This window comes from Cupressus sempervirens, chromosome 11 (assembly GCF_028749045.1).
Source record: "Cupressus sempervirens isolate cs-2001-9-10 chromosome 11, ASM2874904v1, whole genome shotgun sequence".
Classification (NCBI taxonomy): domain Eukaryota; kingdom Viridiplantae; phylum Streptophyta; class Pinopsida; order Cupressales; family Cupressaceae; genus Cupressus; species Cupressus sempervirens.
This window is the reverse complement of record NC_143128.1, coordinates 705,741,038-705,813,126: the sequence shown is the minus strand read 5'-3', so window position 1 is coordinate 705,813,126 and position 72,089 is coordinate 705,741,038. Positions and strand designations below refer to the sequence as shown.

Genomic DNA, 72,089 nt, shown 5'->3' with positions numbered 1-72,089 from the left:
ACTAAATGTGATTCCTTTGAGTGTAATGATCACCTTGTTGTGATAGATAAATCTTTGATTCTCCTTATATTGTTGTAACCTTTTTCTTCACACTTTTTTCTCTTCTCTACTTGTTACATTTCATATCATTTCATTCCTTTGGATGTGATACAATACATTACGTATACCAATCCAATTAATAAATTAACAAAGTTAGTTATAATACATGTTTATACAAAATACACAAAGTTGACCCAACTATAGGAACTCAGGTTCTAAAGACTAGCTCAGTGAGGTTCTGATACTCGACATCCACTATCAATGTTCAGCATTGTCATGCATTCGGTAGATTTAGAAGCTCAGTCCATACTGATCACTTCTAAGTATTATGAACTTGGTTTGCAATGGTGACTCAGTGAATATTGCGAAACTCGATTTATAAATTGAATCACTTGATTCATACTGCATAGCTCAGTCAATGCTATTATTACGAGCTCAATATAAATTAAATCACTTGATTAACACTTAGTGGCTCAGTCAACACTAGATTCACATCATTGAAACTACAAAATTGGTAAGCATTTCACAACTCAATTTGCATTGAGGAACTCTGTAAACACTAAGAAGCTTGGTTTACATTGATAATCACCAAACTGGTAAAAATTGTTCAATGCAAATTGAATATTGTTCCTTAAACTTGGTAGAAACTGTAGAACTCGATAGAGTCTAAAATACTTGGTTAACACTATTAATTGTACAATACTCTCGGTAGATACTTGCTATCTAAATAAGTGTGTGTGACTAATAACAAACTTGACTACAATATCAATAGGAAATACTCTCCAGATCAACTTGCACAACAGATTCCCAATGAACTAGTGGAGAAAATTAAGCCCAAATGGGAGCATGCAAAGGAAATTGCCAAAGATATATATGAGCAGACCCTGAGGCAACTTATGTTGAGCTTAAATGATAAAGAAATAAAAGATTCCATCAAGAAGAATGAGGAAAAGCTTACTTTGAGATTTAACACTTATCTAATATTGATTAATGGCATTAAACATATGGTAAGAAATGTAACTAACACATGGAAAAACATTTATAATCTTCACAAACAGAGTGATTTCGTTGTTAATGTTAGTGACAAGGATGAAGATGATGGTGAAAATGATAAGGAAGAAGAAATTGATCTTGATGAGGAGATAGTTATCTTGAATTGGGATATCTCCAATCTTAATCCTAATCAAATGCACATAATAGGAGATCTTCTTCAGAAGAAAGCTAAGTAGTAGAGGCTTAGAGAGGAAAGAAACAAAGAATTTCAATTGCTTGAAGATGCAAAGAATATTCTTGCAGAGGCACTCAACACAAAGGTTGATACTTCTGAATTGATTTTGGCTCAGTTAGCTAAAGTATTCCATAAATTCAACAAATATTTAAGTGGACAAGAGAAATTGTTGTAGAGAGTAGAGAAGAAATTCGAGAATAAAGTTTTGGATCTAGTGGCACAAAAGATTGTTGTACAACAAGTAGACTTGTCTAGTATTCTAGGCTCGCTAGAAACCTCTTGCAACAATATGACTTCTTTATTCGTAAACTCTATGATACATCAATTTTCACCAAGGAAATCAAAGATAAACTTTCAAAGATTGATGAAGATCTAAAGACAAGTGCACAACAGTTGCAACTTGACCCGAACTATACTTCTACCCAGTGTACAAAGATTAGATTTCTAACTGATATGCAGGTAGAATTGCTAAGAGAAGAAGCCAAGATGAGATCTAAACTTGTAGACATACATGGCATGAATCTCCCAAACATGGATGCATTGTAGAAACATATTGCACATGCTAAAACCCTCATACATGATAACAACTTCTCTATTGTAGACCACCTGATAGAACTATCAATAGAGGTTTAGATTGCATTTCACACAAACAAGGTGTTCAAAAAAATTGGGACAAGATAATGGAACTGATTCTAAAGGTACATTCTAATTTCTTATCACATTTTGGTATTACTATATAGATTACACCTTTAGCATTTATGTCAAAAAGGGGGAGAAAATGTATATAGCATATGTTAAGGATGTAAATCTATATAACATGTAAAGCATACTGTACATAGGGGAGAACAGAAGAAGATGTGATGTATAAAAGGAAGAAGATGAGATGTTATATATAATGTGTAAAGTATATTCTACATATATGTATGGGGAGCATCATAATATCATACCATCATATTATATACATGTGTAGATATTCATATAAACATCTCTTACAAAAACAATTTTGAAAAATTTCAAAAATAGAATACTCTACTGAGTTGAAGACATGGGATGAAGAATAAAGATTGCTTTTGGGACTTGTAAAGAATTCAGTTTTGATTGATAAGTGTTTTTATCACTAATGCCAAAGGGGGAGATTATTGATATTGCAGTCAAGTTTTTTATTAGTGACACACACTTATTCAGATAGTAAGCATCTATCGAGCATAGTATACAATTAACAGTGTTAAAGAAGTATTTCAGACTCTACCAAATTCTATAGTCGTTATTGAGTTCAAAGAACAATATTTAGTTTGCGCTGAACAATTTTTATCAGGTTGGTGATTATCAATGTAAATTAAACTTCTTAGTGTTTATTGAGTTCCTCAGTACAAACTAAGTTATGCAGTGTTTACCAAGTTTATAGTTTCAATGATGTAAATCTAGTGTTGACTGAGTCACTCAGTGTTAACCAAGTGATTTAGTTTGTACTGAGCTCATAGTAATAGCATTGACCAAGCTATTGTTGGAAAATCTTAATGGAAAGAATGCTTCTGAGAGGAGGGGGTGAATCAGAAGTACTAGCTTTTAACCTATTTTTCACAAATCCTTAATAACATAATATTGAAATGTACATGCATGCATATCAACATTAATCAATTATGAAAAACAAACATGTATCACCACATAACACTTGAGATTTTGGTGACCTAGAAACCCTCCAGAATAAGAAGGTAAAATTGGGGTGGGGATGGTACCTACAAAATTACTGCAGCAATAAAGTTTAACCACTTCTGATGGTCTACCCTGTTAAAGGCTTTACACTGTATCAATAGTGACCCGGTTATAGAATTTACAAACACTTTACATGAAGTGTTACCCTATTAAAGGATTTAATCACCTATTTAAAGGATCTACAAAATAGTTGTTAAGCTAACCTATCACCATAAGGTTTCCTTTCTAATACAATTGCTAGAGAGTATTAGGTGTAATAAACCTGATAGCTTACAATCCTTTGATTGTTGAATATAAGCACTTGATCTACTTTCTCTTATCTTGATCCTCTGAGATCAGATATTCTTCACTATGAAAATAGTTTCCCTTACACACCCTCATCCATTCACATATACAATGAGATTTAGTCTTCTTTATAAAGACATTTGAAGACTTAGGGTTAGATGTGGATCTGCGATCCATATTGAATCTCTGTTTCCCATTCATTTCTTGCACTTTTATTATTGGTTTCATGCCTTCTTCATTTTTCTTATTGGCTGCATGTAGATTACATAGGAAATACAAAAGATTCTATCTAATTATTTTAATCCTTCGAGATTCATCATATGTCGGCCATGAAAATGGTTTACATCTAAATTAGTAAAGTTACAAACTCATATGTACATTCTGTGTTACTCGGCACTTATTGATTCCTGATGCTCGGCACATGTAACAAACTGGCTTACTCGGCTCCTATTGCATTTCTATATTGCTTAGCATCGTCTATGACTCGGCACTCAAATATCACTCGGTACTTGTATAATGCATGGCACCTAAAGTCATTCGGCACTTGATCTTCACTCAGTACCTGATCCTCACTTAGCACCTATTCTTCACTTGGCACCTGAAGGCTGCTCGACACCTAAAGATCACTCGGCACCTGTTGGATTTCCTAACTCGGCTCATGTTGTGGCTCGGCATACATAGTGTACTCGGCTCCAATGTAGAAAATGGTTAAGTGTGATGGCACTCAAATGTCAAAACCATTTTGAGACTAACAATCTCCCCCTTTGACATGAGTGATAAAAACACTTAACTAACCTTATGAGTACATTCACTAATCTGCTAGGTATATAATAGGTTTTAAAACCTTGATCAAAATTTTGTAACTTACAATATATACCTCAAAATTATTGTAACTCCCCCTGAGTTGATTGTGCCATTATCTGCGCTATCTTAGTAACCAAAATTTTATGTTGTATATCATGCTCCCCTTTTTCTCTTGTCTCCCCCTATTAACTTGTCTCTTTGTCTCCCTCATTCATCTTGTCTTCCCCATTCATCTTGTCTCCCCCTTTTTGACACTTATGTCAAAGGGTTTTAAGGGTTAAGACCATATTTTGCCAAAAATGTGTTGTTTACCTCCATAATCATCCTAAGAGCTACATCCCAATTATGCAAAGCAATTTCCAATGACTTGTGTTGGACGGAAATCTCTGTAGCAAGGTGAATAAGTCCTTCTGAAGTAGAAAGATTAGGATCTTTCTTGAGAATAGCTTCAACATAGACCTATTCTTTATGGAGTACTTCTAAATGTGGGGTAATGGAGGATTGGAGCTGTATCAGTTTTGCCTTGATGGTGGCCTCTTCTGCTATTAATACAGCTATTTCTTTCTGCGTGTGAAGCATTTGAGCAAAATGCTTCTCACTTTGGGCTGGATCTTTGGGTAGCTACATGCTTGAAATATTCAAATTCCTCTCCATGCTCATTATCTTTTGGCTTGTCTCCTATGTGAAGTATGAAAAGTCACACAACTTTTTGTACAATGAGAATATATTCTCAAGTACCTTTTTTACTTTGTCTATTACCTTTGTCAATTCAACCTGTGAATATTTTCTCATTAACTTTCCCTTGAAATTTTCTTTCAGACCATTCCATAAGTTTTTTGTTTGTCTCTTGGTCTGCATTTGTCACCTAGTCAACAATATCTGATAATTGCTCCATGATATGCTTTGACTCATCTAGTGACTGAATACTGAAGGCATCCATAAAGATCTCTTTAAGCTCATGTAGTGTTTGCTTTTGTTTATACTCCTTCCTAAGTATCTCTTGCCTCTTTCTTCTATTCAATACTTCCTGCACCTCATTGATTTGATCAATGCTTATTGTTTTTGAGTCATAACTTGGTATGACTATCTCCTCATCTAGTTCAGGGTCTCCATAGTGAAGTACCCTTGCAACTTTTGTAGAACTTGATCCTGGTGTTGATATTTGCAATGGCATTGCATCATTACTTGCCTGTTGTGAAGGAGTCCCCGAGGTAGGAAAATTTAACAATGTTTGTATTGCCTCCTCTTTAGGGGTTTCCTCTGTTTTCTCCTCCTGCTATCTACCTTGATAAATTATTGTAATTTTAGGAAGTGCACCTTGTGTTTGTGTTGTAGGATCAGATGTAATAGTCTGTCATGTTTGTTCTATTCCTTTATCTCTTGCTACACTCGACTTCTGTACAATGGTGTCAATTATGCTTGATGAAACAACTATTGGCATTTGAATTTGACCACTAGTAGCTATAGAGATGAAGGAAGGTGGTTCTTGTGGATTCACCTTATCTCTAACTATGTTTTCTACTAGTTTTTGTAATTCATCCACACTGACCAATACTGGATCTATACATAATTTTTCTTGTTGTGTGGATTGGTCAAGGATTCTTTTGAGATCCTCTGTAGTTAATGCATTGATGTTCTGAGCAAAAGTGTCTGGAACATCTTGTACTGTTATAGTTTCTGCAAGTGTGATGGGTACATGAGGGGCACTAGAAGGTGGCAATTGTGTGTCTTGCACACTTTGGTCTTTTTTCTGCTCTTGCTCAGTTGTTGCCGTGTCATGTTGCTTTTGTGTCTCCTCCTCTATTTCTTTCTCCTCTCCATCTTTCTTTTCTTCTTCTTCCTTCTTCTCTTCTTCTTCTTTCTTTTCTTCTTCTCCTTTCTCTACTTTTATCTTCTCTTCTTTCATTTTTCTTCTTTCTTTTGGCTGAGCTGGAGCTTCTTCCTTGTACTCTTCTTCAAGAAAATCTTCAACCTTTTTATATAAATTCTTCCATGATTTTTTTGTTCTTTGTACAATTTCTTCCATTTTGTTTTGGAGAATGAAGAATGCCCTCTACTTAGGTGTAAACCTAGTATTATGCCTTTTGACTGCTTTCTCTATTTACTCCTTACTCAAATCAAGCAGTATGCTTGCTAGGGTTGATTCTCTCATCTCCTTCTCCATTTTCAAACAAAAATGTCATCTATCTTCTACAATTTTAGACAGTTCATTTGGCAATTGTCCATCTAGTTCAAGAGGAGTATACTTGAACTGTGCCATCATTCCATAAACTGATTCTTCTATTCTATTTTGTTCATCTTTAGTGAACTTATTGAAATCAACTTTATTTATGTCGCTTAAGTCTCCATTTCCAATCTTTTTACATAATGTATCAACTGAAAAATGGCTTACCTTTTCAGATTGATCTTCTTCATCAGTATCAGGTTGAGCCACATATTTTCTTCTTTTCCTTGGCTCTTCCTGTGTCTTCTTGATTATTTTCTTCTTTATAGCTTCCTCTTTAGTTTTTTGTGTGGAGGCCCTTGTTGTAACTCTGGTTGTTGGCTTTTGTGGTGATGGAATGGCAATTTGCTTTAGTTTGGGCTGAGCTGGAGGCTATTCTATTGCTTTCTCTTCTTTGGCTCGGCTTGGGTTGGTGCTTCATTGGCTTCTTCTTCCTCAGCACCTTCCTCCTTGTCTTCACCTAGGCCTTGAGTTAATTCCATTGGGCCTTGCTCTTGTTCATCTTCATCATCATCTTCTTCTTGTGCTTCAACCTCTATTCCTTCACCAAATTTTTTCTTAATTTTCTTCATCAATTTGTCTTTCTTCTTCAATGTGGAGGCAATTTTTAATTCCATATTTATCTTTGACCTTACCACATCATAAGTGCCAAAGTGTGGGGCACTCTTATCTATCTCTTCTGCCAATAATGCAGTTATTGCTGCAGATGCTTCATCTGTGTTGATCTCATAACCAAATGGCCTTAGCCATCTCACCTTTGGAATTGTTGCTTGGATATAGGTGAAGTCAATATCAACTAAGAAGCATATATCATTAATAAGTTTTTCCACTAAGGAAACTGGTATTCTCACCCTTTGCTTCATGGACTTCTTAAAATCCTCAAAATAGCTTCTCATCAGGGTATCAAAATTGTCTCCCATTTGTTCTATATATTCATTAATTTGGGATATGATAGTTCTATCATTTCTCCATGTAACTTTGCCAAAAAGAGGTAAATTCATTCTGAACATAAAAGAATACACAAACTAGAATTGCTCCAAATTTGCATTGAGAACCCTTTGTCCTTCTTATGGCTGCTAGATTTTCATTAATCTGTTGTAGTTGTAGTTCTGCAAGATCATAAGTATGATCCTTTTTCACCAGTTTGTAGCCTACATCTACTGCAATACATGGCACACTGTTGAGTCTACTGGATTGATAGAATTTGTGGGAAATAACTCTAACAGCAAACTCAACTAGAGGATCCTGAATGGTGTGAATTTTCATTCCTCTTTTGTTCCACTAAGCACCTGTGTTCTTTTCAATAACCTCCTTGGATTTTCTTCTCAAGGTCTTGAACCGATCTAGGGTAGGATATCCAATTACCCTATGAATGATTATTTTTGTGATTTTGACAGGGACATCTTCTAACCACAAACTACCATCATGAATTCTGCTCAACACAAGTCTGATCCATTTTGTTTTAAATATGTTGGAAAAACTCAAAACTTGTGTTAAACCCTTCCTTTCAGCAATTTTGTATTCATCTTTCAAGACTCCATCGACACACAGCTTTGCAAAGGCTTCTCTTATTTCCATGTCTCCTATGGCTCCTATCTTACAATTATAGCATCTCCTTACATCCTGAACCATAACAACGTTTGGGGGTATGCAAGAAAGGGCTCCAGAGGGATCATTCTTGTATGCAACTTCAGAGATAGGGTGAAAATCAGGCTACCTAACCTCATTAGATACTAGTTGAACTTCAAACGATTCTTTGTCCTAAGTTGTCTTAGAACTCGAAGCCATTTATGCAAACTAGGGTTTCCTTTACACAAAAATATGAAATTGCATAGCTCGACGCAAATGAAAATACCTCAAGATCGATGAAAACATTTTGTAAGAGGTTGCAATCTTCTTGGAATGTTGGATTCTTTGCTATGGAGTTTCTCTTCTTTCTTTCTCTTCTTTTCTTCTTGATCGCGATGAGGAAAAATGATTGAAATTGCGATAATATACCCTATTTCCTTTGCATTAAATGCTCAATTGCAAACTCGGCTTCTGAAGGATTTTAACTTTACTCAGCTTGTACTACATTTCCACTTTACTCGGCTTCCATAGGAGTTACTCAACTTGGCATCAGCTATCAACTCGATCGTTGTTAGGAACTCGACATGTATTGGAGTTTTACTCGGCATCCAAAGACCGCTCAGCATCATCATTTAAAATTTTGTTTTGGTATCTTGTTTCATGCAGATTTATACTTTTTAGTACTTCTTTATCTTGGGACTGATGTATGATGTAACTCTGTATATCAGTCCCATACACTTCTCTTATGCTTAGTTTGATAAAGTGTGATCACTTGACCCATTGGATGAAGTGATCCCTCCACTTGATGTGCTGCACTCATCTTTCTTCTTCCAAGTCTTATTCATTTTTCTTCTTATTTTCTCGACATAAATCTTTTCTTTGCCCTTATTTTCTTTGTTGGATTCAGTTTTTGGTGCTTTGGACCTTGTAGGACAGTTTCTGGTGATATGACCAATTTTCAAGCAACTAAAACATGTGATTTGGTTCAACCATCTTTTATAGTTCCCTTTGAAATGTGTTCTTATGTAGTTATGGGGTATATGTCCATATTCCTGAAAATAATGACAGTTATACCTGGTGTTGTAATCCAAATGGTACTGACTTTCATTTCCTTTTGTTTTTGTTGGTTGATTTTATGCCCACATAGGTTTTGATCTGCATTCAAATGCTCTATGTCCATACTTCTTACAATTATGACAATGTCCATCAAATCTTTGTGTCCTTGTGACTTTGGATCTGCAATCTTGTGTCATATGTCCTTGCATGTTGCACTTGTGACACTAACTCTTGCTCTTGGGTGTGTTTAGCTAATTGAATCTTCTACTCCTGCAAATTTTAGCAGTATGCCCCTTTTTATTACAGTAATGACAAATGGGTTTAGAAACCTTACCTTTGTCACCTTTATGCTCAACATTCTTTGGTGATTCTCCAATTTCAGTGTTGTTGTATCCAAGTCTTGATGTATCATGGGCTGATTTTGAAAATTTCATCAATTGTTCAAAGTACTTGATGGCTTCACTTGACTTGTTGAGATTCTCTGCTACCTCTTTTTCTCTGTTCAATTCATTATGCAATTATTCATTCTGCATCTTCAAAGTAGAGATCTCAATATCTTTCATGATGAAGGTTCATCATTTGGGCAAGTGTATCCATGTACATGTTTGAGATCCTTGTTATTTCAGTACATTTTTCTTCAAGTCTGTTTGCAAGATTTCTTTTGTCATCTTCCATCATGAATCTATCCTTAACTGCTCTTTTCTTTTGTTCAGTGATTTCACATAACATTATGGCCTATGATTCATGTTCCATCTTGAGAGATCTTATCTCTTCTACTTGAACTTTGTTTTTCTCCATCAGTTCTGCTATCGCTGCATCAAACTCTTTAGTGTCTCCATTGGAAAACAGTTTTGTGGTGTCAATCTCCTTGTAGTTTATATCATTTTCAGCTATGGCTATATCCTTCCTTCTTTTCAAGGATTTTCTCAGTTCCTCCCTAGCTTCCTCTACTTTGTGTAGAGCCAGTTGCACATCAATTACTTGATTGTCAATAATCTTTTCAAGTTTGAAGACTTCCATGTTTAGACCTTTTCCTCCGAGCTGTTAGACTTCTTCTTGTGAGAACCTTGCAGCTCTGATACCAATTGCTGGAAAATCTTAATGGAAAGAATGCTTCTAAAAGGGGGGGGGGGGGGGGGGGTGAATCAGAAGTACTAGCTTTTAACCTATTTTTCACAAATCCTTAATAACATAATATTGAAATGTACATGCATGCATATCAACATTAAGCAATTATGAAAAAAACACATATCACCACATAGCACTCGAGATTTTAGTAACCCAGAAACCCTCCAGAATAAGAAGGTAAAATTGGGGTGGGGATGATACCCACAAAATTACTACAGCAGTAATGTTTAACCACTTCTGATGATCTACCCTGTTAAAGGCTTTACACTGTATCAATAGTGACCTGGTTAAAGAATTTACAAACACTTTACATGAAGTGTTACCCTGTTAAAAGATTTAATCACCTATTTAAAGGATCTACAAAATAGTTGTTAAGCTAACCTATCACCATAGGGTTTCCTTTCTAATACAATTGCTAGAGAGTATTAGATGTAATAAACCTGATAGCTTACAATCCTTTGATTTTTGAATATAGGCACTTGATCTACTTTCTCTGATCTTAATCCTCTAAGATCTGATATTCTTCACTTTGAAAATAGTTTCCCTTACACACCCTTGTCCATTCACATATGCAATGAGATTTAGTCTTCCTTATAAAGACATTTGAAGACTTAGGGTTAGATGTGGATCTATGATCCATATTGAATCTTTGTTTCCCATTCATTCCTTGTACTTTTATTATTGGTTGCATGCCTTCTCCATTTTTCTTATTGGTTGCATGTAGATTGCATAGGAAATACAAAAGATTTGATCTAATTATTTTAATCCTTCAAGATTTGTCATATGTCGACCATGAAAATGGTTTACATCTGAATTAGTAAAGTTACAAACTCATATGTACATTCTATGTTACTCGGCACTTACTAATTCCTAATGCTCGGCACATGTAACAAACTGGCTTACTCAGCTCCTGTTGCATTTCTATATTGCTTGGCATTGTCTATGACTTGGCACTCAAATATCACTCGGTACTTGTATAATGCTCGGCACCTAAAGTCATTCAGCACTTGATCTTTACTCGGTACCTGATCCTCACTCGGCACATGTTCTTCACTCAGCACCTGAAGATCACTCGACCCCTGTTGGATTTCTTGACTCGGCTCATGTTGTGGCTCGGCATGCATAGTGTGCTCGGCTCCAATGTAGAAAATGGTTAAGTGTGACGGCACTCAAATGTAAAAACCATTTTGAGACTAACAACTATGTAGTATGAATCAAGCGATTCAATTTATATACCAAGTTTTGCAGTATTCACCAAGTCACCAGTGCAAACCAAGTTCAGACTACTTGGAAGTGATAAGTATGGACCGAGCTTATACATCTATCGAATGCATGATGATGTTGAGCATTGACAATGGATGTTGAGTATCAGAACCTCACCAAGCTAGTCTTCAGAACCTAAGTTCTTCCAATTGGGCCAACTTTGTGTATTTTTTATAAACTTGTATTGTATCCGACTTTGTTAATTTGTAAATTGAATTGGTATATATGTAATGTATTGTATCACATCCAAAGGCAGGAAATGATATGAAATGTAACAAGTAGAGAAGAGCAAAAAAGTGTGAAGAAAAAGGCTACAATAGTATAAGTAGAAGCAAAGATTTATCGATCACAACAAAGTGATCATTACACTCAAAGGAATCTCATTTAGCAAATCAAGTTGCAGATCAAAAATCAACCATAGGTTCATCCTAATAGGTGGAATAGTTAAATCCTTTCATGGGGTAGACTTAACAGTCTTTTGTAAATCTTTTTACTAAGTACATACTTTATTGTATGTTTGTAAATCCTTTTACAAGGTCGACCTAGCAGTCCTTATTTCTCCTAACAAGGCAGATCATCAGAAGTGATCATTGTACGCCTTAACAAGCCAACTTTATACTACAGTACTAAAGCTTGTGGGTATCATCCCCACCCTAGTTTTACTTTCTGTTTAAAAGGTTTCTGGATCACCATATTGTATGTCAAAGTGTTATGAATGTTTTAATTTTTTTAGCTTCTCATGCATCCAACTAGATCAAAATTTGCATAAAGGATTAATTTGTAAATAAGGATTAAGTTTTATAAGTTACTGATTCACCGCTCCCCTCTTAGTAACTTAGCCTATCATATGCATTTCCAACATTTTCATTTACTTAGCTTTGACACAATCATGTCTTCAACTTGCTACTTCTCCTCTCCAGTTCTAGTTTCATACTTCAATGATCTAAAATTTGTTATGTCGACTCCTAAATCAATTTCTTTCAATCTTTCTTGAAAAGTAGGTGGTGGACGTTTAAAGATCACATCTACTCCTTCTTTACTGAGTTTCTTCCTAGATGCCCTTCTTGTGAGCACTGCACTAGATGATTTTTTAAGTTTGATTATAATAACCTTACCTTTCCTCTTTAATGTCTCTTCTTCTTCTGACTTCTACATCATCTTCTTCAATGTCTTCATGTTTACCTTTAGTAAACATGAGAGTGGAGCTAGTTTGTTTCAACTTTTTTATTCTCTTCTTCCCTTTGTTGACCGCCTAAGGAAGTTTTATAGCTTCATCCTATGTGCCAAAATATGTGGCCTTTGGATCAACAGGTTCATTTAATAATGCTTTAATAATATCCTTGGTCTCATCTATATTAACCTCATAACCTAGAGGCTTAACACATACAATTCTTGGTCTTATTTCTTGTATATATACTTTATCACAATCAACCATGAAAAAAATATCATCTTTTTAGTCTTCAACAAGTTTCTTAGGTATCCTGAATCTTTTATTCATCTTGTCCTTAAATGCATCAAAATAGTTGTTCATTATACTAACATAGTTTTCTCCCATTTCTTCTATATACTCATTTATTTGGTAAAGAACATGTACATCTTTTCTCCACACAATTGTACCTTTTGATGGGAAGAACTTTTGCACAAAGAAAAATAAACTGATTAAGACTGAACCAAACTTATAAGGATTGTCATTTGACATTCTTATGCTCTACATGTTCTTGTTGAATTGATTCAACATCAACTATGCTAGGTCAAATGACATGTTGTTCTTGACCACTTTGAATGTGAGATCCACTACTTCATAGGATACATTGTTTAGATGACTTGAGGTGTATATCTTGTGTGCAATCACATGTATACTGAATTTCAATTCCATATTAGTAACATAGCGGATCTTCATTCCCCTTCCATCCCACTTAGCAAGGGATTTTTGCTCTAATTCTACCTGACTTAGGGTTTTAGTTATTTTTGCCTTGGTTAGCATTGAAAGCCTTGTGATCCTATGGATCATTTTCTTCATTGTCAAAATAGGTTGCTCCAACCATAATTTCCCATTATACACACGGCTGAGGATAAATCTTATCCACTTAATCTAAAAATCTTGTGGCATATGTCGAATGTGAGTCAAACCCTTTGTTTCAAGGTGTTGATGCTCTGGTTTTAACATGCCATTCACACATAATTTCTCCAGAGTTTCATCCATTTCTAGTGTTCCTATGTCTTGGATAGAACATCAAAAATGTGAATGAATATCGTTTATCAATAGTACCTTGGATGCAATCTGAGATTGTGCTCTAGTTGGATCTAGGGTTTTTGCAACCACTAGACTAAGCTTGAAGTCTGGTGCCTTCCATTCAATGCCTCAAACCAACATCTTTGGCCCTTTCTTTGTTTTGCAGCTAGAGGATATCATCACTTGGTAGGGTTGTGAGAATATAGAAATCTTCAATAGTAATTTCACACAAATCGCTCAGTTGCACAGAAATAGCTCTTCGCAAATAGCTCTTGAAAATTCACAGTGACAAATGAATTTAGATTTTCCCTTTTTATTAAATTATGTATTTCAATCACCATAAATTCCTTGTATGATCACTTGGTTGATGATAGACTATCTTCCACTCGGCTTGAAATAAATTCTCGTAGGAACATGCATGACTCGGTGTCCTCATGAAACTTAGTAACTCCTGACCTTGCTCAATAGGGTCTATAACCCGACCTCGCCTAGATGATTCACCTTCTTCTATATATCCAATTCATGTTTTTCCTTTCTGCCTATATTGGATTTTCTCATTTAGTTTATCCATGTCTGTTTGAGATTTCATCATCCTCTCATTGGTTTGTCTTTCAGTGTTTAGATCATTCTGCAATCTTTCATTCTCTGATCTTAGATTCATGATTTCTTCATTTGCATTAGTAAACCGATTAATGAAGTTTGTATGCTAAAGAGATAGGTGCTAAATTTCATTATTCTTTCCTTCTAACTCTTCTTTTATCTTGTTTTACTCTTCCATGACTTCACACAATCTTAGTGATTGAATTTCTTGCTCTCTTCTTAGCTTTCTTACTTCTTCTTGAAATGTACCATTCTTTTCTACTAGTTCTATTATTGCTTCATCTAAATTACTTTTTGAATGGATGTCTTCAATTCTTTCTTCAATGTAGAGTTGGTCATTCATCTATGCTACAAGATTTTTCTTCTTTTTAAAGATTGAGAGAGTTACTCCTTTGCTTTCTTGAGTTTCCCAATAGCCAATTCCAAATCTAGCTTTTCATTTTCAATAGCCTTGTCAAGTCTGAATACTTCCATAGCTTTTGATCTTTTCTCAAGTTGTTAAACTTGTCTCTAAGAACCACAATTCTCTTATACCAATTGTTGGAAATATATATATAATTGGCTAAGTTACTAAGAAGGGAGGGGTGAATTAGTAACTTATAAAACTTAATTCTTATTTAACAATTAATCCTTTATGTGAATTCTGCTCTAATTACATACATGAGAAATCGGAAGCATTAAAACATTCATAACACTTTGACACACAATATGGTGACCTAGAAACCTTCCAAATAGAAATTAAAACTAGGGTGGGGATGATACCCATAAGCTTTAGTACTACAATATAAAGTTAGCATGTTAAGGCTTACAATGGTCACTTCTGATGATCTTCCCCATTAGGAGCAAAAAGGACTGCTAGGTCCACCTTGCAAAAGGATTTACAAACATACAATGAAGTATGCAGTTGGTAAAGAGATTTACAAAAGACTATTAAGTCCACCTTGTGAAAGGATTTAACTATTCCACCTGTTAGGATGAACCTATGGCTAATCTCTAATCTGCAACTTGATTTGTTGAATGAGATTCCTTTGAGTGTAATAATCACCTTGTTGTGATAGATAAATCTTTGTTGGTCCTTATACTGCTGTAGACTTTTTCTTCGCACTTTTTTCTCCTCTACTTATTACATTTCATGCCTTTGGATGTGATACAATACATTACATATATACCAATCCAAATTACAAATTAACAAAGTCAGCTACAATACAAGTTTACACAAAATACACAAAGTCAGCCCAACTGCAGGAACTCGGGTTATGAAGACTAGCTCAATGAGGTTCTAATACTCGGCATCCACTGTCAATGCTAGGCATCACCATGCATTCAGTAGATGTAGAAGCTCGATCCATACTGATCAATTCTAAGTAGTTTGAACTTAATCTGCACTAGTGACTCAATGAATACTATGAAACCCGACATATAAATTGAATCACTTAATTCATACTACATAACTCGGTCAATGCTATTACTACGAGCTCGATATAAACTGGATCACTTGGTTAACATTGAGTGGGTCGGTCAACACTAGATTCACATCATTGAAACTACGAACTCGGTAAGCATTGCACAACTCGATTTGCACTGAGGAGCTCAGTAAACACTAAGAAGCTTGGTTTACACTAATAATCACCAACCTGGTAAAAATTGTTTGGTGCAAACTGAATATTATTCCTTGAACTCAATAGCAACTACAAAACTGGGTAAAGTTTGAAATACTTGGTTAACATTGTTAACTTTACAATACACTCAGTAGTTACTTACTATCTAAATAAGTGTGTGTCAATAATAACAAACTTGACTGCAATACAGCAGTCATTTTGTATGGAATGAACTTGTTCAATGTATTTTATTTGAATTTTTCAATTTCTTCATGATCTCATGCACTTGATTGAAGTTTGTGAAGGCACTAGTAAGACACCTTACGAACTTTGGTTTGGACATGCACCTACTATGAAATACTTTAGAATCTTTGGAAATAAATGCTACATTAAAAGAAATGATATTGGAAAGTTTGATTCTAGAAGTTATGAAGGAAATTTTCTTGGATATTCAAAAAGTAGATGATGTAGATATTTTAATCAAAGATTGAAGAATATTGTTGAGAATGTTAATGTGAATGTTGAAGAAAAGTTTACAATACAAGAAAGAATACTTGACTATGATTTAGATGAAAACAATAATCAAAGGGATAACAATCATAATGTTGAGCACAAATTATTTTATGAAATTGACACTAGTTTATACAGTGAATTACAAAGACAAAAACATAGATCTGAGCCTAGAGCACAAATTAGAATTAAACAAGTGACACCTAATAGAAATGTGGCAAAGAATCACCATGTTGATCAAATCATTAGAAGTGTGAATAAAGGAGTTATGGAAAGGAACAATGTAAGTGAAGAATTGTGTTTGATTTCTCAAGTTAAGCCTAAGAATGTTGATGAAGCTTGTAAAGATGATTATGGGATTAAAGTTATTTAAGAAGAGCTAGAGTAGATTAAAAAAAATAAGACTCGGGAATTGGTTCCTAGACATAAAGATAAGAGTATTGTTGGAACTAAATGAGTGTTTAGAAACTAAATGAATGAACAAGGAGAGTTTGTGAGAAACAAAGCAAGATTGGTATGTAAAGCAAGAAGAAATTGATTTTGATGAAACTTTTGCACTTGATGCTAGATTAAAAGCAGTAAGAATATTTTTGGCATACACAGCTAACATGAACTTTAAAGTTTACCAAATGGATGTCAAATCAGATTTTCTAAATGGAGAATTTGAAGAAGAGGTAGACATAGAGGATATGGTTTGCAAATTGAAGAAAGCATTATATGAATTGAAACAATCACCAAGAGCCTGGTATGCAAGATTGGATAAACATTTAACAAGTTTGGGATTTGTGAAAGGTAATATTGATAACAACTTGTATCTAAGAAAGAATGATGATAATGGCTTACAGATTGTTTTAGTATTTGTGGATGACATTATTTTTTAAGGTAATGATGAAGTAAGACATTTTTAGAAGAAATGAAAAAGGAATTTGAGATGAGTATGATTGAAGAGATGAAATACTTCTTGGGATTGTAGATTGTATAGAACAAAGATATAATTTTCATATCACAAGCTAAGTATCTTAGAGATTTGTTAAAAAAAATTGGTTTCGAAAGTTGTAAACTTGTTGGAATACCTATGGTAATTGGTTGTAAATTGTCTAGAAAAGGTGAATCTCCTAGTACAGAGAAAACAAAGTACATATTTATGATTTGTATATTATCATATTTGACACATAATAGACCTGACATAGCTAATGCAATTGGAATTATGGAAAGATTCCTAAGATATCCTAAAGAGATGCACTGTGCAACAGTAAAAAGAAATTTCAGATATTTGAAAGGCACAGCTAATTATGGTTCATGGTATGACTAATCACAAGACTTTACATTATGTACATACACTGATGCAGATTAGGCAGGAAGTGTAGATGACAAAAAAAGCACCAATGGTGGAGCATTCTTCTTGGGAGGAATATTGGTTTCTTGGCTGAGAAAGAAACAAGATTGCATTTCATAGAGTACAACAGAAGAAGAGTATGTAGAAGTACAAAATAATTATAATTAGATTATTTGGAAGAAGCAAACATGGAAGGACATTGGAATAGAGTTTACTGGTTCTATTATAATACATTGTGATTACACAAGTACAATAAGTATGTCAAAGAATCTAGTTATACGTTCAAAAACAAAGTATATATCTATTAAGTATCACTTTTGAGAGAGAAAGTTGCAAAGAAAGAAATCAAATAGGAGTATGTTAGCACAAAGGAGAAAATAGCATATATATTCACAAAACCTTTGGCTAACAACAAATTTGAGTACTTGAGAGATATGCTTGGGGTTATGCCTCAACCTACTTTAGAGTGGTTGATATAGAGATTACATCAGTCCAGCTAGTAGCAACACTATTTCTTTATCTAGACTGGATGTTTGATGCTTCTCCTATGGGGGAGCATTTGTGCTTGAGTTGTGTCCTTAAGGACTCTTGGTATTAGAATTTAATAGTGTCTTTGGACACTTGAGCTTGAATAGCAGTATTGTTCTAGAAATGATTGAACTTAGAGAATTGACACAATGATACCTTTGTCATTGATGTCAATTGGAGAGAGAAATGTGTACATAAAAAACATCCTTTGAAGAGAGTAACACATGACTAACATCTTTGGGGAAGAGAACATTATGAATGGGGGAGATTAACACCTTCCTTGTGCATGTCAGTCACTACATGATTATGATTTGAACATGAAAAACTCTTTACAACTTGTTTGGGACTAAGATGTATGTTTACATTCATAAGCATCATGAATGGGGGAGCAAAGGTAGATGAGGAAGAGATATATTTGGTATTCATGGTACTTAGATGTTTTTCCTCTATGCTGACATTAATGTCAAAGAGAAAGATTGGTAGCATGAATGTTGATGTTATTTATATGGGGGGGTATATTAGCATTGTTGGAATCATGATTTAGTGGTTTTGTGTTGCATTTATGAGAGTGTTTGTCATTGATGTCAACTTACTTGTTATTCTGTGAAGAGTGGTAGATTTACAAAGGAAGAAGTGTTTAGCACAGTTCGATGATTGAATGTCATCTTATGCACACTTGAGGATATGTTCATCAATATATCTAGATGCTACAACTATGAGTGTGTAGGGAAATATGAAGACTGGTTCTAAGTCATGAAGATTTACTAAAGGCAGCTTTTAGACAATTTTTGGAAAGTGAGTATTAATGTTTCGATTCTATCTCCTCGTGGGCATGGAATTGGCTTAAGAGAACTTAGATAGAGGTGGAAGACACGACAAAGATATTTTGGTCAAGAGGACATTATGAAGACTATGAGATGACAATTTGTTTGATAATCTTGAAAAGGTGTATTATCATAATGAAACTTGTATTGTAATATCTTAAGAATGTCCTATATTATTATTGTAAATTGGGAAACTCTAAATGCTAACTCAATAACTTATTTGGGACTTAGTACAAAGGAAATGTTGGTTTCTTGGTTGTAATCATCAGTGAGATCACTTTTCGTAATGCAAACTTGAAAGTGAGACCCAGTGCGGATAGCTCTCGTATAAGTGAACTTGAATGCGAATATCTTTTGATCAAAGCAGAGCTTGATAAGGATTAGTGTGTTGTGAGCTTCAAAGGATTTGTATTGGCAAAGGAGTTGTTGTCAAGTCTGTTCAGAGATCTTGGATATGTTTATCCGAAAGATTGTCAAATGAAAACTATTTCAAAGGTTATTTGAACAATGGGTTCAATTGTCCTCCTTTCAACTCCTATTTGGGTTGGCACAACTCCTAACAAGATTGGCACAACTCCTAGTAGGGTTGGAATCTCCTAACAAGGATTCAAAGTCTCCAAACAAGAGCTCGTATGTACTGATCATATTTCATTGACTCCTAACAAGGTCTATCCTTTCACATGAAATTTTTATACTAACACATTATCTTGTGGGCGTCATTCCCATTAGGGTTTTCCCTCTTATCAATGGTTTCCCTAGTTAACATATATGGTGTTATTGTGTATGGTTGTCCTTCTATGGTTACTCCATCTATTGTTTACATGTTTCAAATTTAATAAAAATATTGAGAGTTGTTTTAAGAACATAACTAATTCTCCCCTTCCCCCTCTCTCCTACCCCGACTCCCCAAATTATCTTGGTGGACTTTACTTTCTAACAGCAAGTGCCTAAATAAATGTTGATAACAAAAAAAAGAACCATTGTAATCATCAAAAGATGAGAAAACCTTCTTTATTTTAAGCTTTTTTCTACAACAAGAGTATAATTGTGTACCATAAAATTCATTACCAATATTCCTTCTAGTTTACCTCAAACTAATATGCTAATCACTTATTTTAATTGATGCAAATAAGTTATTTTTGAACTATCAAATATTATTGTGCCATCAATCTTATAAACTACCATGTAAATTTACACAATAACAATTTATGATCAAACTCGTGTTTTAACTTAAATTTTATAATTGACAAAAAAAAAATAGAATTGCTAAAAAATATGAATGACAATAAACAATAAATATGTAAACTATAAATAATAATTATGTAAGATTACAAACTTATATATACATATAAACAATTACAATGTAAGATCACAAACTAACAATAAATATCAATTTGAGTTGGACATATTCAATTTAAAAATATCCTACCCTATTATACCACAAAGTGTCGTGTGATTTTTTTTTTTTAAAGCTAAGTACTTGAGAACCCATTAAATATTAAAAATTCATTCACATCTTGATGTCCCCTCTCGAAGATATTAATGATTTACTCTAAAACTGAAAATAGATTCCGCCTAAACAAAAAGAACTAATCACCTAGTCTACTGCAAAAAGAATACAAAATTGAAAGAAACTTAATAGAAAACCATTGAAATGTATTTTATATATATATATATATATATAAAGTTGAAAGTGGCTTACAATTGGCAGCAAATTATATAGCTTCTTATTCCAAAATCCTTACCAAGCCCACACAAAATTATGACAAATCTAGATCACCTAAGTTGCTCAAAAAACCACAAACTAATATTGTCCGAATCCGAAGTGAAAACGCGAAGTCATAAATCTGAATGCAGTGATAATAACAATATCATATTTTTGTCATGCATATACAGGACTTAACACAACAAAAATTCCACACAACTATGCTAGAAGATCACTCATCACATCACCCTAAGAACCATTGAATATTGTCAACAAGCAACACACAATCTTGCTAATTTCAATCAACTTTAGATGCAATATCTATATGAGAATATTATCACCAATGAAAGAGGATTGAAAGAGGATTCATCCTTTAATCACCCAAATCTAGTTAAAGCTCTTGTTAAGACAATTATCAAAGAAGATCCAGCTGCTCTATGCCCCATAAGCCTAAGGACAGACATTCCTCCCAAAATTATATAAGAATAGTTAAAACACAAACATAACCCAATCCACAGATCTTGTTGCCATCAGACATGTCAAACACGTCATACGGAAAACCATAATTATAAAACTTAATAGCTCAGTGCCGATAAAATCATATCCAAGAAAATGTATTATCTAATGTTTGATTAAATATCTTGCACAATCTGCAGGAGAAACAATAACAACAATAAATAACTCTGACAATGAACACGATTGTTGGCTATCTGAGGCTCACCCTCGATATTTAACAGAAATTGCCAGTCTTGTAAAGTTTAGTGCTTGACAACCAGGTGCCACTCACTGCAAATTGTACTGCTATATAATTTCAAAAGTACAATACTGGCTCCAGAAATGAAAACCACAAAAAAACTGATATGGACCCTAAGAAAACCACATCAAGTAAGCCCATCCATGAACTTCCCCTTGTTTTCCTGTGTACCATGGTTTTCTGATATCAAATCAGTACATCGAGACAATCCGTGCATGCTGCCATAATATATACCAGACGATAAGTCAGATGTGGAAATCCCTAAATATTAAAGAAAGCACTAAAATTCAATGGTAAATAGTATGAACCAATTTATCCAATCTAACAAAATGGATTACTGTTCGATGTAGTTGCCATGCAAAAGAGGAATACAGAGCACCAACTAGAATGGCAAAAAAATCATTTGGTCATTGCACCTGCTGAAGAGGTTGGATTTGTCAATTGCCCTTCTGTCCAAAATGGAGTCCCTGAATATTCTGCCTGTGGTCTTGTCAGTAGCTCAATTTCTGAATTATCACCCTGTTGAATAATATGCTAAATTTTGTCAAAACCAGAACGCCATGAATGCATAAGAAAAATGCGAGAACGATATTTAATCCTTAAAGACTCTCTCTAATTAAAGGCTGCTATGTCATATTTGATCTGAAAATCCCAATAAATTACCCAAATGAATGTCAGTTTTGCGATATCATTCAAACAATAGAAATGTACAAAGACTTCAGATTTCAAAATCACATTTATTTCAAGTTCCAAAAATGAAACATAAGCCTTCACCTCCAATAGCATGCAATTTCCATATTGTGAAGTCGGAGTTCTTTTGGCCACTTCAGTTGATCTATATTGATTTGGACTGAAACAAATTGGTCCGGTATTCTTATTTAAAGTCTCCATTGATGGAATCCCAAAATCATCTGAACCATTCGGGGCGTCCCAGTTACCAGGTGTTTCTTGAAGAAAAGAATCTAACTGTACAGGATTTGCAAGGTCATTCAACTCAAAGAAACATCCATGTAGACTCTCTCTTGATGATTCATGTGTGTCTGGTAAAAATTGATCAAAGCTAGCAAAACCCAACACTCCAATGTCCATACCACCTTTCACATGAAAGCTACTGTTATCATCCTGCATAGTGCTCTCAATAGCTTTGCGCCTGCTACTTAAAAAATCGATATCCTCCAGACCTTCAAAAATCTCATCTGCTTTTGTCTGCAACATAATACATGTTAAAGTTAAGAATAAGAATATCCTCTAAATATAAGCCAAAAATGTTACAACCTCTATTTTGTTTAAGAAACAAGGTTCTATGTTTCTGCTGGAAGATTATTAAACATCTTTAAGATAGAACATTTCGGCATCCCATTATTGTGATAACTCAGTCATTCAAGATGATACTTATATCTTTATAACAAGATGACTCCGTTTTAGCTTTGAAAATGCATCGTATCCACTGTATCACTATAAAAAGTGTCCAGCTTACAGACATCCAACTAAAAACATATAGATTAAGTCAGTGCAATCTGCCTATGTCCCATACCATACTCGTAAGTATTTCCAAAATCATAACTCAGTCATTCAAGATGATGCTTATATCTTTATAACCAAATCAAGATGACTCAATTTTGGCTTTGAAAATGCATCGCATTCGCTGTATCACTATAAAAAGTATCCAGCTTACCGACATCTAACTAAAAACATACAGATTAAATCAGTGCAATCTGTTGGATTACGTGGCTTCCAGCCTCGCTTTCTAATCTCCCCTGCCATACACTCGTTCACTTACTCCACATACCTCATTTATTATTCTTTACTTCTCTATGTCCGATGATTCTAGGTAGAAAGGGCTCTATGTATTCTGGCTGTTATGGCAATTTTTAACAGTAAAGATAAAAATTCAATACTCTGTTTCGGCAAATAGATCTGGTATGCTCTGTTGGCAAATTGATCTGGCTGATCTATAAAAAGGGCATAAGTTGTATACAGACTTCTATTATAGTATGAATGCAATATATCCATATTTGTTTGGTTTTCTTTAATTAAATTTCTATATTTTCTGTGCATCTCTCTTGTCTATTGTGGGCTCTGTTTTCAACAAAGTGGTATCAGAGCCTAGTTAAGAAAATCCTGTCACCATTTGTGATAGATGAATCAAAGCCAAATTAATTGGGAGAATCCTGTCACCTGTTTTGACAAAAGCAGCTAATCAAGGGATAGCTGAAGAAGGAAGAAATTTGTTTGTCATTATTTGTGACAGCAATTAGATCTTTTTATTTTGCAGAGCAAGGTTATTTGGAGAACCCTGTCACCATTTGTGACAGATAAAGCAATCAAGGTGTAGCTGAAAGAAGACATGAATCTAATGAAGGTTATTAGTAAATCCTATCAACGGCATTTGTAACAAATAAGGCAAGATTACCAGTGGATCCTGTCACTACTGACAGACGTCAAGAGAAGATCCAACTGTAGCTGAAGATAGAGATCATTGGAAAAGAGGAAATTGTTGGTAAAAGATTCAACCAATACAAAATGTTTGTAGAAATTAAAGGCCGTAGCCTTGGAAAACAAAAGGAGTCACACACCTTAATAGATGAGGCAAACTGCAGTCCCATATTCATGAAGGCATATGAAACACATTGTTTGAATAGTAGTGGTAGAAATAGTGGGGAGTGTTGGAAGATTCTAGAGATGTGTGGTAATTTTTACCCCAGAAATATAAAATTATAAATTATTGCTAGTATGTTCTAGAATGTTAGGTTACCAGTAATATCTAGAGGCTTCCAAAGCCCTCTATAAATAGAAGCATCTTATAATGTTATTGACATGGACAAAATGGTTAATAAAATATATTAGTGTTGCAGCACTTTGAGTATTTTTCCATTTTAGTTTATTTTGTCCATCCACCTTTCACAAGGTGTATTAGAGTTGTTGTGAGTTTCTACAAGTGGTATCAAGAAAAACAAATTTCTGATGTATATTATGTTCCTAGATTGCAACACAATCTCATAAGCATTAGGCAACTAGTACAAAAGGGATATAGAATACATTTTGAAAATGGTGAATGTGTGATTCTAGATTAAAAAAACCAAGCAATAGGCTGATTGCAAAAGTTGAAATGACCCAAAATGGAATGTTCCCACTTAAAATTCAAAGTGAACGATTCTTAGAGCCAAAAGAATTGCAAAAGGTATCCGAATCAACTTTTAAAGCCTCATACAAAAATGAATCTTGGCTGTGGCATTTAAGGTTTGGTCATTTAAACTTCAAAGGGTTACTATTACGAGGTAATTGGTAAATACTTGCTTATTAATAACAGAGACCGAAAGGTCAATTTATACAAAAGGAAGAGACGATGTTTCCTTAGGAAACAATCGTAAAGAATAGAAACATTCTATTCCAGAGAAAGCAAAAAATGAAAGCAAACTAAAGCTAAAGATATTTACAAGATAACCATTAACTAATAATAGACGTCTTATCTATTATTGTAATACCCTCCCTTAATGGTTAATCTATCTAACACACCAAGCTGTCCTCTGAATTTGACAAACTTATCAGGACCAAGAGGCTTGGTGAGAATGTTTGCAGTCTGATCTGAGGTAGGAACATACTGCAGATCTATAGTCCCGTCTTCAACTAGCTGTCATATGTAATGAAAATGAACATCCACATGCTTGGTTCGTTCATGGAAGACTAGATTCCGTGCTAACTTGATAACGCCTTCGTTATCAACAAACAGAGTAGTCGGTCCTGCTGGTGACATCTGCATATCCCCAAGCATCCGACGAAGCCAGACAGCTTCACATCCTGCCTTAACAGTCCCTCTATATTCAGCCTCTGTAGAAGAGAGAGAAACTGCTTGCTGCTTCTTGCTGGTCCATGTGACTGCACCGGATCCCAAACTGAACACATATCCAGATGTTGACTTTTTATCATCAACAGAGCCTGCCCAATCTGAATTTGTGAACCCACTGAGTTTAGGATTAGAACTCCGAGAATACAAAAGTCCATAATCAGAAGTGCCCTTCACATAATGAAGCACACGCTTTGCTGCCATCCAATGATCAGCCTTAGGAGCTGTCATAAAGCGTGAAATATAGCTGACTGCGACGCTGATATCAGGCCTAGTAGCAGATAGGTAGATGAGGCTGCCTACTAGTTGCCTATACGTAGTATCATCAACAGAAGGAGAATCAAACTTGGCTGATAACTTGAGACCTTTCTCCATAGGTGTAGATGCAGGTTTGCAATCCTGCATTCAGAACTTGTCTAACAAGGCTCTGGCATATTTGGACTGAGAGATGAATATACCAGAAGACTGTTGCCAAACTTCAACACCTAAGCAATAATGCATGAGCCCAAGGTCAGTCATATCAAAAGACTGGCATAAGTGTTGTTTGATTCCCTGAATCAAAGATGCCGAACTGCCAGTGATGATCAAATCATCCACATAGATAACCAGAAGGATGATGTCACTGTCAGTAGTCTTGATGTACAGATTTGAGTCTGAAGAACTCCTCTTGAAGCCTTGATCACTGAGGTACGTATCAATCTTGATGTACCATGCCCGAGGGGCCTGCTTCAAACCATAGAGAGCTTTTACCAATCTGAGAACCTGATGGTTTTTACCAACAACCTTGAAACCAGGAGGTTGCGTCATGTAGACCTCTTCATGGAGATCACCATTCAGGAAAGCACTCTTTACGTCCATCTAATGGACCTTCCAGCCAAACTGTGCTGCAATGGCTAAGACTAATCTGATGGTGCTCATCTTTGCAGTAGGAGCAAAGGTCTCCTCATAATCAATGCCCTGACGCTGAGAAAAGCCCTTTGCCACTAAACGAGCTTTGTACTTATCCAAAGTACCATCTGATTTGTATTTGATTTTGTAGACCCATTTGCAGCTAATGGGTTTCTTCCCTGGGGGAAGATCGGAAAGGACCCAAGTGTTGTTCTTCAACAGGCTCTGGTGTTCAGATTGCATGGCCTGTTCCCACTCTGGAATTCCTTTAGCCTCGAAATATGTTTGAGGTTCAAACACACTGTGAATGTTGGCCATAAGAGCAAAGTTAACAGAATCTATAGTTTTGCTCTTTTTTCGAGTAGTTCTCCCATCAATGAGCTCATCATCATGAAGATCAGCAAGTGTCTTAGCCCACCACTTAGGCCGGAGAGGAGAATGACCAACAGTAGACCTAATGGAAGCCGAACTCCCAAATCATGAACCTGCATAGGCTGGTCTGCTGGATCAGGAACAGGAGAAACAGGCATGAATGGTCCTCGCTGCTCATCAAAAACTACATCGCGGCTGTATATGAGACGAGATGTCTCAACATCAATAAGGCGGTAGGCTTTGTGAAGACTGCTATATCCAACAAGCATCAGTTTCTGACTCTTGGCATCCAACTTGGTACGTGAAGCATCAGGGATCCAAACAAATGCAAGAGAGCCAAAAACCTTCAGGTGACTGATTCTGGGCTTGCGACCTGACCAGGCCTCTTCCGGAGTTTTACCTTTGACCGCCACTGTGGGTGACCGGTTCAACAGATAAACTGCAGTGTTAACTGCTTCTGCCCAAAAATGCTTCGGAACATGTCTATGTTCGAGCATGGAACGAGCCATCTCGGTGATTGTCATGTTCCGACGTTCAACTACACTGTTCTATTGTGGCGTGTGGGGTGTGGTGAACTGGCGTTTGATGCCATGTGTATCCAAGAAGCTGGAGAAAACATTAGAACAAAATTCCCCCCCATTGTCTGATCTAAGAGTAATAATAGATTTCCCAGACTCTTTTTCAACTAAGGGTTTAAACTTCTGAAATACAATAAATGCATCGGATTTCTTTTTAAGGAAATACACCCACATTTTTCTACTGAAATCATCTACAAACAACAGAAAATACCTGTACCCAAGAACAGAAGGAGTGGCTATAGGGCCGCAGATATCAGCACGAACAAGCTGAAGTACTTGAGAAGCTCGCCAAGAATCGCCACTAGGGAAAGGTGTGCGATGTTGCTTCCCAGCCTGACATGCGTCACAAACTCCAAGGTGTTGGGTTTGAATCTCTGGCAAACCAAGAACAAGCTCACCCCGAGCAAGTTGTGAGAGATAATGCACATTTAAGTGCCCATATCGTTGATGCCAAAGTGTGCTGATGGAAGATCGCCGAGCAGCCATAGCTAAGTCCTGAGAATCACCAGAATCAGTAAGTCTGAAAAGACCATGATCCTCAAGACCAACTGCAATAGTAGACTTACTCGCCCGATCAATGATGATACACTGATGTGAACTGAAGGTGACTGCCAAGTGTGGAGAATGTCGCAGCAACTGACTGACCGAGAGTAGATTTAGTTCCATCCCTGGAACATAGTACACATCAAGGAATATGAGCTTCCTCCCAACAGACTGAACTTGAATGTTGCCTTTACCAACAACCGTGTACTCTTCTCCACCACCAAAGATAACAGAATCTGAATAAGGCTGGTAGTCAATAAACCAGTCTCTGCGGTGAGTGAAATGTCGAGAGACACCTGAATCAATGTACCAGGCAGATGATTGTACATGATCTGCGGGTCTTTTAGCCATGAAGGCATAAAAGGCAGATTTCGCCTGCTCAGTGTGCTTTGCACTGTTCGCTTTGGGTTGCGAACCTGATTGCTTAGACTGGGCAGCTAAGCGTTTCCGACATGCAACCTTCATGTGACCATACTTGTGGCAATAGTTGAATTGAATGTTCTTCTTTTTGGTACCATCGGATGCTGGAGCAGAAGACTTCTGCTGAGATGGTTGCTGAAACTTGCCCTTATCCTTCTGAAAGGATTTCGCAGCAAAGGCTTGCTCAGTGGAGGTGGAACTGGAGCTGCTACCGAACTGTTGTTTCCACCGATCTTGTTGAAGTAGCAAGGTGCAGAGATCAGTGAACTTTAGATCAACACCAATAGATGTGATGTTGAGAGTCTCGATAAAATGCTCATAGGAATTTGGTAAACTCCGAAGAGTGATTACCACAATATCCTCTTCCTCCATCTTGCGACCGATGGCAAGTAACTGATCACGGATTTCCTGAATCCAATTCAGGTGTGCCTGGAGCGAGGTGCGCTCATCCATGACAATAGAAAACAGAGTGTTTTTTAGAAAGAAGGCTCTGCTCTTGTCAGAAGTCTCATGAAGACCTTTTAGATGTGTCTAGATTTCGGCCGCTGTCTTGCCGGATGGAATCTGAGAAAGCTGGTCATCAGCTACGGATAGTTTGAGAAGCATTACTGCCTCTCGATTATTCAGATCCCATGTATCTTGATCAGGACCCGGAGAAGTCGGACGCTGCGTAACACCCAGAACAAGTTGATCAGTGTTTCGATATTCGAAGATTGCAATGATGCGTTGCTTCCAGGTTCCATAATTGTGACCATTGAATTTGGAATTATGCTCGAGCAGAATATTTGTCAGAGATGCCATGGCACATTTTTCAATGAAAAATTGTGAAAATCTGTGAAAGCACGTTCTTCGAGGCAAAAATACGAAAGACCCAGAAGAATCAGAGAATGACCCAGAGGAGAGCTCGAAAAACCCAAAAGGAATTTGCTGTCATTTTTTGAATCCGCTGGCTCGAAAATCGAGGCACCCAGAAAAAACGGACAACCCAGTTGAGCTCTCAAAAAACCCACCAAGAATCTGCAAACAAAATTTTGTCTCGACTCCAAAAATTAGGGTTTCAAAAAAAAACGGCCCTAGCTGAAAAAAACTTGAAAAAACTTCAGATTTCTTGATGAAAAATGGTCAAATCTGCTTCCCAGAGCACGATGACAGACTGAGACGGCTAAGAGCATGAAGATTTGATACAGAAACATGCAGATTTTCACCCCAAAAACGCGAGTCTTCAAAAAATGGCCACGATTTGCACGCGATTTGCAGACCCGTAATTCGGGAATTTCTCCAAGTAGAAAAACCCTAGGTGGGTTTTGGAGAAATTAGCTGAAATAATTTTGGAAAAATTTAAACAAATAATTTCAAGAAGAAATTATAAATTTTTCCGAAAAAATTTAAGTATTTAGCTCGGATACCATATTACGAGGTAATTGGTAAATACTTGCTTATTAATAACAAAGACCGAAAGGTCAATTTATACAAAAGGAAGAGACGATGTTTCCTTAGGAAACGATCGTAAAGAATAGAAACATTCTATTCCAGAGAAAACAAAAAACGAAAGCAAACTAAAGCTAAAGATATTTACAAGATAACCATTAACTAATAATAGACATCTTATCTATTATTGTAATAGTTACAACTCTTGTATAAGAAACGAATGGTCCATGGGATGCCATCAAGAGTCACTTAAGACAACATGTGAGTTGCATTTTGGCAAAGCAACATAGAGAAAATTTTCCAATTGGAAAGTCTTATAGAGCAAAACATCCACTTGAGATAGTCCATTCAAATCTTTGTGGGCCTATGCAAACACCACCCTTATGCGGAAAACTTTATTTCTTGACATTTATTGATGATTTCAGCACAAAAGTTTGGGTTTATTTTGTGAAATATAAATTAGATGTAACTGCTGTCTTTAAAGAATTCAAGGCAAAAGTTGAAAAAGAAAGTGGATACTCTATCAAAACATTATGAAACGATCAAGGTGGAGAATACATATCAAATGATTTTCTGAATTTTTGCAAAGAAAATGGCATACGTAAACAATTTATAGAAAGATACACTCCACAACAAAATGGAGTAGCGGAAAGAAAAAATAGAACAATTATGGAGATGACAATAAGTATGTTAAAGGAAAAACACTTACCAAATGAGTATTGGGCTGAAGCAGTTGCATGTTTAGCATACATACGAAATAGATGTCTAACAAAAACAATAATAAATAAAACACCAGAAGAAGCTTGGAGCAAAAGAAAGCGCAATATAGCACATTTGAGAGTATTTGGTTGTATGGCATACTCATTGGTACCTCAAGAAGTGAGACAAAAATTGGATGATAGAGGAGAGAAGAGCATATTTGTGAGATATAGTGAAAAATTCAAGGTATAAGTTATACAAGCCCATCACAAAGAAGCTAATAATAAGTCGTGATGTTGAGTTTGTAGAAGAAGAAGCATGGAATGGAAGCTTGGATAAGTCAACTACTGTTGCAGCTAGTGTTCTACAAGAAAATGAAGAAAATGAAACTCAAGATGTGCATTCTACAACACAAACAGATGTTTCTAAAACACCTACAAGGGCACCTACCACTCAAAACACTACTACTCCAGCAAGCACTAACAGTAGTGAGTCCTCTAATCCAACACTTGCATCATTAAGATCAAGGTCTATAAATACTTCAAGGAAGACACGAAGCCTTAGAGACATTTATGATAAATTACAAGAGGCTAAAAATGATGATTTATGCATTAATTTTGCACTCTTAGCACATGCTGATCCAATTTATTTTGAAGATGCTATTAAAGATGACAAATGGGTTTCAACCATGGATGAAGAAATTCAGTCAGTAGAAAAGAATGATACTTGGGATTTAGTAGATCTTCATAAAGGCAAGGATGTGATTGGAGTTAAGTGGATATACAAAACAAAATATAATGCTGATGGAGAAGTAGAGAAACACAAGACAAGACTAGTAGCCAAAAGCTTCACACAACAACCAGGAATAGAATACAATAAGACATTTTGCACCCATGGCAAGATTAGACACTATTAGAATGATTATATCTATAGCAGCCCAAAATAATTAGAAGGTTTATCAGATGGACATGAAATCAACATTCTTGAATGGTATTTTAGAAGAAGTGTATATAAAACAGCCATCGGAATATGAAATTTTCAGAGAAGAACATAAGGTATACAAGCTGAAAAAGGCACTATATGGCTTGAAGCAAGCTCCTAGAGCTTGGTACTGCAGAATAGACTCTTATTTTGTGAATAATGGTTTTAGTAAGTGTGGCTATGAACCAACTTTATGGTCGGTAGAAACTGTGTAGCCAACGGACTCGTGTTGTCGTTAAAAATTTTGTAACCGATGGGTAGATTAGGATTGTTATGTAGCCAACGGACCCCTTCAGGAAGGTTCAGTAGGAAGTATTATACCCTCTCTGGAATCATTGTAAATCATCTTGTAGAGCATAATGTAATCTCTTGACATATGCAAATAATAAACGGAGTACTGCTGTTGCTATTCAGTATCTGTGTGCATTAATCAATTAATCTATGCGGTAAACAACTAAAAATATTCACAGGAAAATCAGAGTTATCCATGTTAAAAGTTCTTCACAGCCACATCATAGTAGCTCACCAACTACACTATAGTGGTGAGTATTTCCGCCTGTCACGCGGGTGACCCAAGTTCGTTCACCAACAATGGCGCCAAATGTTTACCGCATAGATTAATTGATTAATGCACACAGACAATGAACAGGAACATCAACATCAATACTCCGTTTATTATTCGCATATGCCAAGACATTACATTATGCTCCACAAAATGATTTACAATGATCCCAGACGGGGTATAAATACTTCCCACTAAACCTTCCCGAAGAGGTCCGTCGGCTACATAACAATCCTAATCTACCCGTCGGCTACAAAATCTTTACTGACAACATGAGCCTGTCGGCTACACAGTTTCTACCGACTACAAACTTTGTATGTCAAAGTGAGCAATGAAAGAGAAATATTGATAGTTTGCTTATATGTAAATGATTTGATATTCACCGGTAATATGTCAATTAACAAATTCAAGGCAGCCATGAAAAATGAATTTAATATGACTGATTTGGGACTCATGAGATATTTTCTTGAGATAGAAGTAAATCAAAATGATCAAGGCATTTTCATTTGTCAAAGTAAGTACGCTACTGATTTGTTGAAAAGATTTAAAATGACAAATGTGAATTCAACTCCTACACCAGTTGCGTTGGGTTTAAAACTTAGCAAGAATGGTAAAAGTTCTAATGTAGGTGCAACTTCATTCAAATGATTAGTTGACAGCCTTCTATACTTGATAGCTACAAGACCTAACATAATGTATGGAGTTAGTCTCATTTCTAGATTCATGGACAAACCAAAAGAAAATCATTGGAAAGCTGGAAAGAGAATTTTGTGGTATATAGCTGGAACAATGAATTTTGGGATCTTATATGCACCTTCAGATAATTACAAGCTGATTGGGTATACAAATAGTGATGGGGCAGGTGATGATAAGAAAAGTACTTCGGGCTATATCTTTCACCTAGGATCAGGAACTATCTCTTGGGCATCAAAGAAACAACCAATCGTGACACTATCATCGGCTAAAGCGGAATATGTTGCAGCAACATCAGCAGCTTGTCAAGCTATGTGGCTGAGAAGAGTACTTTCGGACTTGAAACATCCACAAGAAGAACCTATAAAAATATATTGATAATTCGGCAATTGCTTTATCAAAAAATCATGTTCTTCATCAACATAGCAAACATATAAATATAAGATATCATTATATTCTTGAATTAGTGAACAATAGTGACATATGCCTTGAGTTTTGCAGGTCCAAAGAACAATTGGCAGACATTTTCACAAAGCCTCTTGCAAAGAATGTTTTTGAACATCTTCGAAAAAGTATTGGTATTGTGGACATACATGGTAGTGAAGATTAAGGGGAAGCATTGGATTACGTGGCTTCCAGCCTGGCTTTTTAATCTCCCCTACCATACACTCGTTCACTTACTCAACCTACCTCATTTATTATTCGTTACTTCTCTATGTCCGATGATTCTAGGCCCTTCTTTTACACTTTCTGGAAACTTCTTTTTGTAGAAAGGGCTCTATGTATTCTGGCTGTAAGGCAATTTTTGGCAGTAGACATAAAAATCAAATACTCTGTTTTGGCAAATAGATATGGTATACTCTGTTGGCAAATTGATCTGACTGATCTGTTAAAAAAGGTATAAGTTGTATATAGACTTCTATTATAGTATGAATGCAATATATCCATACTTGTTTGGTTTTCTTTGATTAAATTTCTGTATTTGCTGTGTATCTCTCTTGTCTATTGTGGCCTCTGTTTTCAACACAATCTGCCTATAAGTCCCATACCATACTCTTGACTATTTCCAAAATCAACAGTTCCAGATGCCAATTATTCAGCATAGTGCCATACGTGAAACACAAATTAGATACAACCTTACCACTTAATCAACACGCAAGAGACAAAACTTTACAGCTACTGAAAAGCAGCACTTCGTATTCAATAATAAGAACATCTCTCCTTGAGACTTGATTACCTGATCTTTATTTGTCCACTGCTGCAGATTTTTACCTCTATTGAGGTTCAGCTTTGGATCCCCTGGACAATTAAGACATGTTGAAAGGAAACTTTCCAGCATTTCAATATTATCATTTGTAGGACCATAGTTTTTGTCTAGGATAATAACTCCGTTGTCCAATTCTTGAGCTACTCCAGGGAAAGCAGTAACACTATTATTGGCATGGCTCAAAGTTGAATTGTTTGGATCACATACAATAGAATCCTTTTCCATGGGAAATGCTGCCCCAGCTTCATCGGATATTTCCTCATTCCAGTCCTCCTCCCTGAAAGGAGCACCATAATCTTCCGCAGTTTTGGGTCCAGCACCACTCTTTTCAAAGACTCGGCAAATTACATATGAGTCCTATAGAAACACAAAAAAACCTCAAATCAGCAATTAAAATGACATATTGCACCATTGTTTGATTGTAAAATATGACTAGACACCAGCAATGCACAAAGAAATATCAACATGTTTGCTAGGCTAATACATCATGCTCTGCACTTCTGAGATATTGATACTGCTATAATATTTCTAAAGCAGATATTATTAGTTCAAGCTCTAATTCTTATTTCTATTTCTCTCAACTTCATCATGTTCTAGTTTTTCAGATTTTCATAGATTCAGCTTTTCAGGGATCACTTTAATGTTTTAAACTAAGATCACACAATCTGCACAAATGATCATTTAGCAGGAAGGACCATTTGCAACCCTTGTTGAAAACGAGGTTCAAGAATCTCCCTGTGTATAAAGATTTTAATCTCCAAGCTACTCTCCATGATGGCATCAATAATAGGAAAGCTAACATATTTTTATGAACTGCCAACACTCAACTCGTAGGCTTATTTCCTCCTTGCTTGCCCTATTTTTTACATCAAATCAGAAGAACCGGTGACTGTCAAGCCCGTCACAACGACCTGTTGACCCTTCTTGGTTACAAATATTCTTAATCGCCCATAAACATCAAAAAGCTCACCAAATCCAAGTCATCAATCTGCATTTGAATTTTGTAGTCGTATGATGTTGGTGTCACATGTTTTTCCCCACCAAGTTGTCATAGTTACCCATCATAAAGAATGTTCCACTTAATCAGGCTTGTGCGAGCTAGTTGCATCAAACTTGGAAGAATTTGTGTGCCATTTTTAAATATTTGAAGGAGAAGCATCTATCACTTGGTCAAAACGCTAGAAACAGATGCACAATTTAACCTCGACTGGCCGAAACAATTAAATCAGGAGATGTATTTGAGCAGGAACAAAATCCTCTTATAACGACACTTCAGACTTCTTTTGAATGCAATGTGGCAAACTTTCAAGGAGAAAGCCTTGCTCCTTTGGAAGATATTAAATGACATTATTTTGTCCAGCAGGTTACAAAAACAGTTAAAACAGTAGTTTTAAACAATCTTTAGCCAAATAAATGTAAGGGGTCTTCACGGGATTATTGTAAATATGGCCAGCTTTCAAGTGAAAATATTCATCCAATCAGAAGATGTGGGATTATCCTCTTCAAAACTGAATTTACAATTTCAATGGAAAGCTTCACCAAGTTGCACAAACAGTTGTGGAGATATTACAACAATCACCGAGTAAAATATATGAGTAGGTCACGAAGTTTTAATTATGAAAGGTTAAAAAGACCAATGATTTTGTGTTTCCAGTAATAGTCGACACAATGTTATGGTTTGACAAGCATTTCAGATGATGGCTGAGCTAAGTTGTTCATTCATTTTGGTGCCTGTCAGAAATTTGATATTCTCAAACCTCCACGGGCTCCCAAAAAAGGTTATCAAAACCTGCCTAATAACCATTTCTCAGCCTTCATAATTTTCCTCTCTTCCTAAGCAAACGGCATAGTTTTACAAAAGATTATAGACTACAATGTTGTGCTATAGATAAAGGAATTTCTATTGATATTGTTGTCTCGGACTCAAGTGCCCTGGCGGACATGCATACAAAAATGAGGAAACAATGACCAGGCACGTAAACTATTTGACAAAACACTTCGAATGCACGTCTTCTCATGGAATGTAATGATTGTTGAATCACACAAAATAGATTTATTGAATAGATATTAGAGAGTCTCTAGCATGCAATTTGCAGGTGTATAGTCAAATTCCACAACCCTCATTACCATTCTCTCTGCCCATGCTAAAATGGGAGCTTCCAAATAGCATACAAGCATAATGGCAATGAGGTTCTATTTTTCAGATATTTTCAGCTGGACAAGGCACATGCATTGTCTGACAGAATTTCTCAAAGAGAGCTTATCCTACAAAATGCATTATGGACAGGCAACCATACATGAGAAGGGAATGACACCATTGTCCATCACTGTGTTGTCTACGAACACCTCAACAAGATGCAAAATGTTTAACTCAACCAACGAGCTTAATCTCAAAAATGCAAGTAAAGGAGATGTAACAAGATTTTTAAGTTAGGCATAAGAGGTAGAATTAAGTTGTTGAACAGTTCAATTGGCTCACTAAAAGCAGTAACGATTAAACTAACGAGTGGGGATTTCCAAAGTGTAGAAAGAAAACAACATGAGGATAGCACTGTACAGTGTGTTCTACTGGAAAAAGAAAAAGAGATGATCATCTCGTGGAATGTTGTAACACTAAATATATTTCCAGATTTTATAGTTGTTTGATACCAAAATGGACCCCATCTCCACACCTGGATGGTACTACCTTTCTTGTAAATGAGAATGATGATAATGCAATCCTCTACGATGGTTATCATGAAGGTTACCACATTAAATACTTGAGCCCTCCTCCGAATGAAATACCGAAAGGAAAATGGTTCAGTTCTTCTTGTATGAGGAAAAATAGAAAAGGAAGGGAAGCGGGAAATGCATGGGAATGGATCAAACAAGAAGCCTGGAAGGGTGAACCAAAGAAGAACATGAGACAATAAATCAATATAAGTCAGCCAATCGGATTAATGGTGTTAGCCACCTAAACAAGATATATGTTTCTGATTTTTCATCTTAATTAAATATCCTCAGTGGTGACACCCAATGTACCAGCTATTACTTCTAGCATGAGCCATTCTGCTCCAAATGAATTATGTACAGAATTTACAGATACAAACCCCAAAGAAGGAAGAAAAGGGAAGAGAAATTGCTAAGAAACGGCAAAATTGGAGTATTCAGTGTGTGGATTGAAAGCATGTTTAAGGTGAAAAAGTGCAACTGAGGTTATTTTTCCAGGGAATTTTGGAAAATCCAACTTGTGATTGTTCTTAATTATTGTGTTCAAAAGAATCAATTACAGACTGAAAATTTATGTATTCCTCCTCATTTTTTAAGCAGAGGATTCAGTTCTAGTTGGGGAGACTTCTGTACATTTGACAGCGTACAGGGAAGAAAGGGGTTTTGAACTCTTCGGTTTAGGAAATGAATAAAGAATGATTTAACTGCTCTATGAGCGAGGGTATTGCCTCTTTTTGTTAGCTGTCATTTCTTTAAATGTTTTATCAATTAATAGATGCAGACACTTCCTTCTTAATTGATGTGTTTAACTTATGTAATTTGGATGATAGTATAGGTTGTTATATGATCTGTGCGTCATCAATTCCTCTTTGGATGCATTTTCCTTATGTGTAACTGCATTCCATTTATAAAACCCCAGTTGCACTCTTTCTATTTCAATGATCTTTTCCCAGAAATCAGTCTATGTGTTTGTTACTCTTGTCTTCTACTTTTCCTGTTGTCCTTCCCATTTCAATTTTTGTTTTTCTGCGCCTTCCATGTTTTCTAGTCAAAAGCATATCCTTATAAAATGTCACATGTTGTCATAAGGTGGAGTTACCACTATCAAACCCTAAAGATGGTCACTAATCAATAAAGATCTCTCCGACTATTCAAACGTGTGTCAATGCCTGTTGGGTGAGTCTAACCTGTGTGCAGTGAAATATCACAGTAACCAATCTGTGTACCAACACTCTTATTATTGTTAAACTGATGCATTTTCTCAAACCTTGTGTGAATAATTTGATTTATTGCCCTAGTTACTAGTAGAAACTAAGATTGAGAGTCACATTATTCAAAAAAGGATAAGAGGATTGAAGTTCAAGAGAACTATTGCACCTCCAAACAACACAAAGATGAAAGTATGTACTGTACAAATTACCAAAGGCTAAGCAACCAAAGTCAATTTCAAAATTCAAATACAGTAAAAGGGAAGAGATCCCACGAATTCATCAAGGCGTGTCCTTAATTGTACTGCTTCTGATGATTATAGACAAATAAGGGAGGTCCATCTCGACTGCGCAAAGATTTTCGCAAAGGTAGCAATAAGTATAATAAGTCCTAAGGCAGTGGAAACTGCGGATTTGAACCTGGATAGATGTAATGGATCATTCTGGCAAAAAGAAATGCACAATCTCTCTTTCTTAATTTGAAATGACCTTCCACAAAGTTGCTACAATTTTGTGACTGCTAACACTCATAAGGCACTCAACAAAATTGAGGACAGCAATCAATGTGTTAAATGCTAGCGACCATGTAACTCAAAAGCAATCTTGCTTCAAGGCAACGTTGATCAACCAGTTGAATATTCTGATACAAAATCAGATGAAAATGCCTTGCTGCCTTACTCAACTCCTTCAAGTAATAATAAAAATTATTCATATTAACGCGGTAAACAACACACTGACTTTCAAAAATTGAATATTTTTTGAAAACAATGAACTAAAGAACAAGTATGAACCCGATAGACAAATATGACACTGCAAAGTGCAACGTATTAAAACTTTATCAACAGAAGTAACTGAGAAACGGATAGCAATCTTGACTGAGAGATGTGAAGCCAAAACATTCTAATTTTTAACTCTTGAAATACAATTCTTTTATTGAGATTTTAAGCGTGAAATGAAAACTGATAAAATAGAAAATGAAAGTCTCCCAGGAATTTAGAGAGCTCTGTGACAGCTGTTCCCAACGAAGTAAAAATGATGATGATCCAACATAATGTAGGACTTATCAGAACCCAATATTTCAGAATCTAAGATTTTCATTTTTTTGATATAATTTGCATTTTGAATTTCTAAGGCCCTTCAGAACACCTCTCAAAAAATCTAACATCCCAAAACAATGAGGAAATACTTAACAAAAACTCTGAAATTTCCGATGAATCTTAATAATGTGATTTTCATAAGGGAAAATGCGTTGCAACTGCTGGCGGGATTGGTCATCCCTTGTAGAAAACAAAAGGCTCCATTGCTTCCAAATTAACTTTCTGGTAAACATAAGAGCTCAGCACTAGACCCAGTCATTCCTTTCCACTTGAGTAATCCATTCAACTTCAGTTTTACTGATTGTGAAGTTTTCTGAATTGGAATGCCAACATGCAAAACTGTTGTGGTTGCACATTCTATGTAAGTCACATGGATTATGATTCTAGCACTGACTAGAATTTGAATTCCTTAAGCCAATCATATTTCAATTCCTCTAACAGCTTGAAAGTAAATTCCTTTTATAGTATTTTTCAAAACTACAAAATCAATTTGACTGAAAATCAAAGTTTTGGTTTCTTTACCACGATCTCATATGGGTCTGCCTATGCAATTTCTGTTCAAAGCCTTCTTTATATGCTGCTCTTCTTATTCTATCTATATACCTATCAACATTTCTTCCTTACAGAAAATATTTAATGAAATATTCCCCTGGCTAGGTTGCATCGTTTCTTCTTCCACTGTCATCCTTCTGCATTTATACAGATCGCTTTATAAAAAGACTAAGGTTGTTCAGAAATATTAATTCTGATCCATTAGGTATTCCTTTTGTTTTAGGAGTGACCAGTGCTCATTCTGATGTGCTGAATGCAGATTTATATCTTGGTGTTAATCAAATAGCACACCTCATAGCATGGTTGGCCTAATTGCCGAATAATTGACAATTTTCAACTAATCGCCAAGTTTTTGCAGGTGCCGAGTTTTTGCCAGAAAAAATCGTTACTCGACTCCAGAAAAAATCACGGAGTTTTTGGTGATTACTGGCAGATTAATCACCAAGATTTTCATAAAAACTTGGCAAGTTTTTAAGCTTGACTCAGCCGTGTGAACAGACCACCGATATAGGCAAAAAAATCATCTTTTCTTCACCAGTTTATGTTTCAGTGTTTGACGATCACGGACTTCACAATCACGCCCACTCCCAGTGCAGGGCTCCTCTTCAAGACCTAGATCCCCTCTCTTCTCTGCTAGTAAAGCTAGGAAAAGGAAGATGTGATTGTATCGATCATTGATGTATTTACTATTTAGTATTTACTTCTAGTTTGACAGAAACTATTTAATATTTTGCTTCCCGCCATCAGCATTCAGAATGAGAATGTGATTTAATACCCACTATGCATTTATATATATCTAAACTCTGCTTGTTTCTGTTGTGTTCTCTTAAATTAACTCATCACATGCATCTTCTCTTTGAATTTTGCAAAAAAATGTATTTTTAATTAAATTTTAGCGATTTTTTAGGTTACAGAATTTTCCTGAAAAACTGACCCATTTTTCCCGAACAAATATTTTGAAGCTTGGCGAGTTGTTGCCAAATAAGAATTTTCCAACTATGCCTCAAAACATAGATCAAAAATATTTGTTGGATGTGAAAACTCTAGCATATAGATATGATTATCCAAATGATGAAACTACAAGTCCTTGATTGATAAGCACAGTCATTGCTACATAAGGTTGACTGCATACTGTATCCCAATCTTCAAGAGAACTACCCTACAGAGTATTTCCTCCTAAACAACTTGATTGCATATTTGGCAATTAGAGTAGTGGTTGACACATATTCCTTTAATTCATTCAACCAAATGTGCATTGATATCAATACAATAGGTTTCAGATTAACTCACTCCGGGAGCATAAGAACACCCAAAATAAATAAATAAAATTTAAATATATACTAATAAAATGTGAATCTCAAATGAAGTGATTGACTCCAAGGTATGAGGCATTGCTTCTATCCTCTCAACAAGAGTTATGTAAGACTAGACTAATCCATTGAGGTTCTAACCCCAATACATATAAGTGCAAGTCACAAACATTTGCACATGCAAGCTTCAAATAACTCAATAGTGTACCAAAAGAAGCCATGACTCTAAAGGGCCCCCAAATAGGATAACTTTTACACCCTACTAAAAACCTGGAGAGCCAAAGGAAGGTGGCATTAACAAGATGAACCTTCAGAAAAGTGAAAGAAAAGAGGCTTTAACAACAAATTGTCGTAAGGTGTCACTATTAAGATAATATCTTATACTTTCTATAATAGTCAACTACTTGTCTATAGTCCGTCTTTCAGTCTAGATAGGAATGTTTCCTATCCCTTCTCTTTTTTCTTCAGTCCAGATAGGAATGTTTCCTATTCTGTCTCTAGTTTTGTTTCTAATTCCGTCTTCAGTCCTTGTAATTCTTTATAAGGAACACATTTGTTCCTCTGTTTATCAATGAATCATCCGGAAATCCGTTAATCTGCCAACTCTTCTTGAATCTTGTAACATGGTATCAGAGCTTGGTATAAGTATTGAACAAATACTTCAAATTTCTGAGATTTTTCACATAAACCTAGCTAGGGTTTCAATTTTGTTGTGAAGACTTTTGTCTGTCCGAATCTTGGGGGTATTCGAATCTTGGAGATCATCACATTTTTTCGACTAGGGTTTTTTTCAAAATCTGAAAATCCCGAACTGGAAAATTGCACCATTAAAATTGCGATTTACTGGTGTTCTCGCTCTGCTCGCATTCGCGTGTTTTGTCCTCTCTCTGCTCGCGCTCACACTCTGGTTGTTGATATCTGTTCTCTGCTCGCGTTCACGTTCGCATTCAACCAAGCTGCGCTTCTTTTCCACTCGCGACCTGCGTGTTGTGTCTTATTGTTCACACAACCTGTTTAAGCGTTACGTTCGTTTCTTTCTTGCGACCAATTTTTTTATGAGCGCGACCTGTATTCATTGGGCTCTACAAACAACTGGTGTTCGCAGTTAGGCATCCGAGTTCTGTGCCTTACATTCATGTCTTGGGCATTCACATTGCTGATTGGTGTTTCGCATTTTGTATGAGCTGAGTTGAAGTAAGAATTTATTTTTATTGAGCTAGCGACCTGGCGCCTTTTTGCTTGAAACCCTAGCTTTTCAAAATCGGATTCCTTTTTAAATAACAGATTCCTTGTGGGTTTTTCGAGACCTCATCTGGGTCTTCGTCAGAATTTTCTGGGTACCTCATTTTTCGTGCCTCGATTTTCGAGCTGGCGGATTTACATTGCGACTGCAGATTCCTTCTGGGTTTTCTGTCTACTCTTCTGGGCACTTGTCATTTTTTTCTGGGTCAGCCTCAACATTGCCTCGAACTTCGTGCAAATGGCATCTTTGACTAATCTGATGTTGGAAGGCAGTCTACGATTCAATGGCCACAATTATAATCATTGGAAGCAGCGCATGTTAACCATCTTCGAATATAGTCGTTTGGATGAGCTTGTTCTAGGCACAAAGACTCGTCCGACCTCTGACCAAGCAGAACAGGACAAGTTTGATGATCGCAATCGAGAGGCTGTTATGCTTCTTAAGCTCTCTGTTATCGATGATCAGCTACCACAGATTCCTTCAGGCAAGTCAGCTGCAGAAATCTGGAAATATCTGAAGGAGCTGCATGAAACATCTGACAAAAGTCGGGCATTCTTTCTAAAGAATCAGTTGTTCTCCATTATGATGGATGAACGTATGTCCTTACAAGAGCATCTAACAAAGATTAAGGACATCCGTGATCAGCTCGAACCTATTGGTCGGAAAATGGAGGAAGAGGATATGGTAGTCATCACTCTGAAAAGTCTACCATCATCCTATGAGCACTTCATAGAAACACTCAACATTACATCAACTAATGTTGATCTGAAGTTTCCAGAATTATGCACCAAACTTCTGCAGCAGGATCGTTGGAAACAACAGTTTGGCAGCAGTGCTTCTACAGCCTCCTCAGAGCAGGCATTTGCTGCAAAATCCTTTCAACAGAACATCGGCAATCATCAGTCTTCTCAGCCTTTCCGGCATCAACTTTCTGCTCAATCCCTGGATGGCTCTACGAAGCAAAATGTGCAGTGTAATTACTGTCACAAGTTCGGCCATATGAAGTTCGAGTGCCGGAAACGTTTGGCTGCCCAAGCAAGGCAAAATGCTTCCCAGCCAACAGCACAAGTTGTCGAGCTTCCTGATCAAGGCGAAGCTGCATTTTTCGCCTTCTGAATCTGTTTCTGTTTTTCATGGGTTTGTTGATTTTCTCCTCAAAAATCATTTCAAGTTGTCTGTAATACGCAAAGTTGTGTGAGATTCTGGGTTTGTTGATTTTCTCCTCAAAAATCATTTCAAGTTGTCTGTAATACGCAAGGTTGTGTGAGGTTCTGGGTTTTACCGTTTTTTCCACAAAAACGAAGTTTTGTAATTGCAACTTATAGCACTCTTCTGGCAAAGCTTCTTGGTTTCAACATTCTGTAGATCCAGGGAGGGTCTCAATTATCCCAGAATGTTCCGACATCCGTACGTTGACCATTATGGGAGGGTATTAAGATAATATCTTATACTTTCTATAATAGTCAACTACTTGTCTATAGTCCGTCTTTCAGTCTAGATAGGAATGTTTCCTATCCCGTCTCTTTTTTCTTCAGTCCAGATAGGAATGTTTCCTATTCTGTCTCTAGTTTTGTTTCTAATTCCGTCTTCAGTCTACGTTGTTTCTTTTAGAAACAACGTCCTTGTAATTCTTTATAAGGAACACATTTGTTCCTCTGTTTATCAATGAATCATCCGGAAATCCGTTAATCTGCCAACTCTTCTTGAATCTTGTAATAGTCACTGTGTTCTTGTTGAAAAATAAATGGGCTTCTTCTGCAACACATCATCTATTCTTGTCGAAAATTGCAGTTTACCACCCTAGCAAAGATATGTGCTTATGGTATTTGTATCTTCTGTTCCAGATATTAGTCTATTATATTGTTTTCGAACTCCCTATGATATTAATAGTTTATAAGTTACACCAACCTGCCTACATTAATTAAAGACCTTAAGCACCAGCTCAATCTTTGTTTATGGAAAACTATGCTGACTGCTACTGGGAGATGTATTTTGCAGACCTTTGATTACCTGCCGGAAATTGTGTTCATGTAATCAATACCTCCTATCTCATTTATCTACTCTATTATTTCGTTTTCAGCTCATAGATGTCAGACTAGGATGGGTAGTTGACCTTATACAATCACCCCAAACTTTGACATCATGAAAAGATAATTTTCTGTCTTCTAGAGATGCCAGAAGCTGTAAAATGTCAACTTTTGGATTTTTTTTTGCATCTACTATGTTTCATAGAGTAATATTGTTTTTCACTGGTAGCTAAAAGCAATATCTCTTGTAGCCCCTATATGGCCAGCAAATTATAGATCAAAATATTCTGCTCAGGGAAGAATGGACCTATCTCTTTCATTAGTATTTCAAGTTAATTGCAGATGGGAGCTCTTTTAAGTGTAATATTCCAAATGTGGAAGCAGCTAGAATCATCAGAAATGACAAGGGAAACATTATAATTTTTGCCAGCGTAGAAATTGAGACTATTCAATCTAGATCCAAACTGGCTCGGGTATATTTCATCTTGAACACCATTGTTGAGTCTGATTCTATGAATTCTCTCAGTCTTATAATTAGGCTCTCTAACATGTATAACTGCTGCAAAAATCGAGTTCCTGGATAATCGAACTCCAAGAGTATTTAGCATGTCAAATTATTTTAATTCCATATTTTTTCATCTAAGGCCTTCTTGGTTGACCAATGGCATATCAGGGGATGTTATGGTATATGAGCAGTTGCAAATAATCTACATCTCAACACGAGGGATGTCCAAGAGGACTTTGAAATCACAAACTTTGAACAAATAAAACCCAATAAAACAGAGGTCCTATGTGCCATGTCATCAACGGAGGTGATTTTAGTAAAAAATCAACATAGGAGCACAAAAATCGCAATGGACAAGTTTTAGACTTTTGCTTGCCTTCTATGTAGACCTCTCAAAAGTATCTTTATGTTGTTTACCAACCATGTGTCCTTCACACACATTTGTGTTTATTTTCATCCAAGGTAATCCATCCACCATATCCATCTTTGAAAGCATAGTCAAACTTTGATAGCTTAAGTGACCATATCTTTGATGCCATAGCTCACTCAAGGATGATCCTGTAGTGATATAAGCCTTCTTATCAACATTTGCTAAAAAATTGTATACTCCATTATCCTCAATTCCTCTTGCCACTATTTTGTATTCATCATTAATATTCTTGATTAAACCCTTATCTGAATAAAACTCCACAATATAACCATGTTGAGTTATGTGACTCACTGAAAGAAGATTTTTGGTCAACTTAGGTGCAAGATTGACATTATTTATTTCCAAATTTTTACCATCATTTTCATTCATTGAAATTGTACATATTCCTTCAATGTTATGTGAACTATCATCACCAAGAAATATTTTTGCACCTTTTGCTTCTTCTAGAGAGCTAAACATGTTTTGGTTGTAAGCCATATGTTGGCTAGCTCCTGAATCACCTTGAATAACTAAAGAAGCTATCATTATATGATGATCACCCTCTTCTTGAACAGATTTTGATTGCCTTCTTTGATTAAATCTCCTCTGTGATTTCTTGAAACATTTTGATCACTTTATTGTCCTTCTTTATCCACACGTATAACATTTGATATAGTACTTTCTCCCTTAAAATTATTATTGTGATTTTTTCCGTTCATTGTAATAAGTGTGTTCTCTGATTGGTATAACGTATTGTCATGCAGATCGGTGAAGATTTGGCAGTTTGGAGGTGATTGAACTTGGAGACAAAGTGATTTTTGGCTCTTAAGGTAAAATGTTGATGCGTTATCTTGCTGATACATTTCCTTGATGAGTCAAGGACATTGAAGCTTGAGAGCCCATATTTGGGTTTCTCTCCTCTGGTTTCTTTTCTGCTTGGTTTTTAACTATTTCTAAACATAAGTGTTCTCATAAGCATAGAAATCCAAGCTGTAGAGTAACATGATTTCAAGGGAGAAAAAAAGGCTTTGAATCTCTACCATAAGAGACATGTAAAGACCTTAAAGTTGGTATTGGTTTGAGTGTCAAAGTGGCATTGGTGCTAAACACGGATATTACTGCTAAACACAGATAAATTCATATGACCATGAGGATTTCAAACAAAAACAGGAGAACTTTTTAATGAGAAAGAGATTAGGCTACTTAAAAAATAGTGTTTTACAGCCAGCAGAGAAAAATCACACGGCGTAATACCAAATTCACATACATGATGAGAATTTGAAATTTAGAAACCTGATTATCCCCAACTACCTGAATTGCAGCTGACATGTCCAAGAACTTGTCTTCAAGTCTATACTCATGCATCACCCAGTTTGTTCGATTTCCACGAGGAGCCCGTCCAATGTGGTATACTAGAGTCTTTTTCATTCCAACCTGTCGTCTCATTCCAGACTGTTGAGAAACTGAATATATTTCCTTGTCCTTTCCAGTGGTCTTCCAATGACCAGCTTTTGTTGATCGCTCCTTCTTATGTCCATTAGGATATTTTTTACCCCTACGACTGAAAAAGTACCATTGCAAATCTCTACTTTGTAGGCAAGATTTGCCTGCACTCAACATTGTATGAGAAACAATTTCCTTAAGCATTCATTGATCATTTGCTTTCAATAAGAATAAAAATTCCTGGCCCATAAACATCATCTAAATGTAATTCAGTTTCCAAGTTTAATTAAGTAAATATCTAAAACACGATACTTAGCAAAATAATCTTTTGGTAAAACATTTGATGAAGATTTTTTTCCTTCTAAGTCTTAAATGGACTATGAAGACATTCTGATGTTAAAACACAGTACTTATTGATTACGCTTTCTCACATGGATATTTATGTGCATATTGACATCTTATCATTTAGGGTTTAACCACTTCGTGATTTAGTCTGATGCATCTCATTTGTAACTGATTGTACTTTCCATTCCTGATTTAGTCTAATGCATCTCATTTGTAACTGATTGTACTTTCCATCCCTATTGACCTACATTGGTGATTTGTAAGCATTGAACTAATTCATTTCATTTCCTTCTTTCTGATGTAAAAATCGGAGTCAACTAAAAAAGATGAATGGCTTACCTGGTAAATCCCAAGGCTCATACTTGTATAAATCAATCTCTGTAATGGCTTCAACTCTAGGCAGCCGACCACTCACTTTTCTCTTCAAAAAGTAATTGATCAGCTCTACATCAGTTGGGTGGAAACGGAACCCAGGCATTGAAAGAACTTGATCCATTCAAGCAAATTCTTCAATTTTAAAGCTTAAGTTCTTGATAATTGAACTTATTAAGGAACTTCAAGATCAGAATTTATTGTCTTTGAATGAAGTAATAAACTGAGTTGTAGTTGATACAACAATACAAAAAAAAGCTCCGAAGAAAAATGAGAGATAACTAAGCAAATTGAGTTGTGTAAAACCACACACAAACACTACCAAACCCTTTAGGCTGTCAGATCCAGAGTTTCTTAGGGCCTGGTAAATGCACTACTCCAATCTTTCCAATACAAAAGTGTCCGGAAACAGCCCTGCTTGATACCACCAGTGATCCTTTTGTCATTCTCTCCATATTTGCTCCTTGTGAAGTGGACTTCTCAAAGTTCCTGCCATTATTCGTATAATCTAGTTTGTGAAAACTTGAATCAAGAAAAAATTAGAAGTGATCATTTTTCCTATGTGACAATAATATATGCAGTCATCACTATAAGGATAAAAATTTAAATCAGAAATATAAAGCAAAACTTGTAGAATCTACCTCAAAACAAACACATAAAAAAGATAATCATAGCAAACCCAATTAGGTTGTAAGGACCATTTTGAACTACTATATATATCTATCTCATATAATACTTCAATGAATTCCCAGAATTTAACCAGCATATAATTTATACAAATACATTCAAGACAACTGACCTGAAACAAGTCACTGTATAATCCTTGAGAATCTATTCCCATGTTAACTTTTACAAAATTTCTACAAACCAAATTCTACCATAAACGATATAAATCGAAATAAGTCTATCACAGTAAACTCCTTGCAACAAAAAAATATAGTGAGTACCAAGTGTTATAAAGAGAGAAACCAAATATACTGTTTTCCCCCAAATACAAAAATACTTAAAAAAAATATTACAACTCATGGAAAACATTTCTCCATAGACGACATTTAATAAAACTCCTCCTTGGTTGAGATTCTTGGCCAAGTCCCACTGTGAATCCAAAACGAGCTTGCCGAGTAGTTTCCATGTCAGGATCTTATCTCCTAAGCCTATCACAATAGTCATTGTAATCACTGCTGGCTAAAAATTCTGAGAATTCCACTAACACCATAAACCCATGAAATATGCAAACGCATTCAGTAATAACATAAAAGCATAACTCCATAAAAACCATACTGACTGTAATGTCCATAAATTCAACTAAACCCGTGAAAGAGTTAGCATAGAACAGAAAGCTCATGAATTGGACATTGTCCACAAGCAAAAACTACAATTTCTTTTCAACCTAAGACCAAAACTAAAACCAAGTGCAATTTTTCGCTATATTCTTAGCTCAAGTGCTTATAAACCAATAGAATGATTGCAGTATACCAAAAGCAGTGACTCGAGTGATTAAACAACAAAATCCAGCAGTAGACCAAAAGCAGTACCTTTGAGATATGATTAGCTTTTGGTAGGATCCCAGAAGGCGACCTGACTTTGCCTGGTCTCTGCCTTTTCTATAGAGAGTACGAAGCTTGCAATGCACTCTTCCGCGTTCAAGTTTCAGTGCACGTAGAAGAAGAGTAACTTTTTCACTCGTTTTCGAAGCCATGACCTGCCCTTAAACCCTCACAACGTAGGAAACGTATCACGATACGCTGGGAGAGAGTTGAGATGGTGGGTTTTGGAAATAATTAAAATGTTAGGACATGGTCTTACGCTAACAATTTCTCTAATGTGCGATGGGAAGAACAAAATTGTGTTAGGTCCCTATTCCTTAGGCTAGGTTTTTGTTCCATGGGATTCTCAGTCTTCTATAGAGAATTTTTTAGGTAGGTGTGAAATAGGAGGATTTTGTATTTTAAATTTCAGATCATTTGTAAAGAATTTTTATTTTTCCTTTGTTGGTTTTGTGATATGGATTACCATTCATAAATAATTTTAGTTATATGATAAGGATTTTCCATTACTTTTTATAAATAATTTTATATCTTTTGATTGTTTATGGAGAATTTTTTTGGTTAGTTATTTGATATGGAATAGAATTTTTTTGTTTGATATTTGATACAGGATTGTATATCTTTGCTATGGAATATTAGCCATATGATGGAGGATTCTAGATTATTTCTCAATAACCACTCAAAACTAATTTTAGTTCTATGATAAATAGGATTTAGCATCATTCAAAAAGAATTTTAGTTTTTAGATCATTTATAGGAAATTTTTGCAAAGTTGTTTGGTATGGTATTTACATCATTACAAAGAATTTTAGCTATAATATAAGATTTTGAGTCTTTCCCAATGAATTATAAATTTAAGTTGATTTACAGAATTTTTAGTTTGTTATTTGGTACGGGATTTTACATCCTTCTTACACTGTTTAGTATAAATTTTTAGCAATATACAAAGAATTTCTGTTATATTTGATACAGAAGTTTACACCATTCTGAAAGAATTTTAGCTCTATGATAAGGATTATGCATCATTCATAAAGAATTTTGGACTTCAGATCATTAAAGAAAACCTTTATTTAGTTATTTATGAGAGTAGGTATTGATAAAGGAGCATATTTCTTGGTTAATAATTTTGTAAAATGTAATTGTTATACAAAATTATTTAAAATCATTCTCAAAGTTTTAAGTATTTTACGTTTTTCTTGTCAAAAAATTTTTTAAATATAGATTTGATATTGTTTCTCAAAAAATTTAATAATAGATATCTTCTTTTACATATTTTATATTATGATCTATCAACTTAAATTTTTGCTTTGTCAATAATATTCTTCATAAAGATTTTATATTGAAAATTTATTTAAATCAAAATAAATTAATATTGAAAAATATAATTTTATGAACATGTTTTTCTCTTTCTTTATATATTATATTATATGTTAGTCAAGAGGAGATAGGACAGTTTAATTCATTAACCAAATTCATAAATATGATTTTTTTTAACATAAATATGTGTAAAAATAAATAATAAATAAACTAAAAGGACACTTAGATACATAGTTTTGAAATATAGTAAAAATATAAAGTTGAACCATTGAAAATTAGATAAGTTAATATAATTTTCTAGAGATATAATTTTAGTTCAAATTGTGTAATTGAAAAATTAAAACATTTTTTTTTTTTTAAGAAATTTTGAAAAATAAGAAAAGTTGTGATGGCCTCAAATAAAATTAATTTTGTATTTAAAATTTTTACAATAAGTTTAGACTATAGTTTTATAATATTAAGTATATGAGTATAAATATTAAGCATTATGTTATGTTTTAAATTGATATTATTAAATAATATTTATTTTTTCAATATAAAGTTTGTATATATCTTTTAATTAAAAAATTATATAATTACAAATGTCTCAATGGGAGTAATGACTTTAAGAGGGCATACATGTTATGCATGTGATTTCACTGCCATCAGAGTTGATTTTGATCCATTCTTTTTCAAGTGGAGTCTACATAGTGATTTCCCTTGGGTTGGCCAGTTTTCTTTTCACAACTATTTTGTCAATTCATGGTATATAGAGTTCATTAAAGGCCTTACAAATTGAGTCATCTCAAGTTGTGAAGATTAGTCTATGTTTATCTTTGTTTTGATTACATTATTTACTAGATCTATCACGTCTTTATCAATCTTGGTGCAAAGGCCTTTGTTTTCCATGTTCCCCTTTAAATATATTTATCATATTCTTTCTTTCCATATTTCCCATATGACTATTGAAGGGATTTTTTTTGCAAGTAGCCAAAAAGATATTATATCTTTTATCATCCACATATTAAATGACTTTTTATCATCATTTGGGAGCAAGCACTATAGATTCAACTTGTTCATGAAATACTTCTACTAATCATTTGTATATTGGCAATGTTACCAAAATATGATTATGGATTCTTCTTCTACCAAAGACAAAGTACATCTTCTTGGGCCATATATTCTCATTTTCCTTAATCTATATTTCATTATAATTTACTTGTATAGTGTTTCCAAGGTAAATAGCCCTACCTTATGTAGAATGGTTTTATTCCATTTGAATTTAATTGGTGAATTCATATTTTATTTTGTTACTTCTTTAATTTTATAGCCCATAAGTTAACATTTTAATTTCCTATGGTCACTCTACACCATCCATTGTTATCTTCTCTATTTATAGGAAACACTTGTATTTCTTTTAGGATTTTTCTTGGTAATTCTTTTTGATCTTTTGGTGCATCAATTCCATCCAAGGGCATTTGTTCTCATATTCTTATGGCATTTCATTCTACTACTCCTCCATAGTTGAATACTTTGGACTCCCATAATCTTAGTGCTCCCCCTTTGGTACCTTTTAGCTCTAAAGTATTGACTAATGGTTTACATCCCCTCCCCAAGAGTTTATCTAGAAGTTTTCTTTATTTCAATTCCTTATTTCCCATGTGACATGATAAGTGATGACATCCCTCCATTCTAAAATAGTAGTTCCTAGTGGGGAGGTCCTCTATAGCAAATGGTAACTAAATTAGAACTATTGTGTCTTCATTAGAATATGGATACTTCTTTTTGAGTATTTGGACCCAATTCTATTGTCCTATGTACTTATCATTAGTGCCTAGAGTTTCCCCAATGGGGATGAGAGATCAATATTCCAAGAGATCCTTTCTTTTCTTATTGTAGGATACTAGAAAGTGCACAAATATACTTCTATCTAATCATTGACTTTGCATAGGTAGTTCCACAATTTCGACAAGGAAGACGTAAACCTTCTACAAGTGATAAGCATAACATTGATGCTTCTCCAAAAAAGGAAAAAGAAAAAGTTGAAGAAATCAAGGTCCCTAATACTAAAAAGAAGGTTACTTTTGTTAACCAAGGAACAGGAGAACACAAGTTTGAAGTACGGTGTGCATTAAATAATCATCACTCTCTCCTATATCCTTTGGTAAACCTTCCCATATTCTTCCCTAAATAGATAAAGGCACCATGAATATGAATAAGAGAACTTTTGAACACTAGGGTTCTCTTAGTGATGAACGCATGGAGTATGATATCCTAGATTGGCTCTACTATGATAGAAAAGATGACCCTATAGACTTCTTAAGAGATAAATTTGTAAAGGATCCACCTATTGTTGAAAGCATGGGATATTACCGTACAAGACTTGGGGGGGGGGATGTTATTGAATTAGTTGTCTTAGGTCCCTTTAAAAATATTTTCACCTTATTAAAATTATCAGCAAATAAACTTTACTAATATGATTTAATATGCAACCAACTTACAACTGTTTACAACTTTATGCATACGAAATAGCATGCAACACATGCAATTACACATTAAAACCAATGTTTAACACAAAAACCCAATTTGGGTAAAAAACACCATGAAAAATTGTCACCCACAAAGAAATTCACTCTTTTGAAGTGAGCTCGGTTAATAGCCAATCTTGTTAAAGGTTACAAACATATTTACTAAATGTGACCTTGTTAGGGTATTTATACCAAAGATCAACTAGATTTGTCACTCCTAAGTAAGTGGCCTTTTTAAAGGACTTAGTACATTTGTTATGATATCACCTTATAGAGTATTTATCAATACGATTGTTAAATCCTCTCTAGTTAAGAGATTTTTTGGTACAATGGTTAGAAAGTAATAGTGAAATGGTCTGTATAAATAACAACTACCTTTTCCTATTCAAATCTCCTTTCTGATATGTACTCTTCTTCATACTCTTCTTTACTCGATTTATTAACAAACACTTCATTCAACAAACTTTCCTTCACTTGATTCACACTTTCCTCTGCTCAGCACACCCATTTGTTCTTATTCTACCATCAACAACCATCAGCAGATAAAATACTCTTGCTCATCCTTTATATAGGAATTAATTTTCCACTTAATCCCATTCATTAGGGTTTCCCTAAATTCCTCTCATCTATTTGATCACATCTCAACTTACATATAGTGTATTTGTCACTCGAAAAAATATTCTATTCATTGTGCCAATTGCAATTCACCTTGAAACTTGAACTATTCTTGGATCATGAACATTTCCTTAAATCTCTTCCATCTAATCTTACCTTACTAGTTTCATCCATAGATTTCACTAACACACATATTTCCTTAGAATCTTCTAGATTAATATAGGTCCTCACTCAATGTCACCCACAATTTATTTATCAAAACTATTTATCATTACTGACATGTTTTCTTCCTTCACCAAGCACCATCATCTACTTAGTTAACACTTGCTCACTCAGTAACATTATCTTGGTTGGCAACACACGCTTGCTAGGTAACACTTACAAACATTGTTCTCAAACTTATGCTTAGTACACTTCCATTAAATAATATCTTTTCTTACTGTCCACCATTTTCATCTTGGTGGCACATTCTTATTCCTTGTTTTTTCACTTTACAACACCAATACATTCTTACCAACCAATATATTTAGCTTGTACATCTTTCTAACTTTTCAACAAACGATTTGAAACACTTAAACCAATATTACCTTGTCAAAGATTGATTCATCAATTACCCATTTAAGCTCATACACTTAATCTTACTTCATCATTTTATCTTCTAACTTTACCAACCTTTTATTTTCTCAACACCACATCCTTTGTATGATTTGGAAACTTACATAAATCAATAAGTCAATAGCATTGACATCAATGACAAAATAAAAATAGATCTAATTCTCCTATATTCCTTTTAGTGCTTGGCTAACTAACCTTTATCACCATTACCATCATCTTGGGTATCAATATCATCTATAGTAATAATATCCCCCTTTGGCATTGATGATAATACATCTAAAATATACCATATAATACCAATATCAGTAAACTTCATCAATTGTATTCTTCCTTGACAACACATCTTCTTTATTTTTAAGTCTCCCCATCGATTATTCTTCTCCTTCTTTATTAGTCTTATTTTGTATATTCTCTCCTTCTTTCGCTACCCATCAACCTTCTATGTTTCACTCCTCAATTCTTTGTTCATTTCCCTCTTCATTCATTCTCATTTTCTCATTCACTCCCCCTTAAACAATAATGCCAAAGGTATCTTCAAAACTAAAACTAATTTTCTACAAATTTATAATTTGTACCTTACTTGTACTAATTATTTATGTTTCCTCACATCTTTCACTTTCTTCACAACTTTAGGCTACTCCTAAAGAGTGAACACCAACATCAACTCATAGATAAGTAATCTAATAAAGCATGAGTTAATACAACACGGATCTTCTTCTAATGAATATTAGATAGGGGAGTAACCCCTTTTTTACCTCTCAAATACTCAAAAGTATCCTTAGGCAATGGTTTGGTGAAGATATTAACAATCTATTCTTTAGACTTCACATGCTTTGACTTTACTTGTTTCTCCTAAACTTGTTCTCTCAAATAGTGATATTTGACTGATACATTTTTTGTCTTAGAATGCATTACAAGGTTCTTCAAAATGTTTATAGGATTGGTATTATCACAATATATTGTTAGAGGACCATTTGCTTCCTCTTGTATCTATTCAAGTATTTTTTTTGATCCACACAATGATTGAATAATTGATTAGAGTAGCAACATATTCAGCCTCAACAATAAACTATGAAATGTAACTTTGTTTTATTGCTTATTGATGTCACCAACCTTTATCCTACGAAGAAATTTCACCCACTTGTGTTTTTTTTGTCATCCACATTTCTTGCCCAATCAACATCAGTATACACTTTCAAATCAAAATCACTATTCTTTTGGTACCGTAAGCCATAATATTTGGTTCCTTTAAGATATCTAAATATTTTATTCACAATAGTCATGTTTGTCTCTTTATAATTAGAAGAAATTCTTGCCACAATACCAATAACATGAGCAATATCAGGTCTACTATGTACCACATGATGTAGCTTACAAATAATTGATATGTACAAGGTCTCATTTACCTTAGTATAGTCATCTTCCTTTGATGGTTTACATCTAGTTATCATCGGTGTACCAACTAATCTTGAGTCTTCCATCCCAAATATTTTCTAGATCTCCTTAGTATACTTTGACAGTGTTAATGTATATCCCATCCTTATTCTGTTGAACTTGTAAGCTAATAAAGAATTTAATTTCTCCTATAATTGACATTTCAAATTCCTTTCTCATTTCATCAACAAATGATCTACACATCATCTCATTTTCTCCAATATGATATCATCAACAAAGATTTCAACTAATAACACCTTATCTTTTGATTCACTTTTCAAGTACAATTTACCATTATCAGTAGTTCTAATGAAACCAATTCTCATTAGATATGAGTGGAGTCTTTCATACCATGCTCAAGGTGCATGTTTCAAATGATGTAGTGCCTTGTGTAGCTTGCATATCATTATCTTCTTGTCTTTGTCAACAAATCCTTTCAATTGTTTATTTTATACTTCTTCCAGTATTCCATTTGAAAATGCAGATTTTACATCCATTTGATATACTTTGAATCCTTTATAAGTAGCCTATGCAAGTAGAATTCTCAAACCTAGTCTAGAAATAGGGGGAAATGTGGTAGGATTAATGAGATAGAAATAAAAATTACATGCAAATATATCCAATATCAGAAAATAATAAATCACATAGAAGAGAATATGAGACACAAAGCTTTAATTCAATTCACCCAATCCCTAGGCTACGTCCACCAAATAGTGAGTCTGATATTCTTATTATCTAGTAATTAAAACCTAATCATAATCTAAAATTTCTTACAGCTCAATACCATTACAAGAAGCTACAATCTCATCATACATTATGAAATCCCTAACCCTAAGCCATTTTATACAAGCTTTTTGTTGCTTACAAATTAGAGCTTGAATAAGTAGACCAATAGAATAAGCCAACCTTGGGAACCTATAAGTGGAACTACCCCTTGACCCCACCTAAGGTTTTGTCTTAGGAACTCACAAAGGGCATCGTCCCTTGACCACTAGAGCTTGGGGTTATTGCCCCCAAACCCTCATAGTAAAATATGGGGGGAAACTGCACCAAATAAAGTGGGGAAAATTAACCTTTGAGTCTAATTAGGCTCCACATCACACAAATATTCCACTTGGAGACTGATCAAACTCCACAACAATAACCTCCCACTTAGAGACTAATCATAGCACCACTAAACCTATAGCTCCCACTTGAATGAAAAGCACCTTGGACTCTATTGTTCTTTTATTTTGTTTAATCTAGAAGACCAACCAAAGTTGAAGAGGAGTTCATCTTCTCCCTTATCACTACCTTTGTGAATATATCTAGTGGATTATGATCTATATGTATATTTTCTATCTTTAACTATCCATCATCCAAAACAGAAAGAATGAAATGGTACCACAAATGTATGTACTTTGTCTTTTAATGTAGAGTAGAATTATTCACAAGATGAATGACACTCTGGCTATTTGTAAATAAATAATTATCCCTCCATGGATGTCCCAATTCTTCCATGAAGAATTGAAACCATATCATCTCCTTGGTTGCCTCTATAACAGCAACATACTCTTCCTTTGTAGTGGATAAAGTATTGACCTTTTGCAACTAAGAAATCTAACTTACTACTGACCTACCAACACTAAATACATATCTTGTAGTACTCTACCTAGTATCAAGATCCCCTACCAAATCAGAGTCAAAATAGCCTTGTAAAATAGTAGTAGAGGCCCAAAAATGTAAACACTTGTTGGGTGTTCCTCTCAAATATCTAAGAATCTATTAGACTACATTCCAATGCTCATCTGAGGTTGACTCATATACCTGCTAACAACTCCATTGCATGTACAATATCTAGCCTAGTGCACATGATGACATACCTTAAGCTCACTATAGTTGAAGCATAAGGTACCTTGGACATCTTATCTTCATGTTCTTGTGTCTTTGGATACATCTCCTTAGTCAATTTCAAATAACTAGGCAAAGGTGTGCTAACAAATTTTACATTCTCCATAGAGAAATTTTGCAATGACTTCTCAATATAATCAACTTGAGATAATGCTAATAAAATATAATGACCTCTATCTATTAATAAAATATAACACAAAGAGGGAGAAAACCTCTCTAGATGTTTACTTAGCTTTGTTGACCATCTAACATTCACTGGGTTATGTCTCCAAGTTTGATTTTGCCATTGACTTGGCCAATCCTTGTCCTTTAACTAGTTTTGTAACTTTTATGTCTATATTAAATTCCCATACCTGGTTAATCCATCTACATCTTTTACCTATAACTTCTAATTGCTTGAAAATGTCTTTAACAATAGCATTGTGAACATATGCTACTATTTGTGCATCTACCAAGTATGGCAAAAAGACTTCACAACATTTCTTAGGGAATAAGCTTGTGTTTTTAGATATGTCATAGTTTAACTCATGTGCTTGCAAAATTTTGCTCAAAAATGCAATGGGCTGCTCATGACCATCCTCATTTTTCTATAATAGGATAGCTACTATAGTATGAAATGATGCAAAAGAAAATAACTAGAAATGTTTAGAAAACTTAAGAGATCTTAACACAGGAGCCTCTTTAATGGCCTTTTTTATATCTCCAAGTGCTTTCAATATTTCATCATTCCAATAAATTTTTGCATTCTTTTTCATCATTTTAGAAATAGGTTCTACCAATTCTGAAAAAATTGAAATAAAACTTCTTACAAAGTTAATTTGTTCAAAGAATGTTTGAATTGCCTCTAAGGTCTTTGGAACTTGTATCTTATCTATAGCAACAACTCTTTTTAGGAAAATCCTTACCCCATCCTTGGATACAATATGACTAATCAACTTTCCTTCTATAACAACAAAATGAGATTTTTTAGGGTTCAGAGCCACTCCATATTCCAAAGCTCTTTTAAAGATTTTTCCCCATGTTTACAATGATCCTTTACTTTCTTAGAAAAAGATGTGAGATCATCTTGGTATGCTACCATGAAAAAATGAATCAAACCATCAAAAGCTACATCCGTAGCTCTTTGGAAAGTAGCCCTTGCATTTGTTAACCTAAAAGGCATTCTTGCATACACATAAGACCCCCATGGTGTAGTAAATGTTATCTTGTATTGTTCCTCCTCTTTCATCTTGACTTGATTATATCTTGAGAATTCATCCATCATGGATAATAATTCATTCCCTATAACCTCCTATAGTAATGCTTCCATGTTAGGGAAAGCATACTTTTCTTTGAGAGATGAGATGTTCAAATTTCTAAAATTGACACATAATCTGATATCTTAATTCCTTTTTTTTCTTACCAAGACCAAGTTAGAAACCCATGTTGAGTGTCTAATTGGTTTCATAATTCTAGCATTCCTCATTTTGATTAGCTCCTCTTTCATCTTAGGAGCAAGAGTAGGGTTTATAGGCCTCTGTCTTTTCCTAAAAGGTTTAGCATCAGGTTTTAATGGCACTTCATGTTGGAATAGGTCTTCTCTATAAGCTTTGAGGTCATCATATGATCATGCAGACACATGTCTATACTTCCTCAATAAATTAATGATACCTTGTCTAATTTTAGATGTCAATTTCTTCCCTATAAACACTTCTTTAGGGGAGCATTTAGTCCCTAGATTTATCCTTTTAATCCTTAATAGTAATCGTATCCTTTTCTTTGGCATCCTTGTTGTCAAATACTCTTTCTAGTGCTACAAATCCTTTAGAAATTTTGTTAGTTTTTAACCGAATTGTAAGGAAACTTAGGTGCGGAAACAGCTTCCTACACTAATCTCATAAATAAAGTATGATGCAAATCCTATTAAAATCTTCTTCACTTACAGATTCAATATCATGTAAACAACAATATTGTAGCCAACCATGCATACAAAAAATAGACAGAGAAAGGAACACATAACACAAAGATTTTCTGGTGGGGAAAAACCTTTCGGTAAAACAACCCCACCCCTTCAGAACCTGCACAATGTATTATCTTCAACACAAGGTTACAATACACTTGCAATGCAAGTTCAACATCGACAACAGAAGACTCCAGTAGCTACTCGCAGTACCAACAATACACCTTTTTTGCATCGCATCTCTTCGCAACCCTAAAAATGCTTATAACATGCGCTTCACTTTAGGGCTACTCCCAAAAGGTAAACCATATTAGGGTTTTACCATTCTCTAAGAAAATATCTTAGTTGCCACATGTCTTCACCTGTCATTGAATCTTCCTAACATAGCTCTTATGTGTCATAGGAATCCGTCATAACTGTTTTAGTCATGATCTCCTTACACACAATTCAAGATGTCGACACATCAACATTATTTGCAAGAAATACATTTTACAAAACAAATAATAAGAATAGGAATTATACAAGGTTGAGACACCTTATTCCTAACATGAATAACTCCTTTACCAAATAGCATCTCTTTCCTGTCAACCTCTTCTAGAAGATTATTAAAGTCTATAATTTGCCTTTCATACTTTCCTTTACATGCAAGAAAATTGATAATGTCCCTATCATCTTCAAAAACTTGCCAATTGTGCACATTATCAAGAACTATTAGCCTATTTTTTGTTTCTATTTGTGTGATATCTACATAAGGAATACTACCTTGCCTGACTACAAAATTAGCCAAAAAATCTACCAGAATATTTTCAAATCTGTCCATCCAAGTTATGTTAAATGCACCAAAAAGTTCAATAGTATTAAATCTACTAGAACATTTTCAAATCTATCTATCCAGGTTATGTTAAATGCACCAAAAAGTTCAACAATATCCCATACCTCATTCTTTATCATTTCATCTTGTCCTTTTCAGTAAAAAAATTATTTCTAACTTGGGATACAATTAGATTAGAAACACTGAAAACATTTAAAATTTTAATACCATGTTTATTTGTGATCCTTAATCCTAAAAACAAGGCTTCATATTCAGCTATGTTATTAGTATACTTGAAAGATAACACCAATGAATACTTAATATTTTCACCTTCAAGAGAAACAAATACTATACCTATACCATTTCCTTCTTTGGAATATGAGCCATCAAAGTTCATCCTCCATACTTTATCATGATCTATGTCAATGCATTCATAAATGGGATCCACCTTTTGTAAGGCTTCCTTAGTGATAGTTACTTGAAAATTATCTATATTTGTATCACACAAACAAGTCATTTGATTTGGATTGATATCTTCTACCAAATATGTATATCTGGGTTCCTTGTCTATCCTAATATTCTTGCCATTTACTGGTATAGTTGCATTAGATAAATCTAATTGAATATTGCCTCCTACAAAATTAGACCATGGTCTAGACAAAAGCATACCATACATAGCAAGAACCTACACTACTATACTATCAATTTTATAAACCTTTTTAAGACAAGAAGGAAATCTGAAATCAATATCTTTTTTAACTCCCATAATAGAGATAGATCTGTTATGCATGTAATAACATTTACCATAAGGAATATCAACATCTAAATTCAAACTTTTCATCACATCAATAGGCATAATATTTATAGCCACTCCTGAATCAATCATTCAAATTTTTACCAATTTATCATTTATGAGCAGAGTTAAATAAAACAAATTGACTTGAGTAGGATCCTTATTAACAACAGTTCCTAGATATATTTTAGGTATCTTTTGAGCATCTTCTTTTTCTTCTTTATGACTTTCTACTTTAGATATCAATTTTAAAGCCCTTTTCTTGTAATGTGGCAATTTCATAATTTCCATTATGAGAACAATGGATTTTACCTAAGATAAAGCTTGAGCTATGAAGGAATTATAATCATGGAAATTCTTACCATTGGGCTACTTGTTATTTTTTGGATTTGTAAAATTTGGTTGCTTCTCCTGTTTATTAATATTTTGGTCTTTACTTTTGATTTGTTTAGCCCCCATCTTGGAAAATATCCCTACCCCTTTTCTCTAATCTTCATTTATTTCTTGGTTCCTTAGCTTGTAATTGATTCTCACCTACTCCATTGCTACAATAGTATAAGATTCTTTCTCTTCCTCAAACAACTTTTTGATTCGTGGGCGTTCTTCATTATCTAGAAATACCCCTGGACTCAATTGATATCTTCCATATATATAATTTGTTGTATAGTCATCCTCTAATGATTCTTCACCCAAACATGGTCCACTCGATACTGCATTATATCTAGGGTTTTCATCATTGTCATTATTTTGCTCATCCCAAATATTTTGAGCAATTACACATTGGTCTACCATGTGAGGCAGTAAGAAAACATCACACCAAGGCTTTTTATTAGCCAAATGGTTAGTTCTTTTGAGAGGATCTAGAGTCTCCTTGGTGTTCACTAGTTTAACATCTTTCCAATTAGTGTTATAAGGCATGTCTTACAACCTTCCCACTTCCCATATTCATCTCTTTCATCATGTTAAGAATTTAGTCAATCTTATCTTCTTCTTCTTTTTTCTTAGGAGCCTTAGGATTGAACAACTTAGGATCATCCCTTTTCAATCCATTGCCTGCTACTTTTCTAATGTTTTCCAAAGATAAAGTAATCTTGAAAGCTTGTTGTAGGGTGGCAAGATTTTCCATCCTAATCTCTTAGTTCATTTTATAATCCAGAGCATCCATGTAGAAGTCCATAAGAAACATGCCAAGTGGCCTAATGTCTCTTGGCACCTGATTTTAGCACCTTATTGAATGTCTTGTTAAATTCAAGTATGGTTTCATTTTGTTTTTTCTTGATACTAGTTAATTCATGTGAAGAAAAAAAATGATCATTATGGTCACCAAAATGTTCAATTAGTTGATCAACACATTCTTGCCAACTTCCCAAAGACCCATCAGGTAAATTTTTGTACCATTCTTCTGCATCTTCAATTAAGGATTGGACAAATAACTTCATTAGGACATCGTCATGGGCCTTAAACATTTTCTTAATTACTACATTTAAATTTATACAATGAATTTATACTAATATAGCTCCATTCCTAAAGTACTTGGGGATTGCAGTTCTTAAATAATTTAATATGGGATTTGGAAATCCAAATATACCATAAAAATCTAATTGTCTATACCACTCTAATGGCATAGGAGCCCTAACATTCCAATTCAACCTATTATTTTGTTGATTATTTTTTCTTTACATATTCTGATTATTGTTCATATTCCTTCCTCTAGGTTATCTGTTGTTTTGGCCATCATTGTAGCTTTATGCATTATTATTATTATTATTATATGCATTGTTATTGTTCTAATTATTTGCAAATTTTCTTGAATCTCTATCAATATCCCTCTTCTTCTTTCAGTCATATGTGGATATTGTGTATAGTTATCTACTATTTTATCTGTATCATTTTTTGTTCTTTGTTTAGGCTAATTTTTATGAAATCTACAAACACTATTTCTACCTTTTCCAAGTCTTTCTTCTTCTCTTTTTAGTCTAGTTCTTTTTGGTGATGGTATAACACACTAATCCCTAGTTATTCCAATCAACTCTAGGAGCTCACTAGGTTGCCTTGATGGAGACACAACCGAAGACCAGAATGAACACATAATAAAAGGGAAATATTATTATCAATGTAAAATTCCCAATGGGCTTACAACCCTATGATTCTAGAGGAATAAATCTTCCACATAGTACCTTCTCTCTCACTCCACTAAGAGTTGCCTTTACAATGCCATAAATGTTCTTAAATAAGCCCCAAATGGTTTAGGGTTAGGAATACATTCTAGAATATGTCAGTTGGCATCCACCACCAAAACAGAAGATTCTAGAAATCATGTTAGAAGTCGGTGTAAAATTAGAAGAATCCAGAAATGGTAGTCCAACATTCGAGGGGCATAACTTTTGAATCGTAACTCCAATTGACAAACTATTTACATTTTTGGAAAGCTCTCAAAGTGCTTTATAGCCCTATAGATAGGCTTCATTGTCCCCCATTTTTTGGCCCTGTATGAGGCCATTTAGTGCCCCATATCTGACTTTGAAGTGCTCTTAAGAGGTCTCCAAGAAAATTAAAATTGTAATAACTTTCTAATCGTAAAACCTTTTGACCTGATTCTTTTTCTAGAGTGTTTTAAATTACAAGTACAACCATCCCTCCAAATTAGACCCTCTAACTCATCATAATTTTGGCTCAATTACAAAATAACTCATTTTTCTACATTTACACGTATCCCAAGGTGCTTAAAAACTAATAAAACTCTAACCCAAAAAACTAATAGTGGAATTGTGAGAGTTGGAACCTTTATTTGACCCAAATGGGTATCCATAAATAAAAACACATTAAACAAAAATTATCTCTAAGCATATTTTTGGGTGATACAGGATTGCCTTACACCATTGGATGCTCCTGCATCAGACAACCAGGGTAGATTCAAAAGTGACCCTGTCACTTTATGGTAGAGGAAAACCCAAATGGGCAACCTCTGCTACTAATTTCCAAGTTGAGTCCTCTATTGGTCATCCTTTCCACTTTACTAGGTACTCTTCATAATACCTATTTTTGGTACTCCTAACCACACGACTATCCTGAATCTCTTCTATCTCCTCCTTCTTAGAAGTAGGAATTGGACATGGTTCTAGCATCAACCCCTCATCTGCACCATCGTCATGATATTTTGTTAAGTCTACAATGTTGAAGATAGGAGAAATGTGAATCCAATCTGGCAACTCCACCTCATATGCATTTCTCAAGTCATGCTTCTTCAAAATTTTATAGGGGCCAAATTTCTTCATCTTCATCTTGTTGTAAGTACCCTCTAGAAACCATTTCTTTTGTAAGTGTACCATAACCATATCCCCTACTTGGAACTCCTTATGTCTCCTCCTTTGATATGCCCTAGCTTTATACTGTTGATTCATCTTGGTGATGTGTGCATGGACCTCCTCATGTAGGCTCTTGATATGTTCAGCAAATTCTTCTACCTCAGCACTTATCCTCTCCCCTTGCTCCATCTTTCTCAATTCTGGTGTAGTCCTTGGGCTACTCCCATACACAATTTGGAATGGTGATCTACCAGTACTCCTATTTATAGAGTTATTGTAAGCAAATTCTGCTTGTGGCAGAATCAAATCCCACCCCTTGGGCTTAACTCCCACTAAACACCTCAATAAATCGCCCAAACTTCTATTTACCACTTCGGTCTATCCATCAGATTGCGGATGATGTGTAGAATTGAACCTCAATTCTATCCTCAACTTCTTCTGTAAAGTCCTCCAGAAATACCACACAAATTTAGTATCTCTATCGGAAACAATACTCTTTGGGAGACCATGTAGTCTCACCACCTCTCTGAAAAACAAATTTGCAATATGTACAACATCATGAGTCTTGTGGCATGGAATGAAATGTGCCATCTTGGAGAACCTATCAACCACCACAAATACTGAGCCATTACCCCTTTGTGTCCTTGGCAATCGAAGAACAAAATCCATACTTATGTCCTCCCATGGCTTCAATGGAACAAACAATGGCTGATAGAGTCTAGTATTGTGACTAAATCCCTTGGCTGCTTAACATACTTGACAATTCTGTACAAAATTCTTCACATCTTGTGACATTTGAGGCCAAAAATAATGTTCTCTAAGAATGGAAATGGTCTTATCTCGACCAAACTGTCCTACCATCCCCATATTGTGCTTCTCCTTGATCAACTTTTCCCTCATGGAATTCCTTGGAATGCATAACTGACTACCCCTGAACAACATACCATCGTGAATCAAATAACCTAGCCACCAGGTTCTATCTATAGTAACAGGTTCTTTGCAAGCCTTCCATGCTTCAGTAAAATTAGGATCCTCAGGGTACAAATTCTTGAGTTCATCAAACCCAACCACTTCAACCTAAAGTACTATAAGCAACATTTGTCTCCTACTTAATGCATTTGCAACCCTATTAGTCCTTCCACTTCTATGTTTCAACAAAAATGTATAGCTCTGCAAGAACTCTACCCACTTCATATGTCTCTGGTTCAATTTACCTTGGCTATTTAGGTACTGCAATGCCTGGTGATCAATATACAAGACAAATTCTTTTGGCAATAAATAATGCCTCCATTTCTTTAAGGCCTGAATGATTGCATAGAACTCCCAATCATAAATAGAATACTTCTTCTTTGCATCATTCAATTTTTTACTAAAATATGCAATAGGCTTACCTTCTTGGCTTAATACAGCCCCAATAGCATTGCCACTAGCATCACAATCTACCTGGAACACTTTACTAAAATTTGGAAGTGCCAACACAGGTTTCTCAGTCACCTTCTTCTTCAAAAATTCAAAACTAATTGTAGTGGTTGTAGTCCACTTGAACTCTTTCCTATCCTCCCTTATTGTTTCGGTCAGGGGTGCACATATGCCATTGAAATTCTTAATGAACTTTATGTAAAAACTAACTAGACCATGAAATGATCTCACCTCAGTAGTAGACCTTGGAGTAGGCCATTCCAAGATGGCTTTTACCTTCTCTAGATCTATTTTGAGACCCTCAGATGATACAACAAACCCCAAGTAGACTAACTCCTTTTTTACAAAGCTACACTTCTTCAAATTAATCAACATTTTCTCTTCCCTCAACCTTTCAAGAACTCTATGAATGTGCAATAAATGTTCATCCAAAGTCTTGCTGAAAATTAAAATATCATCCAAATAGACAATAACAAATTTTCCCAAGAATTTCTTTAGTACCTCATTCATAAGCCGTATGAAGGTGCTTGGTGCATTGGTCATCCAAAAGGCATGACTAACCACTCACATAGACCCTCCTTAGTCTTGAATGCAGTCTTCCATTCATCTCCCTCTCATATTCATATTTGGTGATAGCCACTCTTGAGATCTATCTTTGTGAAGTATTGAGCCCCACTCAAGCAGTCCATAAGATCGTCCATTCTTGGCAAAGGGAACTGATACTTTATGATTATTCTAATTTATAGCTTGAGAGTCTGTGCACATTCTCCACTCTCCATCCTTCTTTGGTGCTAGTACTATAGGTACTGCACATGGTCTCAGGCTCTCTTGAATCAACCCCTTCCTCAATAGCTCTTGAACTTGTTTGTTTAGCTCCTCAATTTCAGTAGGAGTCATCCTATGAGTAGTCTTGTTAGGCAAACTAGCTCTAGGGATTAAATCTATCTGATGACTGATCTACCTTACTAGTGGTAACCCTTCTGGAACATTATCAGAGATGACATCTCCATACTCACTTAATAGGTCTGAAACTTCAGGTGGAATTTCACTACTACCTTCCTTATCTCTTCTAGGAATCAAAGCATAAAACATATGCTAATGTTTCATACCATCCAAAAAATTTCTTCCATCAATGAGACATATCCTAGCACTACTGTATACCTTTTCACCTTCCTTTATCATGGGCCTTCAGTTTGTGGTGAACTCTATCCTTTGGCAGAGAGTATGTATTTGCATGACCATCATGTACAACATGTCTATCAAATTGCCATGGTCTTCCCAACAATAAATGGCAGACATCCATTGGAATAATGTCACAGAGAACTTCATCATGGTAACTCCCAATCTTGAACTTCACCAAACATTGTTCACTGACTAGGACCTTATGATCATCCTTCAGCCAAGCAATCCGATAAGGTTGGGGGTGTTTTTCCCTTTTGAGCTTTAGCTTAGAGACCATCTCCTCAGACACCAAGTTTTTGGTGCTGCCACCATCAACAAGAGACGCAATGCATCATAGTTCCTGCCTCATGCATAATGGTTGCAGAGGTGTAGATCAGTGAGAATCTAAATTAACATTGTGAATGCATTAATTTTTGTCTAGAAATGCACTTGTGATCTGATAGGATTGCCCATATTTTGTTGTTAGATTCTCGTCCTAGAAATGCGCTTATGATTTGATAGGATAGCTCATATTTTGTTGTTAAGTTCTTGTGCTATATTATTATATCTTTGGGCATTTAAGCCCAAGAATAAGATGCCAAAGTCCCCAATATGGCACTAAGTACTTAATATCATACTATGATCAATACATATGCCTTAGACAAATTTGCACCTTCTACATTGACAACTTAAATTATGTACAATGAGGAAAGATATCCATACCAATATTTGAATTATAGAACTTGAATGTAATGACCCTTACCAATAGGCCACTAAAAATAAATTCCCTAAATTTAATACAGTGCTAAAAGTATATTGCTGAATAAAAAATTGTTCTACTTGAATAACTGATGTAAAATAGTGCCAATGTATTCATTCAATTATCACCAAATGTTTTTACATATGATATGCCATTTTTTTAGTACTGAAACATTACAACATGGCACATTATAGACAAACCCTAACTGGCTAAATTCAACTAAGAACTTGTTACAACTACAAACTAAAAGGAAGAACTTGGATTGATCAAATGTTGGAGACTAATTGCTGAAGATGATATGATGAAAGTGCAACTCCAATTGAAACTCCAAACCAGCAATTAAACACAAGTGAAAGGACTGAAATATCCTTCACACAGTTGCAATAATTCAAGTGATCTTTCACACCCTCAAAATTGCGTACCAATTGAGAGTTTTCATTCTCAATGGCCAATTGTGACTACTTGCAAAAACCCTAGGCTCCACAATGCACATCAGCAAATAATAATAATAAATCTCCTTGATAGGCAATGAGCCCTCAAAGCCTATTTATTCTTTTTTTCTCAATAGGTCGGCCTCCTTTTTAATTTTTCCTCCACTTCATCCAACAACCTCTAGAAGATTGTTTTATTTAATGACTTTATAAAATATATCACTTTATTGAGTTAATTAAATATAAAGTTACCTTGTAATATATTTTTTAATTGATAACTTTATAAATAATTAACTCCTCCAAAAATGGGGACATTACAGGTCCGCCCCTCCTAAAATTGCTTGGGCTCAAGTAATCTTAATGTTGGATGCTGCAAAATCACTTCTCCCTCCCAAGTATCATCTTCAACAGGTAAATCTTTCCACTTAACTAGATACTCTCTAATTACTCTCCTGCGAAGCTGCTTCTCTCTACTATCTAGAATGGATTCTGGTACTAAGATCAATTTCCCCTCATCATCCAAGGGAGGTAATACTATAGAAGGCATCACATTTTGACCCAACACCTTTTTGAGGTGTGATACATGAAACACATTGTGCACTCTACTGTCTGTGGGAAGCTCCAACTCATAAGCCACCTCACCAACTCGCCTGGTGATTCTAAATGGTCCATAATAGTGTGGCTTGAGTTTCTCTGCACCACTCTTCTTGAGTGTGGACTACTTATATGGCTGCAACATGAGGTAAACCATATCATTTTCCTCAAAACTACACTCAATCCTCTTCTTGTTTGCATACTAATTTTGCTAGTTTTGAGCTTTAGCAATGTTGTCTCTGAGAGTAGCAACTATATATCCTTACTTTCCTGTAATAGTCCACTTGCACGGGGTACCCGACTATCTCCCAACAACAAATATAAGAAACTAGGTCCCTCATAACCATAAAGTGCCATGAAGGGTGTCATTTGTATATTCATATGGTATGTAGTATTGTAACAATACTCACAGAGATATATCCATCTGACCCAAGCTCGTTGTTGATCTGCCACATAATTCCTCAAATACCCTTCCACCCATTTGTTTACAATCTTTGTTTGACCATCGGTCTATGGGTGATAACTAGTACTAGGTGTAAGCTCAGTGCCACACAACTGAAATACCTCCTACCAAAAGTGACTCATGAAGCGATTGTCCCTGTCACTCACAATGCTCCGAGGCAAACCATGTAATCCAAAAACCTCTCTAAAGAAGACCTTTGCCACTTGATTTTTTGAGTATGTAGTAGCGATAGGGAAGAAGTGAGCATATTTTGTCAGCCTATCCACCACCACATAGATATAATTGCGCCCCTAGGCCCTATGCAAGCTTGTGATAAAATACATAGAGATGCACTCCCACTTCTTGTCAGGAATAGGAAGTGGTTGTAGGAGCCCTATTGGATAAGTGTGCTCTTGTTTGTTCTACTGGCAAACTTGACATTCACGCACATACTGCAAAACATCAGCCTTAAGTCCCTTCCAAGTGAACTGCTCCTGTACTAACCTATAAGTCTTGAAATACCCAGGATGGCCTACTATAGGTGAATTATGGAATGCTCTCAAAATCAACTGCTTCACTTTCGATCCTAGGACTAAGTAAATCCTGTTCTTGTAAATGATCAAATCATCTACGAGAGTGTACTTGGTGTCGATCACTTTTCCCTCCACTATATCAGAGGCCCATGTGTCTCTGGCATATTCTGCTACAATCAAGTCTCACCAGTCCTCTGATATCTAAATCATATAAGTGAGGTGTGGCCTACGGGATAAAGCATCTGCAACAATATTTCATGTCCCCTTAACATAGGTGATATCAAAATCATAGGCTTGCAACTTACTCACCCACTTCTGCTGACGATCATTCAGGTTCTGCTATCCCAAAAAGTGCCTCAAACTATTATGATAAGTTTTAATACAAAATTTGCTACCCACAAGATACTATCTGAATTCGGCCAAGGCATGCATGATGGCCAACATCTCCTTATCATATATGTTGAATGATCTCTTGGGACCTTTGAGTTTCCTGCTCTCATAAGCTATAGGATGCTTGTCTTGCATGAGTACAACACCAACTCCCTCTCCAGAAGCATCACATTGGAGCTCAAATGGCTTCATAAAATCAAGCAATGCTAATACTGGGCATGTAGTCATTATTTCCTTGAACCGCATAAAACAGTCTTGTGCCTCCCAAGTCCACACAAATCCCCTTTCATCAACAAATATGTCATGGGTGTTGCATGTTGTGAGTAACCACTAACAAACCTGCAATAGAATCCACATAGACCAAGGAACCCCCTTAACTGTGTAAGGTTCTCTGGTGGTGGCCAATCAACAATAGCACAGATCTTTTCAGGATCCATTCGCACTCCTTCTGCACTAATGATGTTTCCAAGATACAACAATTCTATCATCCCCAAATCACATTTGGACTGCTTGGCATACAAGGACTCCCTTTGTAAAATGCTCAATGTTGTCTCCAAGTGCTCTAAATGTTCCTGCCATGTCTTGCTATAGATCAAAATATCATCAAAGAACACCATCACAAATTTCCTCAACTGATGGTGGAAGACCTTGTTCAAAGTGGATCGAAAAGTGGTAGGTGCATTGGTCAAACCCCCACAATGACATCTGAAAACAATTTTTCAATATCCTGCTCTCGAACTTTGATCTGGTGATAGCCTGATCTTAAATCAATTTTTGTGAAGTAACAAGCCCCATGCAATTCATCTATCAGCTCATCAATGTGTGGGATGGGATACCTATTCTTTATAGTTCTCTTATTCAACACCCTATAATCAATACACATTTATAGAGTACCATCCTTCTTTTTTACCAAAACAACAGAAGATGCAAAAGGTGACTTACTTGGTCTGATGTGTCCCATTGCTAGCAACTCCTTGATGGTCCTCTTGATCTCATCTTTGAGTCATTTTGGGTGCTAGTATGGTGTGATCATGATAGGCTTAAAACCTTCCTCTAGCTCAATAATGTGCTCAATCCCTTTGTTTGGTGGCCTACCGGGTGGAATCTCGCTGAATACCTTCTCATACTTGATTCTCAATTTCTGAATATCTGGATGATATTTAGTCTTATGTTGCTTCTCATGGGTAGGCATCAAGGCACATATTTTCGCCCACTCTATATTATTATGCCTGGCTAATCTCTCCAACCGTCTAAATGAGATAGTCCTGACATCACCATTACAGATAGCCTTTAGCACATGAGTCCTGCCATCCACCTCGAATTGTATCTCCATATTCCATAGTCTCAGGGTAATCTCCTTCAAAGAATGTAGCCATTGCATCCCAAGTACTATGTCCATGTCACCCATGTTGACCACATGATAGTCTTCCTTAAACTTATAGTTGTTCAAGCACAAAGGTAGATCTTACACCATCCTATCAAAACTAAGAGTATATCCATGGACTACCTTGACTCTCAGTCCCTCAAAATCCTCAGTAATGAGTCCATGCCTCTCCACAAATCGTGCATTGATGAAATGATGTGTGGCACCTGTATCCAATAGAGTAATAACCTTTTGTCCTGCCAAGACTTCCCAAAATCTGAAAGATCCCTCTCTTTGAGTACTAGACAGATGTGCCTCCTGTAAATGTAGCTCTGGAGCCTCTTTTTTCTTAGCACTATCTACCTCTTATTCACCCTCTGCCTCATCAGGATCCTCATCATGATGCTCTAAGTTGTCTGAATCCAAACCCTCGTAATAAGCCCAGATCACCCAGTTAGCCTTCCCCTTAGGCCTCATAGGAAAATCATGATCAAACTCATATGGACCTTTGCAACAGAAGCATAGCTTCTTCCTATGCAGGTCATTAAGCATTTCCTTATCCTAAGGTGCAGCTGACTTGCCTTTTGAGTTGCTAACCTTCTCTTTACCCTTGCTGAATTCCCCTTTGTTATCTCTAAATGATGAAGAACCCTTTGAACTAAACTGGTTTGCTGGAGCTGCAAGTTCCATACTATGGGCTTTCTTCATGGCTTCATGTAATGTAGGAGGATCAAAGGCCTTTATCCACCCCTTGAGTGGTTCAATTAATCCCTCTGTGAATAAAATGACTAGCCTCCATTCTGAAATGTTAGGCACCATCACTGCAAGCTGCTGGAAGTCATTGATAAATAGTTCTAAGCCTCCTGACTATCTCAATTGGGCTAACTCCCGAAAATAAACTTCAGGATTTATTTTATCAAACCTTTCTATCAATCTATCCATGAACTCTGATAAGTGGTTATCTGATTGTGTTGCAATGTAATCATGCCATGTGTCCACCATTCATGTGCTGCCCCATCTAAGTGTAAAGTGGCATACTTGAGTGCTTCAAATTATGTCATAGTCTTCAGAGATAGGAAAGTATCCACCTTATGAATCCAAGCTTGAGCAGTCATTTTTCCACTACCATCAAATGTGGGTAATACCAACTTGTTGGTGGCTTGTTGCAACTCACTATGTTTATTTGCCTACTTCTGCTTGGTAGCTCTGTAGTTCAAGTACCTGTCAAATGTCCATCTATCTTGTACATATGTTGGTAATGAATCCCACTCATTCCTCACTTGTCGGAGTTCATCTACAATATCTGTTACCATAGCATTAGATGTGCATGC

General features: G+C 35.4%; 1 protein-coding gene across 3 annotated transcripts; it reads right to left on the bottom strand.

Moving 5' to 3' along the window:
* Positions 1-21,194: 21,194 nt before the first annotated feature.
* Positions 21,195-48,685, bottom strand: LOC149531650 (NAC domain-containing protein 16-like). Of its 3 annotated transcripts, none has more exons than XM_089809320.1 (7): positions 48,369-48,685; positions 46,860-47,381; positions 46,044-46,339; positions 33,643-34,029; positions 22,172-22,603; positions 21,814-21,916; positions 21,195-21,615 (listed from the first exon to the last, which is right to left on the bottom strand). In XM_089809320.1, exons 2-7 carry the CDS (start codon positions 47,014-47,016, stop codon positions 21,584-21,586), a joined length of 1,407 nt encoding a protein of 468 aa, XP_089665446.1. In that variant the 5' UTR covers positions 47,017-47,381; positions 48,369-48,685; the 3' UTR covers positions 21,195-21,583. The 3 variants fall into 3 exon arrangements, with proteins under 3 accessions (XP_089665446.1, XP_089665444.1, XP_089665445.1); XM_089809318.1 differs by having other exon boundaries at positions 48,428-48,685; XM_089809319.1 differs by having other exon boundaries at positions 48,471-48,685.
* Positions 48,686-72,089: the final 23,404 nt, after the last annotated feature.

What these genes read in the sequence shown, in the direction of transcription:
- LOC149531650 (XM_089809320.1), bottom strand. Translation starts at nt 47,016, where the DNA reads ATGGATCAAGTTCTTTCAATGCCTGGGTTCCGTTTCCACCCAACTGAT. An exon ending in ACATGTCAGCTGCAATTCAG is followed by an intron (nt 34,030 to 46,043) that starts GTAGTTGGGGAT and finishes GTGTTTCTATAG; the next exon opens with GACTCATATGTAATTTGCCG. An exon ending in GAAATTGCATGCTATTGGAG is followed by an intron (nt 21,917 to 22,171) that starts GTGAAGGCTTAT and finishes ATTATTCAACAG; the next exon opens with GGTGATAATTCAGAAATTGA.